The 72,089-nt window shown below is 34.8% G+C and overlaps 1 protein-coding gene across 5 annotated transcripts; it reads left to right on the plus strand.

The window, feature by feature from the left end:
- Positions 1 to 6,852: 6,852 nt before the first annotated feature.
- Positions 6,853 to 24,523, plus strand: LOC107856606 (membrane-associated progesterone-binding protein 4). Of its 5 annotated transcripts, none has more exons than XM_047393705.1 (9): positions 6,853 to 7,023; positions 7,132 to 7,340; positions 7,453 to 7,538; positions 7,643 to 7,714; positions 8,088 to 8,125; positions 19,417 to 19,460; positions 20,141 to 20,187; positions 23,274 to 23,448; positions 24,259 to 24,523. In XM_047393705.1, exons 2-9 carry the CDS (start codon positions 7,239 to 7,241, stop codon positions 24,424 to 24,426), a joined length of 732 nt encoding a protein of 243 aa, XP_047249661.1. In that variant the 5' UTR covers positions 6,853 to 7,023; positions 7,132 to 7,238; the 3' UTR covers positions 24,427 to 24,523. The 5 variants fall into 5 exon arrangements, with proteins under 5 accessions (XP_047249661.1, XP_047249664.1, XP_047249660.1 ...); XM_047393708.1 differs by having other exon boundaries at positions 7,456 to 7,538; XM_047393704.1 differs by having other exon boundaries at positions 6,857 to 7,023; positions 7,128 to 7,340.
- The last annotated feature ends 47,566 nt before the right edge of the window (positions 24,524 to 72,089 follow it).

Consider the following 72,089-nt stretch of genomic DNA (forward strand, 5'->3'; position numbering starts at 1 on the left):
ACTAACAAATACCTAAATGGGAAATGATTTATTCTATTTCACAAATTCTAACTTTTTGAGTATTATATAACTATTGCCTTTGGGGGAAAATGTAGTTCAAAATTTTCAAAAAATTAATGTATGTGAAATAATTTACACCATTTCACTGTGTCTAACTAATGAGATACTCTAACGTAAGTTGATAACTCGAAAAAAAGAATATATCATGACCTTTATATAACTTGACAAAAATAAACTCACAAGTAAAAAAGACCAAGACAAAAAAATTGATATTAAAGTCGAAAGAACAAGTAGTAAACTAATAAGAAAAATAAAACAAGAAAAAATAATGCAACAATTTACAAAAGGATAAGCAGAAATCGTGGCAAATTAGTTGAAAGTAAACACCGCCAATTACAACTTGAGTGACTATCTTTAAACGTCATAAAAAAATAAAATACAAACTTAAATCCTCTTAAGAATTTTTCACGTCTTCAGCCGTACAAAATTCTTCTTTTATAGAAATATGATCAAAAATATAGGGTGGCGTTGGACTTATTGGAGTAAAACTAGGACCATAAACTTCATCTGATACTTTGCACCGCTTTCTTTTCCTAGAAAGCAAGTCATCAGGAGGTGTTGAAAGATCAATTTCCCCATTTTGAAGCTTCACACAAATTTGGGAACAAGTTTCAAACTTGACTTCATCTTCAAGAATAGGCACATTTTGTTCCTGAATTTCATTCACCCCCTTGAAATTCGCAATGACCACTCCTCGCTTGTCACATGATTTATGTAATCCCTGAATAAGCTCCACAATAGAATCACACTTAGATTCTAAAGACTATATAAAAAAAATTAATAATGTCAACAACACAATTATTGATATAATGATGTAGTTTTTATTGAGTTAATAATCGAATGCGAAAATTATCGTAATACGGCTCATAATCCCATCTAAAGAAGTATCAAGATGAGTCTTAATAAAAGATGTCACTCTCTGCATGAAAATTGCAAAAAAAGAAAAAGAAAGATTACTAAAGTAAGTTACAAACTCAACATTAAATTATGATTTAACAGTAAAATGATAAAAATTCTCATGGTTTTGATATCTATTGAATCATCATAGATCAATTCACCAAATCTGCCTATTTTTTCATATTTAGATTTGTTACACTGTAGAAAGATTGGCACATATCTATATTCAAGAGGTGGTTCACCTCTCGAATAATGCAATGTAAGCACTCATACCATGTTACAATAATGTATGTGTATAGAAAGAATGTCCTGATTGTGCAAACAAATTTTGCACGTTATGCCTTTTTCATCTGTGAAACTAAGGCAGTAACCTGCTTGCTACAGTACATACATAAGTAAGACGACCTTATAGTATAGTTTACTGACGATATATATGATTATATTATTTCATTAATATCCAGGCATCAGAATCAAGTAACCAGGAAGAAGGGTGGGTGGTGTGCCGTGTGTTCAAGAAGATGAATTACCATAAGGCTCTTAAGAGTCCTCAGAACTCATCAGCAACACTCTCCAGAAGTACAATTATTCAGAAACCAAACAACGGGGCTGTTCTTAATCAAATACTAATGTACATGGGAAGGTCGTCATGCAAACAACCAGACTTTGAAAACAAACACAACAACAACCTCTGTTCCATAGAAAATGCACCGTTTTTTATCTTTCACATGTTGTTGCCAACATACCACAGACTAAAAATTTAAGCTTTGTAGGAGGGGGTATGTTATAGTCTATTCCCCATGCTGATGTTATTTTGCTTAAGGTACGCACAAAGGTTTTATTCTTAACATATCCTTCAAAGTTCTATTTTGCTTTATGCTAAAGGTATTCAAAATAGAAAAAGTAAACACATGAAAAAGCTAACTCGATTCAATATCTACTATATAGAAATAAAATATAATTTTGATCTTGTATATATAGTGTAATTTTCTAATTAACTCTTACAACGCTGACTATTTCTAGTTTGTATAGTAAAGGCTACAGGTCACTGATTATGACGTTTGAGAAAATATGACTTTTAGCAGCTAGTTAAGAATAATTGGAGCGATGAAGATTGTGTGAAGATACTAAAGAGATACAAAGAAGCTAACACGTATAACGATGAAAGAAGAAAAGGTGGGGGGCAGAGAACTGAGAAAAAATGGGAAAGGTTATTCCTTGAGTTTGACTTCATGAGCTACAAGATTATTCCTTTTCTTTGTCTAAGGTCCCTCATTCAAGTTTTCCCTTAAAAATTATACACTCATGGGTCGTTTAGTAGGGTGCACTAGTAATGTTGACACTATCTTTTATTGACAGTTTGATTTTTTATATTTAACAAATAGGTTGTGTTAGAATAAGAATGGTACTTAATAGGTCTTATTTGAATAAGAATAGTACTCCTGTTGTTAATGTCGTGATTTCTATGTATTAAACTAGTAGGAGTACTAAATATGTCATATAATTACATGTACTACTTATACATAGGATTAAATAAGTAGAAACGATTAAGTTTTTTCTATCAAATGATTGACGTTAATAGAAATTCATAAAGTCTTTAATTAAAAACTGAACTACCGAAAGCAACTGCGATGGGATAACAAATCAAAACAACAATCTGCATTTCAACAACAACAAAAGATCCAGCGTAATTGCACAAGTGCGAAAATCAAAACAAAAATATGCATTTCATCAAAAGTAATCGAACCATCATCTAAGAGGCAAAATAACGATATCCACATTGCAAAGGCCTATTACAAGACCTCCAACTTGACGCAATAGAAATTACATAGTACTAGTAGAAATTATCAAGGATCTCAAATCTAGTAGCACAAAACTTTTTTGGTTCAATTGGCGATAGGGTATTACAAGATGGAAAATCGAACCTTCACCAATAAGGTGAAAGTTTCACCAACCAACCAACTGAGCTGCTAGGTTTCCTACTAGCACAAAATTCAAGTAAATCAACTAAGCTACTGAGATTTCCCAATAGCACAAAGTTCAAATAATCAATCAACCGAGCTACTAAGATTTTTAGTAACATAAAACTTCTAATTTCAATCAAAATTTACTTTTTCCATGAAATCAAGAATGTGGAATTATTCAAAATTCACTTAGTAACACACAACTAACAAAATTGAAACTTCTTAACTATACAACCACCAATCTGACAAATCCCTAAACATAACTCCCAAAAATACAACAACTTTGTATTATGAGTTAAAAACTTAAACATAAACAACATAAAGAGATTTAAATACCTAATTCAAAAATAACACACCCAAAAAACGTAAAATACATGTAAATGACAAACTAAATTTAATAGCAACTTACATCAATAATAATGTCAATTAAATTTGAAGGCAAAAGTCCCGAAGAGTTGGAAGCAACATCCACTGAGAGGCGCTCTATTTCTTCATCAGAAGCAACATTTATTTTTTTGTTAATGGAGTTTGAAATTTTGAGAGAAATCGGATGAAGGGGAAAAGGAGCAAGAGAAAGGGTTTTGAGAAATGAGGAAAAAAGTTGAACGAGAAGGAATAATTGACGTCTATTCTGGGAAGAAAAAGAGAAATTTAAAATTTTTTAAATGAAGGTTAAAGATAAATAAATTTTAAAAAAAGGAAAAAAAAATGAAGAAATAGATAATGGTTGAAAAAAAAGAAAACAGAATAAAAAATAAAGGTAGAGATAAATAAATTTAAACCTGAAAAATAAAGTTAAAGGAAAAATAAAAATTGAAAATAATAAAAATCACAGTAATAAATTTAAAGGAAAAAAAGAGTGAAAAAAGTAGAATAATAAAAGTAAAGGAAAAATTAAAAAGTGAGAATAATAAAAAATAAAATTTGAGAAATAAATGAGTATGGAAAGGTTAAAAATATATTTGAGGTGTGGAGGGGCAAAATGGTACTTTTAGTATATTACAAAGTAAGGAAAACTATTCTTCAAAGACATTCTTATTTAGGGTCAAATATCTAAAGTCACCCATATTTGGGTCTATGACATGCAATTTCCTGGGAATGGGGATATTGCGACGACGGGGAAGCTTGACGCGATCAGAGGGCTCAAGCCATGTTCGCAGGGGGCGGGATGGTAGAGTTACATTATAGTGTTTCAATTTGGAAAGGAAGGAGAATGTTAAGGGTCGTTTGGTTTGAAAACAAGTTATACTGGGATTAGCTATGTTGGGAGAAGTTATAATGGATAAGTTATACTGAATTAGTTATGCTGGGATTATTTTTGATTGAGTGTTTGGTTTGTTGTATTCAAAGTAATATGCATGGTATACTTTCTATGAATAAATTGATTGATTACCAAAATATCCTCTATCTTATTCAAAGTAATATGCATGGTATATTTTACAACTATTTTGAATGGTAAACTGTTCAAAATTTATTTATTTATGAATATATTATACATTAATTAAACATAATTTATGTGTGTGTGAGAATGTATTACGTTATATATTATGTTATATACAATTAAATTATATATAATTAAACATAATATATTATAATTAAATATATTAACATAATATATATATAATTAAACATAATTACGTATATATATTCATAATATTATACGTTATATATTACGTAATTACGTTATATATTACGTAACATATTATGTTCATAATTAATGAATATATTATACATTAAATAAACATAATTTATAAATATATAATTTATATATATTTATGAATACATTATACGTTATTCATAATATATATTTATGTTCATAATATATTATACTGTTCATAATATATATTATATGTTCAAAACATAATTATTATACAGTTTACCAATTTACGTTAATTATTATTATATATATAATTTATTTATGAATATATTATACGTTAATTAAATATAATTTATTATTTATGAATATATATATAAAATATATATATGTGTGTGTGAGAGAGAGAGAAATGAAAATAATAGAGTTTGAGAGTATTTTTGTCCTTTCATTCATTTATCCCAAGGATAAATTATGATGGGATTGTTATCCCACCAATTGAGTAGATAACTTATTCCGGAACTATTTATTAATCTCGGGATAAGTTATCCCGAATATTGCCAACCAAACATGCAATTGGAAATTTTATCCCAGGATTATTATTTTATTCCAGGATTATTTGCTTCAACACCTCAAAGCAAATGACCCTTTAAGGGGTCGTTTGGTTTGAAAACAAGTTATGATGAGATTAGTTATAATGTGATAAGTTATACTGGGATTAGTTATGCTGGGATTATTTTTTATTAAGTATTTGGTTTGTTGTATTCAAAGTAATATGCATGGTATAATTTCTAAGAATAAATTAAGTGATTACAAAAATACCCTCCATCTTATTTAACTCTTTTTTATATAGTTTATTTTCAAACTTTAAATATTTATTCTTAAAAATCAAACTTTCATCTTATTTAGCTTAATCTTTTTGTGTGTGCACATTTTTATGATTATATCATATGTATTTTAAAAATAAAACTTTCATCTTATTTAACTTTAATTTTTTTGCGTGTGCCTTTCCATGATTATGCCGTATGTGTTTTAAAAAAATCTTACTACATCTTATTTAATTTGAAATAAAAACTTTCAACTTAAGTTTGTTAAAGTAAAAGTGGATATATTGTTTATTTCATTTCATTTAAACATATATCACTCATATAATATATTAAAATTCATTTTATACATACCATATCAATTTTCAAGTGATTAAGAAACTATTTAATTTAAAATATGTAATTCAACAATGGTGTTGATATTTTTATGTGAGGCGGGTCAGTGAAAGCGGATAATTGGAGATAACGATGGAATAAAAATTTTAAATTTTAGATTTAAATTTTTGATAAATTATTATATATTACTAATAAGTTTTTAATGTAAATATAAAATTTATGTCAAAATTATTAAGTATTTAACTCTTATTAATATTCATAATTAAAATACTAGTATATATAGAGAAACATGTGTGAAATGAATTCATAGGTTTTGAGGGTATTTTAGTTATTGTATAATTTTATACCAAAGAAAAATAGTCTTGGAATTGTTATCCCACCAATTGAGTAGATAACTTATCCCAAGATTAATTATTAGTCTCGAGATAAATTATCCCAAATATTTACAACAAAATGAGTGGTTCAAATTTTTATCTTGGGATTATTATTTTATCTCGAGATTATTAACTTTAGTACTGCAAATCAAACGACCCCTAAGTATTTTAATGATGGGTAAAGAGATAAGATAAAGTGAGATATTAATGAACTAATGTTATAAAACCAATAAGTATGATGTCCACTACTCTAGAAATTACACCCACTACTTATCTCCATTACTTTACTCTATGAAGACAACCTCCACCATTGATTGCCATTATTTTAGTAACCTGTTATATTCATAACTTAATCCATTATGTTAATGATTAATGTCATGTTTATAACAATTTTTTGCATGCTTTTGTATGACATTATAAATAGAGACATAAGAATTCATATTGTAGACACTTGAAAGACTTGCACATTTGATATTTGTAAGAATGAAAAACTCTAATCTTTTATCTAATGTTCTTATATATGCTTCTTTTTGACATTGCTATCGTTTGGTTGGAAAATTGTTATCACTAATATCGGAATTAGTTATTTCGAGATTACCCGAGATAACTTATCTCATCACTAATGGTGGGATAAGTTATCTTGGATTGAATTAATCCCTCCAATCAAACAAAGAATTAAGTGATCTTATATTTTATCCTAGGATAGTTTATCCTTAAATTTTTTATACCTCAAACCAAATAACTAGATTAATTTTAACAAGAAAGACCTACAATATACATATATCAATTAATAAAAACATCACACAAGTATGATATGACTGGACCTCGCCCATCATTAAAGTTTTCGGTTCTCACCTGAATTCATAAGAGAGAAAATCTATTTTACAATTATGATACTTGATTTACTATTTCGAAGTTCAACTCACACAGCTGAAGAAGTCAATTTTCAATTCTCCACAGTTAACTGAAAAGTCAAGGTATAATTTTCATTTTTTTTTTTTTGGTTAAAAGGAATGCAATTTTCAAAATATTTTTTTCCAACAATAAATTTTAGTAATTTTCAAAGACACAATTCAACCAGAAAGGCTGGTGAAGGAGCAAACAATATACAATTCTCTGTAGCGTATGCACAACCGTATTAGCCGCTACCGGTAAAGTTGAAGACTTTGGGTCCTGAGCGAAGCGTGAAAAAATGCGTTGGTCTCCGTTTTTTGGGATTCCACTTATAGTGACTTTTCTCTCCTTGCTTCTTTTCAAGATCTTCCCTCTCAAGTCACACTACTCTACTCAACAAGTGTGTCTCTTTTAACTCCATTCTTGAATATATCATTATGATTTACTGTATAATTTGTATGTTAATCTCAAAATCACTTTAATATTTTCTGTTTTTTCTTTTGGTGTGATAGAAGTCTCCAAGAATTTACACTGTTGAAGAACTTGCTCTTTACAATGGTTCTGATCTAACCTTGCCCATTTTTCTTGGTATTATTGGGTACATATTGAATCTGCTATACTATATTACTCTTGTGTCATTTCAAGATTGTATTTTTTTAACATTTCAGTGATGTTCTAGCTTTTGTTTGGTGCTATTAACAGGTCAGTATTTGATGTGAGTAAAGGGAAGAGTCACTATGGATTAGGAGGTGGCTACAACCATTTTGCCGGAAGGTCTATTGTTTTTCCATCTTTTTTTTTTTTGGTTATTTATGCTTCATAATCTGTAATCCGTAAGGCTGCGTACAATAGATCCCTGTGGTCCGGCCCTTCCCAGGACTCATGCATAGCGGGTGTTTTGGTGCACTGGACTGTCCTTTAATCTGCAATCTGTATTGAAGGTTTAACCTTTGGTTCCATCACTTTTGAATCTTAAGTGTGTTTATTGTTCTCATTTTTTTCTAATTAATGTGGGAACGTTTTAGTTTCTCATAAAGGACAGTTTGACTTTTGCTGTTCCATGTCATATAAAGCTAATCTCAATGGAGTACTTTTAGTTGCTCACTATTTTCCAACTAACTAGATTTCTACAATTTTCAAATCTCAGAGATGCATCGCGTGCATTTGTTTCAGGAAACTTTACAGGTTAGAACTTTTGTTTGTATTTCTATTTCGGGGTATGACAGATCTATATATAGTGCATTTAGATTATGATAATTGTATCTACTGTATAGCACAGTATAACTGAATGCAGTGTCAATAAGTGTTCATAGCAACAATATACCCAGTCTAATCCCACAAGTAGGGAAAGTGAATAAGAGTCCATTAGATAGGCAAAACCAACTTAATAAACCAACCTTCCTTAATAATAGATAGAAGATTTTAACAACATCAAATTAAGGGTGTGTTTGGTATGAACGAATGTTTTTCAGGAAAATAAGTGGGTTTCTTACTTATTTTCTTGTGTTCAGTACGTAAGCAAAAACAATTATCCTACAAAACATTTCTATGGGAGGTGGGGTGGGGTGGTTGGCATGGGATATCTTTTGGGCAGTAGCCAACACAGAGTTCCGCCTATCTATACGTTGCCCTTTGATAAACATTTGTAGAATCATTTCTCTAGTAATGATTGTATTTCCTCTGCTCCGTTTGCTGAAATCTTCTACCATTTTGTTCCATTGCTACCTGGTACACTGTTGCTGCAAAAGCAGTCAGTAAATTGTTGCCTCGAACACTGTGGTGTCTCACCAGGTTGTTCAACCAATGAATTTCATGTTCCCAGCTGCAAATACTGCCTATTTACCTGGGAGTCCCTATCCAACAAAGAATATGTTTACACATGAAGTTTGTGTATGGACATCCAAAGTAGAGATGTGCGTGAATCTCCACAGTTATTGTATTAAACAAAACACAATCCAATGGCACCTGTATTCCCAATCTACTCAATCTATCAACTGTGGAGAGTTGTTGGTGTAATGCCAGCCACAACAAAAACTGATGATGAGGCTGCATGCCTTCAGCCAATACAAGATTTTTTCGTTGAGCTTTCTGAAAACGTGGTAGCAGCTCCTGTTACACTTTTCTAGTGCTGAACTTGTCCATGTTTGTGTTCCCATTCAGAACAAGGTTGGGATCCAGGTTCCCATCCATCTAAGTCCTTGCATAAAACACTTCCCGAATTAACCAACTGACTTGCCTTGTTGTGTCCATTACAGACCAATCTACATTCTTTTATGTAATACCTATGGTCCCAATGCACCCATAACTTCTCCTTTTTCTTGGCTACTGCCTACAATAGCGTAAAAATTAGCAGCTTTGTTCCAAAGAAAAAAGTTCAGCACATTTAATCCTCCTGTGGACCTCGGCTGACACATTGTATCCCAACTAATAGGTGGCCTTCGATACTGCACACAAGAAATTTCGACATACAGTGGTAACCATGGTAAGAATTTGCTTAGGTAGCAAGAACACTTGTGCCCAAACGTCTGCATCTCAAACAAAACACTTTTGATTAATTGGACTTTGTCCTCCATATGTTTAAAACTTTGTACTCCAACATTTTATCTGTGCAATGATTCTATCTACAAGGGGCATAGATTGGCAAATGGTCGACTTCTTTGAAGACAGTGGTACTCCCAACTATTTAAAGGGGAGTTCTCGAAGGGAGAAGTGCGTTTCATTTAATATCTGTTCTTTAAGGTGCCTTGAGATCTTGGCTACATACAAGGAAATTTTTTGCATATTGGTCTTCAGTCATGAAACACTCGAGAAATGCTCAAATCTGTCTACTATAAGCTGGATAGACAATTTCTCAGTCCTGCAGTATAAAATGAGATCACCAGTGAAGCAAATATGTAATAGTTGCAGTTTGTCACACCTTGGGTGATGCTTAAACTCAGGGTTAAATTTAAGATGTTTGAGAGATCTATTAAGATACTCCATTGCCAAAACAAACAAATAAGGGAACATAACATCTCCTTGCCGTAGCCCCTTTTCTGCTTGGAACTTGATGTTAAACCACCATTCATCAAAATTGAGGAGCTCACAGAAGTCACACACATCATAACAAGTTCTACAAACTTCTGAGGTAGCCCAAAATCCAGTAAAATCGTCCTAAGGAATGGCCACTCAAGTGAGTCATGTGCATTCCTTGTATCAATCTTGATGAGAGACCTCGGAGACACCCCATTTTGAGAATACCCTTTAATCAATTTGTGCGCTATGATCACATTGTCCAATAGTTTCCTTCCTTCTATGAATGCTGATTGCGAAGGACCAATAAGAAAGTCCAACACTGTCTTCAACTTGGCAGTCAACAACTTTTCAATAAGCTTATAAATGGTGGAGTAACAAGTTATGGGCTGATAATCCTTAACGTATGAAGGATTTGGAACATTGGGAATCAATGTAATGGCAGTGCAGTTGACTGCCTTTAAGAGTTCCCCAGATTGGAAGAACTGCAGACAACATTTGTTACATCTGTACGTACCACATCCCAATGAGCTCGGAAAAATTCAACTGTATACCCATCTATCCTGGAGATTTATCTACGGGCATCTCTTTAAAGCTTTCAGCACATCGGCTGCAGTTACTGGCATATCTAGTAACTGTTGTTGAGATAAAGTGAGACATGGTCCACCCCTGCTAACATTCACATCCACACACGGCAGGTTGGATGCAGCTTCACCCTGTAGCTTTTGGAAGAATTGAACAAACTCTTGTTGTACTTTGGTAGGATCAGTTAATTTCGTACCCCCTTCATTCAAAATACTGGAGATCTATTCTTTGCTTGCCTTGCTTTCAGATGTGCATAAAAGAACTTAGAATTGGAGTCTTCTCTCTGCTATCCAGAATCTCATGTATATCATCCCACTTGTGTATCTGGTTTACCTATTCTTTTTCTTTATTTTTGGGGCTCTTCCCCGGACCCTGCGCATAGCGGGAGCTTTAGTGCACCGGGCTGCCCTTTTATCAGATGGTCATTGAAATAATCAATATTAAGCCCATCTTGTATTTTCTTTAGCCGACATTTCAGGCTCTCCAGCTTTTTGTCAATTGAGGAATATTCTCTACTCATTCCTTTAACTGCAACCTCCAATAGCTTGAGTTTTCTCCATACTACACACATCAGATGCCCAGGGAGGTGTTGCTTCCATACCTGGTCAACTTTCTGCTTAAATTTCTCCTGGTTGAGTAGTACATTTAGTAGCCGGAAAGGTCTAGGGACTAGGAGTTATCACTGTATTGACCTCAGTATTGCTAATAATTGGGAAGTGATCGAAGCACTCTGGATCCAAGTAAGATGTTTCAAGTTGGCCATAAGCAGTAAACTTGGTGAGGGATCCAGAGTACTGACAGCAAGTGACTAGGAGGGGCTGTCAGTACTCTGGATCCCTCACCAAGAGTACTGACAGCACCTCCTAATCACTTGCTTCACTTCAATATCATCAATGCATTGCTGGAAATCAACAACTTCATTAATGTGAACAGGTGTCCCATGAAGCCTATCATCCGTTGTCAGTATAGTATTAAGATCCCCTAACAGTAGCCAGGGTGCATTTAATTCCTTTTTCAACATCTCGTAAATTCACCCACAAGTCTTTCCTCTGTACTACGGAGTTGTAATCATGGACGAAAGAAGCCTGTCAGTTTATGCAGAGTTTCTATCCCTGATCTGACAGTGTATCATTTGGGCAGATTTTATTAACACAACTATATCAACTTCACTATGCTTTCACCCTATCCATAGTGGACCATTATTAGCAAAGGAGTAGTTATTACCGAAGCTTCAGTTTGACCAAAAGTTTCTACTGATCTTCTCAGCTTTATTCACTTCAATTCTAGTTTCTAGAATACCAATAACATCTACTTTATTCTTAAGCAAAAAGGATTTGAGTTCCTTTTGCTTAAAGGGCATATTAAACCCTCGAAAATTCCAATAGCAAATATCATGGAGGTTTGGTGATGTTAGGACCCGCTCTCTGATCAACCTTCGATGCCCCACCAGTTTCAATGATTTGGTGTGTGCCCTGATACACCTCAGAAGATTGAGCATTCAGTATCGGAAACTGGTTGCTCTCTGGTAACTCTTCCTCCTCTGGTGGCATTGTACATTTTAGTGGACCAGGCATAGAAGATGGACTTGCTTGTGAACTCTTTTCCTTGGCTTGTTCCTCCTCCTGGTAGATAACAGCAGCTTTTCCATTGTTCACTACCTGAGTTTTCACTGGTGGTATCTCTATACGGGGATCTTTTTGATGCCACTCGGGTTTAGTTCTTTGTCGTCGCTACTTGTTAGTCTTCTTGGTTGATTCCTGCTCCTTTTGATCTTTTCTACATTCACCATTGAGATGCCCAAACTGATGACAAACATGGGAGAACATTGGAGTCCATTCATAAGCAACACCTTGTTTCCATATGGTCCCATCTGGCTTCTCAATCAATTACTCATCAGTTAACGTTTGAGTGGTGTCCATCCCAATCAGCATACGAGCATAGGATACTTGTCCACCCTGTGTTGTTAGCTTATCTGTGCAAATAGGCTTACCTAGATAACTTGCAATCCGGCCCAAGTTTTCCACCGTCCAATAATGTGTAAAGTGCTCAAAGTAATATAGAAGGTTCAAATCTTAAAGGAATTTTTTTGTATGCAAGAGGAGGAAACTAGCAAGATTTTGTCACACGTCAGTTCAGTTCTCTCCCTTGGGTTATTTTTGACCATATTGAGGAGTGAGATATTAAAGTTCATTAGCCAAAGATTCTTACTCTTATAGTTTAATATTGGTGTCATCAACTTTTGAATAGGAAGAATAGGATATTGGTATTTGGTCCCATCAAATTTTAAGGACCAAGAGGTATTTTGGACATGTAATAACCAACTACATACTTAACTGGCAAAAGTTCAACTAGAAGGTGAATGCAAAATTGAAGCAGTTTGAGTAGCTTTATAACGTACCTTCTGTTGCTGATTGCCCATATATCCGTACCAAAAGAGGCTAGAAATTAGAAGTTGCGTTCTCCATCTTGGTTACAATCGAAATAATGGTTATGACAGTAATGAACTGTACTTCTCCTCTTGTATGAGGTTTTGTAGAATGGAAAGGAATACCTACTGTTGTCACGACCCAAAAGTTGAGGTCATGATGACACCTACCGTGACTCAGCCTTGTTAGGTAAGCCGACACCCTACAATAGAAAAGAAAACCGAAGAATAAAGAAACTAGATAAATACGATACTTCCAGAATGAAGTCTGGCCATAATACTCATATAACGTAATATCCAAGGAAATACAACAATTCCCAAAACATGGTGTCTGAAAGTTTAGATACTGCAAAAGTATATTTTTTATTCATAGAATTGTACAGTATTTATAAGAGAAAAGTAAGATCAGAATAAACTAATCAATCCCTGATTCTTGGTAGATTCTTGAATCAAGGGATTTCCCATAATCTATTTCCTAAAATAACAACTAATATATTTTCCTAAGATAATGCTATCCCTTATTTACAGGAGCTGATTACAGTCAAATCTGCTAGCTGATATGGAGCAGATTTGTGAAATCTGCTAGTCATTGTAGAGCAGATTCTGCGTCAGTCTGTGTCAATTTGCTAGCTCATTCGACACTCCCCCTCAAGTTGGCATGTAAATATCGAACATGCCCAACTTGCTAACAAATGATTCAGAGGTAGTTTTGAAGAGGCCTTTTGTGAAAATATCTGCTACTTGTTCAGTTTTAGAGCGAAAGGGATGCACACACTTCCATCTTCAATCTTCTCTTTAATGAAGTGTCTGTCCACTTCAACATGCTTTGTTCTATCATGTTGAACTGGATTATGAGCAATGTTTATGGCAGCTTTATTGTCATAGTATAACTTTATTGGCAAACTCATAGGTCTTCATAGTTCTTTCAAAAATCTCTTGAGCCACAACATTTCACAAATTCTATGTGCCATGGATCGATACTCAACCTCAGCACTACTTCGAGCCACCACATTTTGCTTTACTCAGCCTCAGCACTACTTCGAGCCACCACATTTTGCTTCTTACTCTTCCATGTCACTAAATTCCCCCAAACAAATGTACAATATCCGGACGTAGACCTTCTATCAATAGAAAAACCAGCCCAGTCCGCTTCTGTATAAGCTTCAACGCTTCTTTGCTCATTCTTTTTAAAGAACAACCCTTTTCCAAGAGAACTCTTTAGGTACCTTAGGATTCGATACCCAACTTCTTGGTGTTCTTCTCGTGAAGAATGCATGAACTGACTAACTAGGCTCACAGCAATATCAGGCCTAGTATGTGACAAGTAAATCATCTTCCCCACCAATCTCTAGTATCGGCCCCTATCAATTGATTTTTCATCCCTCGCAAACTTAAGATTCGGGTCAATTGGAGTTTCTGCTGGTCCAACCACTCATTCCCGTTTCTTTTAACAGATCAAGACATACTTCCTTTGTGACACTATAATTCCTTGTTTCGATCGTGCAACCTCCATGCCGAGAAAATTCTTCAGCGGCCCTAAGTCTTTTATCTCAAATTCTGAGGCAAGACGCTCCTTTAGATTTTTTATTTCAACCACATCATCTTCTGCATCTCCTGTGAGGATGATATCATCAACATACACTATAAGAACTGCTATTTTTCCTTCTAGTGAATGGCGAGTGAACATTTTGTGATCTGCTTGTCCTTGCACATATCCTTGCTTTTTCACAAATTGAGTAAACCTTTCAAACCAAGCCGTTGGAGACTTGTTTAAACCGTAAAGAAATCTTCTAAGTCTGCATAACTTTGACTTGTATTCTCTTCAAAACCTGGTGGGGGATCCATATAGACTTCTTCCTCTAGTTGTCCATTCAAGAAAACATTCTTCACATCCAACAGTTGAAGAGACCAGTCAAGGTTTACCGCGATTGTCAATAGAACTCTAATTGTGTTTAGCTTAGCTACTGGAGAAAACGTCTCAAGATAGTCAATGCCATATGTCTGCGTGAACCCCTTAGCTACTAGGCGGGCCTTATACCTCTCCAAGGATCCGTCTGACTTGAATTTGTTGGTGAACACCCATTTGCAGCCTACTGGATTCTTTCCCTCAGGCAAATCTACCAACTCCCATGTCTCATTTTTTTCAAGAGCTCGCAATTCCTCCAAAATAACCTCCTTCCACTCGGGAACTCGTAGAGCATCCTGCACATTTTTTGAGATTTCCACACTAGAAAGTTGTGAAGTAAAGGCTGAATAACTAGGAGACAACTTTTTATAGGAAACAAACATAGAAATAGGATGTTTAGAAACATTTCTAACACCTTTGTGTTTTGCAATAGGTAGGTCTAGATCTGATAAGGAATTAGAAATAGAATCAGTTGGAAGATTACCTTGAATTCCCGGAAGGTCTTGCGGAGTTGACTTTTGACAGTGTTGAGGAGCGTCAGTTTTTTTTTCTTGAGTTCAGTTCCTTCTTGAGTACCTGTATTTGTTTTGTTTGTTCTCTGTTCCCATTTTTGTTTTTGTCATTTGAAGGCTCTACTAGTTCAATATCAAAGTTTTTATCATTTAAGTCAATTAAGTCCCTATCATCTCTCGAATCACTGTCCTTTTCATCTTTTGCATCACACCTATTCATATCTTCTCCAAGATCCCTCACATCAGTAGTTGTTATAATATCTAGCCCATCATTTGTCTGATGTCTAGTTTCTTCAATATCCCAAAAAGACGAATCTTCACCTACGTGGTACTCCCCTGAAGATGAGCAGTAAAATAGAGTTGGGATTCAAAGAAAATTAGATCCATTGTGACTATTATCCTCCTCAATTGAGGATCATAACACTTATATCCCTTTTGATTTGGAGCATATCCTACAAAAACACACTTCTTAGCCCTTGGTTCAAGTTTACTGCAATTATGAACATGAACAAAGGTTGTACACCCAAAAATTTTCAAAGGCAGATTTGTAGTTAACCTAGAACTAGGAAAACTCTCTGTGAAAACGTTAAAAGGTGTTTTAAATTTGAGAGGACGAGATGACATCCTATTAATAAGATAAGTAGTAGTCAAGAGAGCCTCTTCCAAAAGGTACTGTGGAACATTAAGGCCTTAGTTACCTCTAACAGGTGTCTATTCTTTCTTTCTGCGATGCCATTTTGTTGAGGTGTATTCGGACAAGAACTTTGGTGTACTACCCCGGTTTTTCTGAAAAAACTTCCTAATTGTTTATTAAAAAATTCGCGACCATTGTCACTTCGAAAAATCTTAATTTTCTCATTAAACTGTGTTTCCACCATTACATAGAAAGTCTCGAACACATTTTTAACCTCAGATTTGTCCTTCAATAAAATACCCAACTCAGTCTAGTATGATCGTCTATGAAAGTTACAAACCACCGTTTTCCAGACATTGTTGAAATTCTAGATGGTCCTCAAACATCACTCTGAATCATCATAAAAGGTTTAGAAGCCCGATACTTTTAAGAGGGAAAAAAAGATCGGTGATGCTTAGCCAATTCACAAAATTCACGCTGGAACAAGGATGGATTTTTATTTTCAAATAACTGAGGTAACAAATGTCTTAAATAATAAAAACTTGGATGTCCAAGCTTATAGTGCCAAAGCATGACTTTATTCAAAGCAAAAGTAGAGTTCAAACAAGTAGGATTCAGTTGTAGAGAGTTGTCCCTGTTGTCAAGAAAATAAAGACCTAAATCACCATCTGACACTTGAAACATGAAATGTTGACCGAAGTCAAATTCATGGCTTTATAATCTTCTAAAAGTCTCATACTCACTCATATCGCTTTCGAGCGCATCGGGGACTGTGCCAACCAACCCCATAACTCACAAATAGCACATAGCAACTGGGGGGAGGGCAAAACGGTCAAAACACATAAAAAGGTGAAATTCACAACTATGGTTGTTATAACTGTCCCCACTAAAAATTAAGGATCACATACTTTAGGCTTAGCAGGGCAATGGTGAGATAGACGAGGATGTCACGTATCGTATTGGGGCAGGGTGGTTGAAATGGAGGCCCGCTTTGGGAGTTTTATGTGATAAGAAGGTGGCCCTGAAGCTTAAAGGGAAGTTCTACAGAGTGGCGGTCCGACCAGTTATGTTGTATGGAGAGGAGTGTTGGTTAGTTAAAAACTCTTACATCCAAAATTTGAAGGTGGCAGAGATGAGGATGTTGCGATGGATGTGTGGCCATACCAGGAAAGATAGAGTAAGGAATGAGATTATTCGGGAGAAGGTGGGAGTGGCCTCGGTGGAGGACAAGATGTGAGAAACAAGGTTACGTTGGTTCGGGCATGTGATGAGGAGGGGCTCTGATGCTCCAGTGCGGAGGTGTGAGACACTGGCTATGGATGGTTTTAAGTGGGGTAGAGGTAGGCCGAAGAAATATTGGAGGGAGGTAATTAGGCATGATATGAAGCAGTTATAGCTTAGGGAGGACATGACCCTTGATAGGAAGGGGTGGAGGATGCGGATTAGGGTAGAGGGTTAGGGGGTGAGAGTGCGTCGGTAACAATAGGGGAGCGTTCTTTTTAGTGGCTGAAGTTTCTTGATCGTGGTGTTGAGTGTTGTGTATGATTTCGGATAGATAGTTTTTTAGTGTTAGCTTGTGGATGTAGGATTATTTTATGGTTAGCGGTGTTACTTTATTTTGCAGATTGTACTAGTTTATATGCATTTATTTTGTGTTTGTTATACTGCTATCAGTCCTAAGTCGGGGGTCTATCAGAAATAACCTCTCTACTTCATATGAGGTAGTGGTATGGTCTGCATATACTCTACCCTCCCCAGACCCCACTTTGTGGAAATACACTGGGTATTTTGTTGTTGTATACTTTAGGCTTAGCCAAGTGCAACTTATCAGGAAAAAGAAAGGCTTAGTTAAAGCACAAACAATATATAATTTAGGAATGAGCTTGCGTTGATCTATTTGTAAAATTCTTTTGATTTCATATGAGAAATTCTATTACGAAAAGAATTCTATGAATTGTGTTGTTTAAAGCAGTTGAAGCAATAAATGCTGCCTTTATAAACAAGCACTGTTGTGATTGACTGAATTCCTCTCCGGACAAACAAATTTGACCACTTACAGAGGAATCCCTTTCTTGCTTCTAGATAGCTTCCAAAGTGTATGCTTCTAGATAGCATCTAAAGTATAATAAAACTGGACAATGACCATGTTGGAATTGGAGTAGGAACAAGAATAACATGTAGAATCCTAATTGGAAAAGAATTGTAACGTAGTGTCCTACTTGGAAAAGGATTGGAATGTAGTATCTATAAATAGGGTCTCAATGTAATAATGTAGGTAGAATAATTCAATAATATCCTTCTCTTATATTTCTTCACATGGTATCAGAGCCTCTACGATCTTGGTAGAGAATAAAAAAATCTTCCGCAGTTGGCGGGCGGTTATAATATCCGCCCGTTTGGCCAATGATTATGTTAGCAAAAGTTGGGTATTTGCGTAGTACCGTGCATCTTTTTGTATTACTTTTTCTTAGCCAAGTTGCATAGCACCGGGCATCTTTCTGGTGACTCCTCAGATATGATTTGCGTAGTTTCGTGTGTCTTTTCGGTGACACCTTAGACCTGATTTGCTTAGGGTCGTGCGATCGTTCCAATCCCACTGATAAAATTTATGTTTTTCAATAGGGTTGTGTCGTCATTCTGACCCTACTCATATAATTTCTCTTCTTCAATAGGGTCATGCCATCATCCGACCCTACCTATAGAATTTCTATTTTCCAGAAGGGGCGTGCCATCATTCCGACCCTACCCATATAATTTCTCTTTCTCAATAGGGTCGTGCCTTTATTCCGACCCTTCTCATCATTCGTACCATCAAATTTAATAATTCAGCGTGTGAGCATGTTCCGACCAATTTTTCTGGCGACTTTCTTGTTCAAAATCTACTCATCTCTTGATTTTGAGATGGATCATATATTTTATACCAGTTTCTGACAATTTTCAATTGACAAATCGATTTTCTGGCAACGTTTACTAGTTACTACTTTTCCCACCACTTTTTCTGATTGTTCCTTTTCAACTGAGGTCTCCCAGATGTCCAAAGCAGTCCTTACCAGTTTTCTTCAAATATCTTCGTCAAGTCCCTCACCGGCACCGACTTGAGGGGAGTATTAGAATTGGAGTAGGAACAAAATTGTAATGTAGTGTCCTACTTGGAAAAGGATTGGAATGTAGGGTCTCAATGTAATAATGTAGGTACAACAATTCAATAATATTTTTCTCTTATATTTCTCACAAACCAAATGCAGCACTTGAGGCATTTGAACTTCTTGCTTGCCTTTTTATTTCCATGGTATAAATGAAATCTGATTCTTCTGTTTTAATAGTTTTGTCTTGATGATTTGTGGCTTTTTAAAATGTAGTTGTTTCGAATAAAATTAAGTTGTTTTACTTATGTTAATACAGGAGATGGACTCACTGACTCACTGCGCGATTTATCCAGCTCCGAGGTAATATGATGTTTGTTGTCATTCAAAGGCTGCTTCTTTGTTTGAACTTCTTGGTTTGAGCATGTTATGTCCTTGGTCAGTCTCAGTCTTCCTAATATATTTGGTTCACTCTTTTTGATGACCCACACTGTTCCTAGATACTTTATGGTATATGGTTTTCGGCCTGCAATAAAGTTTATGATACTAGCACCCAAGGGCAAGCCCTGTGGTTAATGAAGTGGGTTAAGAACCATGGTCCATGAGGTCTCAGTTTCAGATCCTAGCAAAGACAGACTAGGTGATTTTTTCCCATTTGTCCTAACCTTGGTGGACAAAGTTACCTGGTACCTATTGCTGATGAGAGGTTGCACGTAACCCGTGGAATTAGTCAAGGTGCGGGAAAGCTGGCCCATAACCATGGTTATCAACAAAAAATAAAGTTTATGATACTATTAATTTAAATGCCTTATGGTATCTGCTAGGTTCTTATGCTTAGATGTTTCTCTCTTTGCTTATGTGTATCTTCTTCCATTGTTCTTTTACATCCTACCCACCATCTCTGCCCATGGAAGTACGTAGTATCCGAAAATGGAATAAAGTTGTATCCACATCTATCTACAGCAATATCTTTTACAGATGTTGTATCTATTTATTTTTTTCTTGTCAGGGAAGAACTTATTCTCTATATCTCACTTTTATAGGTTAAAAGCATTGTTGACTGGAGAGACTTCTATTTCCGAACATACACGTGAGTAATTCATCTTCTGAACTTATTAGTGTTGAATGAGTAATGTGGAATGTGAACAATGGACTTGTCTTGGGAGAATAGTTATTGGTAGTTTCTTTACTTTCTTCTTCAAAATTCAGATTTATTATTTATTTTTCCAAGATATTTCTGTAAAACGTCAGGGAGTAACTTCCTCCTAGTGGAGAATTATATCGACCTGACGATCAGGTGTTTGTATGTTTTTGCGCGTATCTCTATTGGTAAGGGGAAGAAAAGCATAGGATAGTAGAATTAGGAAGCTCCCGGGGTTTTGGTTGGTAAGGGCATATCACATATTGTGTGGGTTAGGTGCATATCACAGGTTTAAATGCTGAGCAGACAAAAGCCTAGTATTTAAGTAGAGAAGGGTAGAAGCGCAGGCCCATCATCCACCTAGTTCCGAACTGTGATCCACTGGCCCTTGGGCACTTCTTGGTTTTCAAAAAAAACAGAAAGGAGAGTGGAATTGCGAAGTCACTAGTGATGTTTCTTGGCAAAAATCTTAAATTTCATTTTGAAGAGATATCCAATTTAAGGATGTTACAAAGCTAACCAGATACCCAAAAGCTTGGAGGGCGAGAAAAAAGTTAATGCATTGCAATACAAGAATTTAGAAGTAATGCGCTGTAAAAGCTGGAAAGAAATACCACATCGACCACGAGTACCTCAAAGGAACTATTACTTTGTTGTTGCATGTCGACAGTTGTCATGCTCTTGCAATTTTTCCTAGCCACATGCTCTAGTTTGCACTGTAGCATATTAGAAAACTGATTATGGCTATCATCACTTTCTTCTTACTTTTATGAAGTATTGGAAAAGATGTCTACTGTCTTACCTGTTGGTGTAACGTGTCCTGTGATAAAGGCTCGAAGTCACCTAGTTCTCACACCCTTATTTTAGTGTTTGCAAAAAATTATAAATAGATCATGAAACAATCAACTCTCTTATCTCCTAGCCTTTTTTTTTCTTGGATTAGATCTCTCTAGTTTTATTTGTGGAAGGATCAAAATCCCATAGATTGAGAGCTCATATACGAATAACACAGGTTGCTGCATTATTATTTGAGAAGTAAACAGAAGCAGCTACATTATGAATAGTTCTTGATAAAATGCATCCATACAGTGTAAAAAATGGTTGCAGGAGATGGGTAGCATGCAATTGAAATAAACCATGCTGCTTAATACTGACTATTCATTTATTCTTCGGGAACACTACATTTTGAATGGTTAACCACCACCACCACCACCAACATACCCGGTGTATTCCCACAAGAGTGGGGTCCGGGGAGGGTAAGATGTACGTAGTCCATACCGCTACCTCCGAGGAAGTAGAGAGGTTGTTTCCGATAGATCCCGGCTCAAAGTAGAGAACAGTAAACAAAGGGATGGAAAACATAATAGAAAATCAGGAATAAGAAATAATAAAAAAGACATCAGAGAAATATGAAATACAAGACATAAGGGCGACACGGAATAAGAAAATAGATACTAAGACATAAGACCTAGTGCACCCACCTAGTAATAACCTACACTCCCATAACAAGGACCCTATGAACATGGACCTAGGCTTACTAACCCGGCTACACAAGACTCTCCAGACTGCCAGCTACAACTCACACACCCGCATTAGCCTTCTACCCTTATCCGCGACCTCCACACCTTCCTATCTAGGGTCATGTCCTTAGTCAGCTAGAGCTGCTCCATGTCATGTCTAATCACCTCCCTCCAGTATTTCTTCGGCTTACCTCTATCCCTCCTGAAGCCATTCAAAGCAAGCCTCTCACACCTCCGGACTGGGGCATCCGCACTCCTCCTCATCACATGCCCAAACCATCGCAGTCTTCCTTCCCGCAACTTGTCTTCCACTGAAGCCACTCCCACCTTCTCCCGAAGAGTCTCATATCTTACTCTATCACCTCTAGTAAGTCCACACATCCAACGTAACATTCTCATTTCCGCCACCTTCAATTTTTGAATGTGCGAGTGCTTGACTGGCCAACACTCCGCACCATACAACATGGCCGGACGGACTGCCACTCTATAGAATTTGCCTTTCACACAACACTCCCGAGGCTAGCCTCCACTTCATCCAACCTGCTCCAATACGTTTAGAGACATCCTCATCAATCTCATGAATGGTTAACCAGCATTTGCCAAAAGTTCATATGAAGAGTTCATTTTATTTTATATTGTTAATAAATAGCTTGATTAATGTACTATGCATGAAATTACATGGATCCTTATTGATATTATCTCCTGCTGTTGCCACTTATGACCTTTGCATTTGGAAGAGAATATGGGCTGGCAGCCTGCAGGCAGATTGATATTTCTTGCCACTAAAGACGTTTCATTGGCCACAAGATTGGCAAATCTTAAAGTCCCTTGCTTTTAGATTTCAACATATTCTTTAATTGATGGAGCGGTCTTTCCTTGGTCCTAAGATCCATCTCTCCATACCTGATGAAATTTCCTTTTTTTAAAAAAAAAAGATATTATGAAATTTAATGTCTCAGCTACTCCAACTAGAACTAAAAAAGAAGTTTAGTGTATGAGGCATGATTGCAAGATAACATTCATTTTCAAGGCCATCAAGTGTATAGGATTAGTTTCCAGTAAACAAACTACTAAACTCTTATCGATAGACCTGGCAACTTACGACTGTGTAAGAGATTCATGTGAGATGGGTCTGAGGAACTGTTTTCTTCAGTATATTGTGTGTGAAGCATGTCTGAAGGGTAAAGTAGCCCTAAATAAAAATCATTTTGAAGAACAAGGAAGATTAAGCTAAAGATGACCTTTACCGGGTGATGTTTTTCGTTTCTGGTGAAGCAAATAATACTTTTGTAACCATGGACTTAATATCTAGAATTCTACTGATGCATAGTTATCAACAAAATAAAATAAATAAAATCCTGACTGGTACATATTTCATTTGTTTGGCAGCCAAAAAACATAATAAAGAATTTGGTTTAAGACATCATCCCTCGGTTTGTTTCCCCTATTGTGACTAAGTAGGAAGTTTAACATTGAAGAACTGAGCGAATATCTAACTCACTTCCTTTTTGGCAGATTTGTTGGTAAGCTTGTAGGTCGATATTATGATAGTGAAGGCAATCCCACGAAGTACTTAAAAGGGGTTGAAGCAAAGGCAGCTAGAGGTGCTCAGCTGATGGAAAAACAGAAGAATGAAGAGGCTAAACTACCTAGCTGTAATTCAAGGTGGAGTCAGGTAGAAGGTTCAGAGGTACAATTCTTTCTTCAATGTCCCAAACTTCATACCACAAAGATTTCCTTTTATGAACGAGGTACCAAATGAAAATGAATTTTCATTTAGGCCCATAAAAGAATTTCTTTTTCTTTTACGGCATCTTTATTTCTTTGCTTTCTCCTCCAAAGAAAAATTTGATGTGGTAGGAGATGTTCTCATCTGCATGTCATCTTGGTTCTTCCCCTTCTTTCCTAACAAACCAAACAAGGGAAGAGAATCTGTCAACTTTCATTTTTGTTCATCTCCAATTTCCAAACAACGTTAAAAGTAATAAAAAAATTTAGAAAGAAAATGAAAGATCCGGTTATGGCTGCATGTAGAGAAAAGACTGCTAACATCAGTGTCTGATAAATGTCGGAGAAACTAAATGTAAAAAGTAACGTGGTCCATGATTTTTTTGGTACGAACTTTAAAAGTAGGAGGGACAAATAGCTTCTTGATGTGCTTCTCCAAGGAATCAGTGATTGTTGTGATGTGATCGTCATTAAACATGTTCGTTGGTCTTATTCAAAAGTTAGTTTAAACACAACAAACTGGATTTCCAACTCATTGTGTCTTTAGTAAGAAATGAAAAATTTCAAGTGGCTTTTATGTCAATCTAGATTAATGGCCACACAATTAGATTGGCTGGTTCTTATTCCTGAAGCTTATGTCGTGCATTTATGTACAAAATGCAACTTCCCTTTTAAGTTATGTTAGAATGGCAGATATTATTGCAGATAATGTCATTTTGCAACTCTACTCTCTTGATGAACTAAGTAATTTCAACTTCATTTCCTTTCTCAGGTTTGGTGTGACGATGGATATCCAAGATTAGTTCAACGACCTACAGAGATAGCATTGACAGGAAAAATGAGCAAACGTTGTGCTTGCTTTAAAGAGGAAGATCTTGGCCAGTCAGATCTGGAAGTCTATGAGGGATGTGATTATTTTGCCAAAACATGCCGGTTATAGAAACTTCATTGTGGAACTTCATAGCACAATTTTCCATGTGAATGAATTTTGTATATTTACTAATTTTGCTCGAAAGAGTTCAGATTCTTACCCAAAATTAAATTTTTTATCAAGTTAATTGTGGTTTATTGAAGTATGGATGGCGTGAAGACACAATTTACCAAACAAATATGGATGGCGTGAAGACAATTTACCAAACAAATCATGCAAGATACAGAAAATGATGAATAAGAAATAGGAAAACAAAAAGGTGAATACATGAGTTGCCCTCTAAACTTGTCCCAAAAAACATTTTCACATTGATTTGAAGAGACATAATTCATGGGGAAAGGACACATAGCACTTCGGCCGAAACTATTGACATGAAACTTGTTATTGAATTTTAATTTCATTTTCTAGTGATTTGTAGATATATATTTTATACAATAAAGATACAATATATAGATAGATAGATAGATAGATAATCACATGTGTCTCGCACATGTAATGTTTGATTATTTAAAATTAACTAATTTTGTGTAAACGTTCAAATCACTTTTTAAAAATATTTCACACTTTAATATAGTAAGGTAAACATATTTAAATCCGTTTTAAAAAGAATGACCCCTTTCCTTTTTTGACAATACTTTAATTTCAACTTTTCAAATGACATGTTTATGACCACAAGATTAAAGAGCATTTTAGTACATTTGACACTACTTTAATTTAAGACCACAAGATTCAAAAGTCTTCTTTATTTTCTTAAACTTTGTGCCAAGTAAAAGCAGGTCATTCTTTTTGAAACGGAGAAAGTATATATTTTACCACCAGAAGTAACAAGTGGTTGATGGATCATCACTTTTGCATTGGTCATATAGTACCTCTTTTCCTTGTTGTCACAAGTTAAGAGAGACGCATTAATTTAAACCATATCTGTGTTACCATTTATATATATATATATATATATATATTTAAAATCTTTTCTTATTTTTAAAGTAAAATCGTTACTAAATTATTGATTATATTTTTATTACATACTTAAAACATTAAAAAATTTGATACTTAAATTTTTTTTATTTTAACGGTTTTATACTCATTTCTAGATTTTTTAGATCTTCTTAAAATCAAATTTAGTTGATTAAGAATTCTTAAACAAATGAAAAAAGTTTAGTTGTCATTAATTTTGATGTCTTCTAATAAGGAAAGGTTTTACCATAAATCATTTAATTAATTTTCAGCTCTTAGGAAAAAATAGTGAAATTCTGATAACTTCTAATAAGGAAAGATTTTACTATAAATATATTTAATTAATTTTCAACTCTTGAATATTAGGAAAAAGTAGTGAAAAAACAATTGTCCAAAGTGAAATTTTTTAATGAAGGACAAAAAGTTTAAACAACATTTCTAAGTCGCTTCACACTTTTAATATACTAGTTTAACCGCACGTGCCTTACACGTGTGACGTTTAATTATTTAAAATTAAATAATTTTGTCTATTGTAAAGATTTTTAATGAAGTGTAAAGTTCAAATCACTTTTCAAAGTTTTTTCACACTTTAATATAATAATATAAATAAGCATGTATTTTAGTTCACACACACACACACACATATATATATATATATATTACCATCAGAAGTTTCAAGTGGTTGATGGATTTGGGTTTGCCATATAGTCCCTCTTTCCCTTGCTACCAGAGGCTATGAGAGACACATTAATTTAAGGAAAAATTACATATATACATATGCTAACTTTGCCTTATTACATTACATCTCATGTTGAAAAAGAAATTACCAAAATCTCAAATTAATTACTTAACTCCCTACCTTTTTTACTTTCTCTCTCTTCCTTCTTGTACATTCCAACCAACCATATTTTGCTCCAAATTATGCTCCATATTTTTCTCCTAAAATCTTACTACCTTTTCTCTCCATTTATTTAGTATGCTATAATTTCAATTTTACCTTCCCTTCTTCCTCACCATTTCACTTCTCCTTAACCACGGATTCCACTTTCTCTACTCGAAATCCATAAATCCAAAATTATTTTTTTTTCTTTTTCAAAAAAAAAAATCAAACCCCAATTAATCAAATAAACACTCTCAATAACAAAACAAAATCAAATTGAAAAAACCCTTTGATTATTATTTTGCGTAATTCTTTTTTTTTTTTTTAATTTGAATTTTTGTTGAAGGAATTTATTATGTATAGATCTTGAACAATAATGGCTTGGAATGTATTCAGATTTTGTACGGCCTTTAAAGGACTGGGTCAATTATGAACTTGTTGGTGTTAGACGTTGTGGGTGCTTATTACGCTGTCTTTTTTACCAACTATGAGGGACGAAACTAAAGGCCAAAGCCAAAGAAAATATTTATTGGGATTTTCCCTTTCACTTATTGAATTTCCCTTTCACGTATTTGTTAATGATTAAAACAACATATTACTAATTAATCTAACATTATTTTCTGAACACATAATATGTTTCCTGTTATTTACCTTTGCTTATAAGTGGATCTTACATTGAACTAAAGATTAATATGTTTTAAACGTATGTATTACATAACAGCATACATGTTGTAAAACGTTTATTTCTTGTAAAAAAATTACAGAAATTGTTAATATCATGCACATTTATAATGTATGATGCTATATCATACATTGATACTAATGTATGATCAAATATTATACATTCGTAAGTCTACTGGAATGTCACAATTTCACTATACATTGCTTTGAATGTATAACAACTTATTATACATTCAAACATTTACTGGAAAGACACACATTTATTATACATTGATTTGATTGATTTGACTGTATAAAAACATATTATACATTCGTAAATTTACTGGAATGATACTGTATATAATTTTTTTTTTTTAAAAAATTGAATTCAGTTAAATTTCGTTATTATATTTCTAACCTTATACATGTTAAAAACGTATAATGCTATATCATACATTTATTACACATTAACTATTAATGTACAATATTTTAATATACCGTGTGTTTCAACAATTACTTACTCCTATAGAGGGTAAGTTACATAGTTAATGCGCATTTATAATTATATTCTAACTTCGAGTTATATGGTTACGAACTATGATATAGGAAAAAAACATAAATTTTTTATACTAATATAAATCATTGATTAAAGAAATTAACATCTATAATCAATAAAAAAATATATATTACTTGCTCCAGCATTCACAAAAAAAAACTAATAAAAAATGTTTATACAACCAAAACCATTCAAAGCATCCGCACATAGAAAACCATATTATATTCTTCATGATTCCTTTGGAAAGAAATCGCAAGTCCTGCAGTTGTGATCGACTCGTCCGCATTTATCGAAATTACTATTGCGTCACTTTTGTATGACGTATCATTAATTTCTGACTCCCAAATTTCAAACGTAACAATATGGGGATATTCATACTGATTTTACTAGTATTGAGGAACGTACATAGAAGAAGATTTTAGTAGTTTTGAAGAACGGGTGTAGAAGAAAGTAATTATTTTTTGGCTTTTCAAATCGTGAATCACAGGAAAAAATAAATTATTTATAACAAAATTTTTAAAATTCAAATATCAGTTACATGTTCTATCAATAAATGACTTAACGTTGACTAATTGTTGCCTTTAATTAAGGAACTGTAAAATAATTAAAGATTTTTTACCTTAAATATAGGATTAGCTGTTACAACATACATTCGACCAATATATAATATGTGACCGAATGTATGAGTATGTTTGCAAAAAAAGGGAGAAAGAAAACAAAAAAAGAAATTTTGTGTAATTATTTTCATTCTCTAGGGGATTTATATTGTTTACACTTAATGTAAACCATATTTGTGATACAGTTATTTTTTTTTCTATATTTAAAATCTTTCCTTGTTTTTAATTCAAATCTTTACAAAATCATTGATTACATTCTTATTACATACTTAAAACTTTTAAAAATTTGATACTTCTTAAATTTTTCTTATTCTAACGTTTTTATATTTATTTTAGATTTCTCAAATCTTCTTAAAGTCAATTTAGTTGATTTAAAATTTTTAAACTAATGAAAAAAGTAATGATTGTCATTAATAGAATTCTAATAAGGAAATGTTTGAACATAAATATATTTAATTAATTTTCAACTATTAAATATTACAAAAATAGTGAAAAAATGATTTGGTCTAAAGTAAAGACTTTTAATGAAGGGCAAAAAGTCCAAATAACATTTCTAAAACCCACATGCCTCGCACATATATAAAAAGTTCGAATCACTTTTCAAAGATGTTTCACGCTTTAATATAATAATGTAATAATATGTATTTTATTATAAGCACACATACAATGTCTCTCCTTGACTGCTAGAGGCTAAGAGATACGCATCGATTTAAATCATATTTATAGTACAGTTATTTTTTACTATATTTAAAATCTTTCTTTCTTTAAAGTTAAATCATTAAAAAGTTGATTACATATTTTTTACTTACTTAAAACATTTAAAAATTTGGTACTTTTTACACTTTTTTTTATTCTAATACTTTCATATTTATTTCTAAATTTTTTCGTATCTTCTTAATATCAACTTTAATTTATTTAAATTCTTAACCTAATGGAAAAGATATTAGTTGTCATTAATTCTCATGACTTTTAATAAGGAAAGATTTTACTATAAATATTTAATTAATTTTTACCTCTTAAATATTAGAAGAATAGTAAAAAGACAATTGACTTTTAATGAAGGGCAAAAAAATCAAACAACATTTCTAAGACCCTTCACACTTTTAATATATTATTATTATTATTATTATTATTATTATTATTATTATTATTATTATTATAGATTATAGATTATAGATTATAGATTATAGATTATAGATTATAGAGTATAGAGTATAGAGTATAGAGTATAGAGTATCATCTCCCAAAATCTTACTATGATAAAAGTAATTCTTAATAGTACATCAAATATAAGTGAGCCATTAAAAATTTAAAAAGTGACCTGGGTAGACTCTTATTTTATAAGTATATGAGATTAGTTTCACTCATATTTGTAGACAAAGATTGAGATTTAATTGTGAAAAGCAATTAGTATGATCTAGAGAATTAAGCCAATAATCAATTCAATTAAATAAAAAAATTTACAATCAGAATGTTAATATTAGAAAGCTAAATTTTTATAAAAATAAAATTACAAGTTACTTCTATGCCAACACGAAAAAATGAACTTGAAATATATGAGATTAGTTTTACTTGCACTTGCTGAGAAGAGATCAAGAATTGATCATGAAGAACAATTGTTAAAATCTGAAAAATTCAACTAATAATTATTTCGACCAAACAAACAAAATTGCAATAAAAAAAATTGTTTCTCCAAATTTACTAACGGAAAAACATACTTAACTAAAATAAAGGTATGCAAATAAATTCGTTATCAAGGTAATAAGAATAAAAGTAGTATCTTACCATGAAAATAGAAAACAACAATAAAAGTAGTATCTTACCATGAAAATAGAAAACAACAATTGGACTGAGATTTGAATGTGAAGAGCAATTGTTAAAACCTGAAGAATTGAGTCACTTGATTCAATGATACAAATAAAATTGTAATAAAAAAGTTGCATATCAACTAAACATTTATTCTTAATACTTATACAATTATCAGCGACATCTATATTCACACAAAATAATGATTTTTCAAAGAAAGCCTCAAAAACAAAAGTTTAAAGAAAGCCAACTTTATACTCAAAATCTCTAACAAGCTTTTTGAAAACCTATATTTAAATACATAAACTGCATTCACATAATATATTTTTGAAAACTATAAAAATAAGAACGAAAAATATGCATAAGAACCTTTCTCCATTGCCGCAGTCTTCATCTGCAAATAAAAAAAAAACAAAAGTTTGAATTCAAGATAAAAAAGAAATAGGAAGCAATCATAACTGAAGCTGTAATACTCTAGGTTAAATAGGTTTGGTTAAAACCATTAACAATCCCAAATTAGATTTTGGGGAGCAATATAATGAAAACGTGGAAGTGAAATTGAGTTTCAACGGTTAAACCCATTAACAATCCCAAATCGGATTCTTTTCATATATTTTAAAAGGTGTTTTTGGACCAAATCGATTTTAATTGGAAAAGATTTTTTTGCTTATTAATTTTGGACCTTTACTTCCGCCTATTTTATTTGGAAAAGGGAGCTTTTACCTTTTTTTTTTTTGGACTGAGCCTAATTTAGTTGGGAAAGACTTGCTTTTTGTCATTTTTTTTTAATATTTATATCATAAATATAATAGAAAAAAAAAGGTGAAAAAACGAAAATATCTATTGTGAATTATTTTAATGTAGGGTAAAAAGTTCAAATCACTTTTATAAGGATCTTCATACTTTTAATATATTATATATATATAGATTATAGATATAAATTATATATTATATTATATATTATTTATTATACATAAGAATTGTATCAGTTTGGTATATGAGCCACTAAGACCAAAATGACTCAAATTGGGAAAAGATCATTTAGTGGAATTAAAATGACCGACCGGTCACTCTATGTCCAATGACCCAAACATGGGTCAATTATTTTGAGATGAATCAACCTCTGTCATTTTCTCTGATTCATATTATGTAGATCAGTCCATTCGAAGGTAAATGCTGTATAATTCGACGTCACTTCCGTTCTTGTGTTGGTTATATCAAAGTTATACTTCACAGTTTCTCTCTTTTGTGTGAAGGAAGATGCAATGAAGTTCTCGTAGGGCTAATTTATTTTTATTGATTTATGATGTTTGAAAAAGGATACATTTGAATTTATATTCAAGATGTGTATCAAAGTTTAAATATTTGAATATTAAATAATTAAGATTGTCTATATTTTTGACATATGAATATATAAAATTTGTCTTTATCTAAAATATTAATAGATGCTGTCCTACTTTTTTTTCTTAGTCTGTTTTTTTTTTTTTTTTTTATAGTAATTTTTTAATTTTAACTTTTCACATGACATATTTATGATTACTAGATTAAAGGTTACTAGGTATATTTGACATATCTTTAATTTAAAACTACATAATTCAATAATTTTCCTAAACTGTATTAAGTCAAAATAAGACAAATAAATTAGAAACAGAATAAGTATAAAATTTAATAAAATATAAATTTAGTCAAATACTAAATCAATAAAATATTATAAATCTATTTTATGACAGCTGATTGTGGTGTTGAGTAACGTGATGGTTGTGGGTGTGATTGAAAATGGCGTTGATGAATAATTGTATTATAGGTAGTAGCTAATAGTAGATTCACAATACAAGTTGATGATGATAGTAGGTGGTTAACAATGAACGAATGAAATTAATGAATTATCATCTTTATGGAATTCATACACATCTTAACAAATAACTCAATTATCATCAAGGAATATTGATAAATGACATTTTTATCAAGAGTAATTGACTTGCTAGTGTTAGGCTAGAGTTCAATGGATGGAATATGTATTGGAAGTATATGACATATATTTAAAGAAAACTGTTAAAAAACAAAAAATACGACAAAAATCAAACTAATGAAAATTGGCTTAACTGATTTCGTTTAATCCTAATATTTTAAAAATTGATCTAATTGATTTGACTTTTTTTAAGGAGGACATCGACTCAAATCAATCCATGAACACCTTTAATTGTGGATGCCAATTGGGAATTGTATTTGGTAATTATGGTGATTTAGGTTAGTAGCTATTTGTAATGACGATTGAGGGTAGTATCAACTATGACGTTGAGGATGGTAGTTAGTGGTACAATCTAATAGTTGTGATTGACAATAGTAATAGTTAATGATGATGACGATGAATGGTGATGGTGATTGGCGAGATGTAGTGGTCACTGAAGACAGCGGTGTAGACAAGGTATTAGCAAAGGGTGTTAAAACTTAAATAATGTAACTAAAAAAAAATCAATGAATGTGTGCAACGAATTTATGTCAAGCTACATAATATAATTAGCTAAGTCACAAAAATACTTGTTAGAGTATGATTATATTATCTAAGTCACAAAAATACTTGTTAGAGTATGAGCAATCGTAAAAATTAAAACTAGCATAAAAATTTTAAAAATATCTTCTAGTAAAAGCACAATCCAAAAATACATTCAATCCTATTCGAGGATATTCAATATTTTAAAATATTTTTATACTAAACTCATTTGAAATAGTACTGCATATCTCTCTCTCTTTTTTTTTTTTTTTTTTTTTTTTAATCAGGCACTGCGAAATCGCCTAAAAGATCGTCATTTTATTGTAGAGCATTTTAATTGTAAGAGTTAAATTTTTGGCACTGAAGAAAAATATTTCTCTCCTGAAACTTCAAATGGTGTTATAAGATATTCTAATTAGAAAAGTAATTATGAAACATAATATAATAACCCAGATAAAAAAGGCACAAAACATAGTTAAGCAACCTCGTAATTGTCACCGAAAAATTTACAAATGATGAAAAAGGAACTGTGTTTTGCGATACCGATAAATCATACTCTTCGTTTTCTAATTTACATGCAATTTTTTGTTTTCCGAGAGTTGAGTTTATTAATTTTTAAAGTAAAATTTAATTAGATCAACTCATTCTTTTAAAATTAAAATTTAAATATTTAAAAATTATATGAAAAGAACTTGCAATTGTTCTCATATCAATATGATAAAAATAACAAATGTTACACTATTGGTGAAAGTTGATATTGTTTGAATCTTAAATAACTAAAAACATCTCATAAATTGACACAGAGGAAGTAGCTTTCAATGAAAAATATTTTTTTCCATTTTTAGATAGCAATAAGATATCTCTTATTGTGTTCTCGCAATAATAGCAGAAGAAGCCAACAACAACAACAAACCCAATAATATCCCGCAATTGAAATCTGGGAGGATAATATGTATACATACCAAATTCCTGCTTTGAGTGTCACGACCTGATTTACGAGTCATAATGGCACCTACTAAATTTCTTCAGTAGGTAAACCAAAATCATAATTCAGAGCTAACACAATGAGTTAATTTGGTAGAAAATGTCCATCATAGGCGAAAATTTAAGAACACAATATAAAAATAAGTAGGGGTTCTAGATAGATGAAAGTAGTCAAATACAAGATATCAATCCCACGACCTGGTAGAGCCAGTACAAAAGCATCTAATAGTATCAATACAACTCAAAGTCTAGAATAGTCAATACATCTGTCTCGAAACAAAAGACTGAAAATAAAGATAGAGGAAAACGGTCGACTCGAACTCGCTCACTCTATCTTCGAAAATCAATCACCGCACGAACAACGATCAATGACAACAGCTAGTACTCGGACTGCACAAAAAAAGTACAGAAGTGTAGTTTGAGTACCAAAACAATGGGTGCTCAGTAGACATCATCGATCGATTGAGCTAAATCATGATACAAATATGATAAAATGCAAGATAACATAAACTAAGTCAAGGTATAAAAATGAACCTGAATCATCTCCAACATTGCTGTACATAATAAGTAATTATATCAGAATAAAAATATAACATAAGGCATCAACACATGCCAGTATCGCCGTGCAAACATACATAAGCAATTCGAAATAATAACGCATCATTAAATATTATCACAAGCAAATATAACCAAAAATACAAAATTGGCTCCCATACACAAATTGGTGCAAAAAAATAAAGAACTCGTCACAGCCTTCCATACGACTGGAGAGTACACTCAAGAGAAGAACAAAACAATCAACCCACATCATAGCTAACTTTCATCATCATTTAACCATCATTCCACAATTATCATTAATCGGTCATATACCAACACCTCATATTTCCTCATCATTAGACAATGTACTCACATTCCATAATATTATCATCATTTAATAATCTTAGCATCAATACACATTGGTCACCATTTACTAGTTAACCACCTCTTCTTAACTAATCATTTGACAACAAGTCATCATATAACCTCTAATCATCGTTCAACAACTATTTACCACATAGCCACTAATTATCATTTGTTAGATAACCATCAATTATCACTAGCATCATTGATCAACTAACATCATTTATCAGCTAACATCATTTATCAACTAACTTCATTTATCCACTAATCCTCGCTTCTCAACTAGTCATTATTAGCCCCTCCACAATATACACAACTATTTCGTCTTTAGTTCTAATCATCAACAATACCACTTTATAACCATTTAACACTTATGGGATATAACCAATATCACTAGTATCAACAGCATACCCAAGTAACATATAAGTATATATAAGCATATAATTGCCATACATAGGGCTAGCCGTACTCAAATCGGCGGATGTATACATAGGCACACCAATATAATTATCCTTCAGCCTTGTCGGATATCATCAATATCCACATAGTATCCTCCGACCTTATTGGGTATCATCATATCATCATAATATTCTTCAATTTTATTGGGTATTAATATATCATCACAATATCCTCTGACCTTGTTGGGTATCAATATCATCATAGTATCCTCCGGCCTTGTCGTATATCAATGATCATCATAATGTTCTTTGGCCTTGTCGGGTATTAATGTATCATCATAATATCCTCCAGCCTTGTCGAGCATCAATATATCACCACAATATCCTCCGACCTTATCGGGCATTAATGTATCATCATAATATCCTTTGGCCTTGTTGGGCACCAATATATTATCATAATATCAACATCATCTTTCAAAATTTAACTAAATAAATAATCAATGTCATAAGTGTCAATATAGTCAAGCATCAAGATTTCTAACATAATTCATGGCACAATATAATTAAATGAATCAAAATGGTAATATAGCACAAATAATCACATAACTGCTAACGTCATTAATAAAAATACTTTATAACATGATTACTAGCATAGTTATTTTGCATGATCATAGTCATAAGCAATATAATAAGCAATGACTCATTAATAGCATATTTAATGGCATATCATTAACATAAAAAGTAGCTTGTCATTAGCATGAGCAATAGTTAATCCAATGCATAGTCTATTGCTTATTTGCAAAGTCCATAACATAATTTATGGCTTAGAAAATATCATAGTCAAGGTCTCATTCAATAGTATATTTGGTAGCCCAATCAATAGCCACAACAATAGCATAATCAGTAGCTTGTCATAAACTTAACCATTAAATCATACATATGGCATAATCATTAGGCATTACTTCTAACGTCATTCATCATGAACAAAAGTATCAAGGTTTCTCAATATTTCCTAAAAAGGAAATTCTCTAAGCATTTAATAAATGCATAAGGGTCTCAAGATAACTATTCATCAATCTTGGCTTATGGTGGATCAAATAGCCCACTTCTAACTTTTCGAAATATATTCTAAGTCAAATTCTACCTCAAACTAGGTTAAGATATCAAAATCCTCTTTTAGATGTATAACAAATCACCATTAGTCCTAATGCAGAGATCCTTCTCAAGCACTTAAACTAATTCAATTGGAAACTAACACAACCTCCATTAATATAAGCAATTAAGGCCCATTTACCCTAAACACGAGTGTCTAAATCATTATTACCCAACTTGAGTATTCTAAGCCATTCTCATGCTAAACATGAGTAATGAAGTTCAAATCTCCTAAGGCATAAGGACCAATTGACGTATTTCAACTCTACAATTTCAATTTAGCCTAAACGATCCAACTAACTCAAGTTTTGCATTTCATCAATCCAATACCTAAAACCCATCTCAAATCCAACACAATATTATAGGAATACTATGAATTAGCTCAATCTAATAAGGAATAAACCTAGCCTACCTCGATGCTAAAGAAAGCTCAATGAACCACTAAACCTTTACTTTTTTATTTCGAGAAGCATCCTCAAGATGCCAAGATATCAAAAACACATTCTACTCATCAATACGAGAATATCGATACTCATATTGCACCATTGTGCTTTGGGTTCAAACATTACCTCAAAACCCTATTTGGGTCCCACTTGCAGAAATTACACTTTCAAAACCAACCCAACATAATATCAAGCTCAACGAATCATTACCCTCATAAATGGGTGAAAACCAAGAAAATTTTGAGATAAAATTAAGCCCTAAAGGTTTTGGGGTTTTGAAAATCAAATCAAGAAATTTCACCAAGAAAAATGTGAATTCTTACCTTAAATTGAAGAATAATCCCAAAAATAGATGTTAATCTAGATTCTAAAGCTCCCACAAGCTTCAATTTTAAGTTAACACACTATTTAGGGTTTATCTCTCAAGAGGCAAGATGAAAAATAAGCTAAAACCTTGAAACAATTTATACCCAGTCCAGGGCCTCGACAGTTACTATCGCGACCCACAGGTGTGCGATCGCGCTACCTTGGCCCTGCACACACTGATCGCGATTGCGATAGGCCTTGATGATTGCATTATCTCCTCCGCACGAGGAGTCACGATCCCGGCCCATGGCTAGCGATCATGCTGCCTTAGTTGACAATTGAAACTTGAAAGTTTTCCAAGTTTCCGTCAAGCCCTCGGGATTCATTCAGAATACGGTATATGCAAATGAAATATCTAACCGTACTAAATTCAATATTTTGGATGCTATGGTGCACTCTTATTTTTCATCCGAGGTTATTTCGATCAAATATGGGTCCCACACTCAAATTTTCAATTTCTCAACTTTTCAACTAATAGGTCGAAATGAGTTCGGGTACCTTGGGACCCGAACCAAAGGTCTACCTAGCCTAAAATCAATATTCTAGAGCTACTTGTGTAGTCAGAATTTAAATATGAGATTGTTTTACTGAAGTTTTCGTTCGATAGCCATTTGAAACCAACGACGACTTCAAAACAAGGAATTACCTCTAAAAATCAAATAAACTTCCCGATAGCCGAACTGTCTGTTCCAGAAAGTCATAAATGACTTGGGGAAGCTATGGAAAACCTCTAACAGTAAAAATTTGTAAAAATATGAAAAATAACCTGAAGGGTCATTAAATTGGGAGATAGAGAGATTATTTCTGTTAAACTATTGACTCTGCTGAAAACATAACAAAGTAGTTTGAGAATAACCTAACAAGCCATTAGCAAGAATATTTTATATGAGAGAATGTCACGATCCAAATTAGAGTGCATGATAACACCCGTCACACCTCTGGTACAGATAAGCCTATCCCAATCTAAAAAATACAATAATTAAAATGAATCAAAAGCAAAAGAAGTAAACAATCTCAAAGTATTTGAAGATAATAATAATTTCAAAGATACATCTCAGGTTTGGTTGTGACTAGTACAAGCCTCTAAATGCAGAATAATATTCATTCAACTAAAGTAACTTAATTATGACTAAAAAATAAGATAAATAAAGAGAGATCCGGTAAGCTCTGTGAAGCGTTAGCCATTACACCGATCTTTGCAATGTCAACACTGAAGAAACATGATATACGATCTATAACTCAAACCAATACCTTCATGTGGTGCAAAAAAAAAAAGAAAAAAGAAAAAGAATCAAGGGTAAGTATAAAATATGTGTACTTAGCAAGCATCATCGATAACCAATCTTAATCCAAAGTGATGGAGAGAACCACCACCCCAACTGACCAAGGATTCCCTCAATCTACCACCTATAAATATGCTATTTCATCCTAACCAGGTATCCCAACATAATAGTCATAAGATAATATCAATATACAGGGTAGACATATAAAGTGCCTCTACACTAGTTATTTATGATCAACAAGTAAAGAAAGTCATTTATAAGGGAGATTCAGTAGCACAATATATCAGACTCGGCCAGTATATTCAACTAATAATCTAGGATTTCCAATAGTGGGAGTGTATAATCATGTTTATATCATGCTACCAATAGGTGCAACTCTACGAGTCTCAATAATCAAACCATATCCATATTCTATGTCTCATAATATCTCAACTCCCAAATCAACCAAGAGGTATTATAATATGTTGTAATCTAATAATATGAATGCAAAAAATATAATATCACAAATAAGGTCCAGTTAATTCAATACAAAAGTAAATACTCAAATACAATATCAAACCTACTAAGGATATACGATGCAATGGAAGTGATGTAATACAATGTAATCATGAATATGGGATGATAATGATGATCCATCGCATGACTTTCGTATAAACCTATCAAGTCGTAACGCTTTAGTTAGAACCCATGGGGGATTCACAATTAGTATACTTTCTCACATCTTAGTCTTATATCTCAATTCACCTCTTTGTCTAATGTTCATTGACAAGGACTTTACAAAGTATCTTATTCACCTCTTTGGCTAATGTTCATAGATGAAGGATTTAATAAAGTGTCTCAATCTGATGCTACCCCCTAGTTGTAGCATGGTCCTTAAAGCCACAAGTAACTCCAAGCTAACCCATGGTATGAAATAACACTAAAAATACTGAAATGAATGATAAAAACACAATGCTAAGGCTAAACTGAATGATGAAATAATAAATAAAACCAACAACAATATCTAAGATTAAAACCACAAAGTTGAATATCTAACTGTATGTCTGAAAGCCTCTACTAAGATGAGTTGCTGGGACAAGCCCCCAGCTAACTCTAACTGTCTAAAAATAAAAATGGGCATAAAAAATACTGATAACTAGTCCTTAAATGATGAGGGCTTACCAAAATACTAACACTGATGTAGTAGGAGATTAAAATATGTGTGATCCAGAGGCTAAACGTCCGAACCTATATTATAAGATAATATAGTGCAAAAAAAAGTATGCAGACAATACTTTGACTGTACTAAGCATGAGAAATATGCACCATACTATATATGCTAAAAATAAGAAATAAACTAAAAATGGAGTGACGAACGCAAGTGATGCAATGACCAACTAAAGTAAACATGTAACATAATAATAATAAAATGCTGAGTAAACTAAATACAAGTATATTCTGAAGCCCTAAAGGGATACACAAAATGATGTGCTAATGATGGCAGATTTAAATCATAAGTCATAATAGGGTGCCCTAGAATGTATGGATCCATCTGGATAATTATAAATACTGAGTAAGTTAATATTTTGATAAAATTGAGATACTATAAACTAGATTGAGCTAAGGGTCACACAAAAGCCAAAATCTGACTGTGGAAGATACTATTAATCGATATATAACCATGTGATCTATACATAGAGTTTGATATATAATTCCTATCAAAGAGGGCCCAATATACCTTGCCAGGGTATAAAGGCTGAGCTAATATAATGCGGTATAAATAAATTTATGGTGATATATAGTTTAATGACTTAGGGACTACTACTAAAGTTCTCAACTTAGCAGGTGGGTGAGCCTTCATCTCCTTATCCTATTGTGTTAAGTACTACTCCCAACTGAATGTAATTAATAACTTGAAAAGATGACATATTTGGATGTTAACTTGAAATGACATATATGGATGTCAACTAGTCCATAATCATGGATTCCATACCTGAATTCCATACTACTAGTGAACTTTGATTTATAAGAAAACTGATCTACGATCATTGATGGCATTCTAGATACCATACTAATTGGGAACTTACTTTTAGAAAAGAGTGTCCAAGAGCATTGATGGCATATCTGGATGTCATGTAATGTATCTTATTGTTATAAGCTGAAGGTCCTAATCATGATATGAGAATGTATATACGTATATATATGTATGCGTCATGTATTTCTAAATACTGTAATTTGTAAGTTTATAAGGGATTTGATATATGGGTGGAGTAAATGCATAAAAAGAAACATGTAAGTACTAAGATTATCAAGAAATCTATAGGTTAGACTTGAACCCTGAATCCTTACTCATGAAGCTAATAATAGTCTAATAGGGTGAATTTATCTAAAAACACCATTTAGAATATACTTTATCTGAAAACACTCTGCAGGTCAGTAACACTGCAAGTATGGATAAAATGAGACTAGTAATAGACCCTCAATCTAAAAGTATCCAAAAATATGAAAAATTGAAGGAACAAGTATTTATTTGATAATGTATGGGATCCTAGGTCATCGGGTGTTCATAACCTGCCATCTTTGAGGAATTTAACTATTCATGACAACTTCTATGATATGAATGGAATATAAAATTACATAATACAAACCAAAAATAATGGAATATCATTATACCTAGGGTTAATAGACATGGTACTATTAACGTATTAAATTTCATGGGGAAACACATATTTATAGTTTACTAGTTATGAGGAACTAAAGTACAAGAAAAATCATGACTGTAATGAAAATTTTAATTTAGAGTCATGAATTAACTGAAGAGCTGAATGTATTTAGAGACTCAATGGATGAAATGAAATCCACTGATGGAATCCCATATACCTGGAGATGGAAATATTGGTGAATTCTTTGAATTCATGGAGAAGAAAATCATCTCTTCTTCTCAGTTAATACTAAGTGTCGATTGATTTCTGAGTAGGAGGGACTTAGGATAATTTTAGACTTAATAAACAACATTGAGTTAGATAAAAAATAGTGGAAAAATATTAGAGTGCTCCTTATAAAAAGTAACTAAAAAAGCCGTAGAAAGTGATGTACGAACCATCCCACGATTATGGGACCCATGTATAACCATGGGTGGGAGACTGAATTAAGTCTCCCTAGACTCCATTAGATGGGAATTGGTGCAATAGTGGGACCCATCCATGATTGTGTCTTGGTAAGTATGTTGGATGTTCAAGATGGATTAACTTTAGGAGCTAAGATTGTGCCCAAGATCATCTTTTCTAATTAAGATCATGGTATTCTTTCGTGGTTGGGAGGATATTTGTCAACCCACAGGTTTTTGGGGCTGTTACATACAGACAAGACCATTTTATAGTCGTGGTTTCTAACCATGATTGTGGTTTTTGATCATACTATCTCACTATTTGACAATGCTTCACTAAAATTGCTATAACTCTTAGCCCCAGAATTGGATTAAGGCAAAACTGGATTCATTGGAAAGAAGACTCAAAGAGATTTCATTTTGTGGGTCTTGAGATTAGAAATAATTCAAAATTTAGAATTTATACTCATTTGAAGTTGACTATAGAAAGATTCTTTACAAGAAATCGATCGATAAGAGAGGTTTTAACTTGGTTATGAGCCAGTAGTTACTTGTGGCCTAAATACATATATAACTCACTTCCCATACAACCAAAACATAAAGTTTGGTTCTAAAACTACTAGAAGCATGGTTTTAATCTTATCTTGGATTTTTAGGGTGCTACAATCTCATTCACCTCTTCGGCTAATGTTCACGGATCAAGGGTTTTATAAAGTGTCTCATTCACATTTCCAAATAATATTTATGGATCGAGAATTTTATAAAGTGTTTCTTAGTGCTACCAATTTCCATGAATATAAATGAATAAGATAAGAATGCTTACTCATAGCCAAGTTAGTGTGAAGATAATAAGTCAATTCCAATATGGTATAAATGATCTCAAATCTCCTTAATTTGATAATAGTCAATATAAAGGCTATTACAAAGTACCACTGGAGTAGAAGTCATGTAAGACATCAATAATATCCATTCAAACACCTTTCTTAGGCATTTAAATAATGATAACGACAATAAATGCTTCAAATATGGCCTATAATGTCAACTCAAGCCCCCCACGGGCATCACCATAATAATAATCTCTCATGTCAGTTATAATATTCACATAAGCCCCCACTTGGGCAACACAAAGATAATAAACAATAAACACAATATTATATATTGAAACTTACCCAAACCTAGCTTATTCCATACAATGTGTCTCATCTTTTATAAATATGGAATCGTTAGTTAAAATAACTAAAAGCAGTACTACATTAGTTAACATATGCTATAATGAGAGATATTAAACCCCGATAATCACCTCAACTATTATAAGTCTATTTATACTTTAATTATTTTCTAAAACCCAAGAATTCCATCAAAATAATAATGACATAATTATGATCTAAAAGGTCACTAAGCCCTGATTATCACAATAAAATTGACTAAACATGATTTAAGCTTTTAAACAAATATCCACTATCAATATTCAAGGTCAATAAGACAAATACCTACAACCTATTCTAAGAATAATCACAAATAGAAAGACCAACTAAGATAATTAATTATATAAGTATAATCCAGCAAAAGACTCTGGATCCCCAGAGATACTTGCCATTTCACCTAAGTAGAACCCCTAAAACCTAAGCAATTCACAATACACAAGCAAATAAGCATACAACACATAAACACTTTAGAAAAGTCAAGATTTATCTCAACTTACATTAAAAAAGATCCACAAGCCCAAAACACAGTCCAAAGCATCAACCAAAAGCTCTACTTTCTTGAATTATCTTCAAACATGATCAATCTAATTGATATCTACAAGTCAAAAGGAGTCCATCAACACCCATATCGATATATTTAGTTTCGGGTCAAAAATCACTTGAAAATTAGTTCTAAAAATATAAGGGTAAAATTGAAATTTTATTTAAGAAACATGTTCCCCATATCAAAATAAGTCTAACTCTGAAAACCCTAGAAAAAATGAGTTGAAATCGAGCTTTAAATCAAAGAGAAACTCATTGCAATAACCCTCTGGTCATTTTCTTAATTTACATGCAATTCAAATATTTTAAGCCTTTCCATCGTGGCTACAGGTTATTTGTGACTTGTCGGAACTATCGGTCTGGTTATTGAATATTAGGTTTTGGTTTTAGGCTCATTTTCTTTTTTTGGAGCTTTGACTGTTAAGGAATTAGTCTTGGACCAAAACTCCTAGTAGATGACATCAGATGAGAATTTGATAGTGCCATCTGGTCTAAAACATTTATTTTAGGCTAGGGGAACCCTTGATTCAGGTATCGGGGCATCCGAACTCATTTTGGGCTATTGAACAAATTATTTGAAAAATAAAAATATAGGTATGAGCCTTAAATTTAGTCAAAACAATCTCAAATGGAAGTTTTGATGGTTTTATTGAGTCCGAAACATCAAATTTGGTATGGTAGCATAGTTTGTTTACGCGTATGGGGTTCCAAACAATACCAAGTACCCAGTTAGATTCCATTTTTGGACTTAAGCAAAATTTAATATCTGGTATCTGATATGATTGCTTTAGCGGTCATAGAGCTGCTTTAGCAGCAAGCACTTTAATGCCTATGAGCCACTTAACCGACATTGGCCATTGAACAGGGGTCCTCTTTAGATCCAAGGTAACCGCTTTAGCGGTACTTTCCTTTCATGACAGACTACTTTGGTGGTTCAATAGCCACTTTAGCGTTTGGGCAACTTCTTTAGCGACACCTGGTTGGATAAATCCCTATTCTTTACCCAATTTCCCATCATTACCTTCATCATTTTTGCATTATTTTGAGAGCTTTAAGAGAGGAAAAAAGTGGAAAACCATCCATTGAAGCTAAGTTAATCTAGCCTAACACCCCTTGGTCATTTCCATTAGTTTCCCATCAACTCCATCCTATTTCATGTTAAATTCTTAGAAATAAGGTCTTAAAATAGCTTAGACATTAGGGGATGATTGGGCCCCAATTCATGCACCATTTGAGCTCAAATTTTTAGCAAACATTACTTGTCCTTCATGGGACCACGTGATAAATTTAATTTTGGATTTCATTTGCATGCCTCGTGGGCTTATTCTTGATTAAAATTCTGACCCATCATTTTATATAACAATATGGGTATCATTTTACTCCTAATGATGTGTATATTATTATTTTTATAGTGTCATAATATTTTAATATTTTAGATTAAGGCAGATCATATATGGGTGAATCAAGGACTTGTAGTTTGGCATCGAGGTAGGTTCTGTCTACTCTTCTTCACAAAATAATGTATTATATATATTGCATGTCAAATAAGAATGTTAGGATGTTATTATGGGTATAACACCATGATTTAGCCTAAATTTTGAGTTTGGAGAATAGAAGGGTGAATCAACCCTTAAGATGAAATACTTGTTATACTTATAAAATCCTATTACCTAGGTTCCAAGCATGTTAGACATAGTTGATTCTAATTAGCTGTTAATATAAGGTTTACTACTTGACTTGGTGTATTATTATGGTTTCATGGATTATAGTATTATGGGTATATATTATTGGGCCTAGGACTGTGATATGATATTAGTTGGACTCAGTGTGAGTGGTCTATCCTTTTAAAGGATGTATCCATAGTATATGGATGTTTACATGCTCATAACTATATTTTTTAAACACTAGTGATGACATGCATAGATTTGGTGTATTCATGCTCATTTATTGCTATAATTCAAACTAAAAATATGGTTTTACTACCGTTTCATAAAAAAGGATTCATTCCCACTTTCACGTTTAAAATGGATTCTTCATAATGGGAATCATACATCCTTAATGGATGATTTATGTGATCTTGAGACAAAAATGATATTGTAGAGATTTGACCAAGATAGATTGTAATACTCGTGCTTTTTCTTAGCTTGAAAATCATCTGAAGAATGTTAGAACTTACTTTGAAATAAGAATTCATTCTTATACATATTCTAATTCCATAATTTTCACTTCCTATCATGTGGGAAATTAAATAAGATTTCCATTAATATATTATTTGTCCAAATTCGACACCCGGGCAAAGAGTTAGGTCCTTTTTAGTGAGACAGTGTTTGACCTGAGCCTTCAGCGCATCGCGGAGATAGCTCAAATGACAATTGTCAAATTCCAGTATTGCTCCACGATACTGGCACATTGCGCCAAACTTCCAAGTCGTAGACAAAGTGGAAACATGATAGCTCCATATCGCGCCACCCTACAGTTTCCCAATTGATAATTTCTAGTGACACGATGCGATAACGCCATGTCACGTTAAGGGCCCAATTCGGGAATTTTTTTGAAAATTAGATTACATGTCCAGGGTTAAAAGGGTCAATTCCTCCCCCTATATAAGCTTCCAAACACGGAATTTAGCCCTTATTCATCCAAAATATGGATGTTTTTCTCAAATACTCTTAAGAACTCAAGCTAGGGTTTTCATAAAAGGTCTAATTTCAAGAAGGTCTCACCATCAATCTTCATGAAATCACAATATAAGGTATGGATAGTGTTCATTCATGGACTCCTTTTGTTCATGAAGTCCAAGAATCCTTTTAACTACAAGTTATAGATTTTCTTCATGTTTTCATGCTTTGTATGTTCTCTTTCATGTTGATAAATGAGGAATTGATTTCTATTCCATGGTTTGATGATAAATTCCATGTGGGTTGATTAGTATGGATAAAGATTTATGAAATCTCATGACTAAAACCTTGTATGATGGAATTGGAATTGAAGCATGATGTTTAATTGTTGTATAATGTGCTTTACATGTAGTATGCCTACAAAATGTTTGATTAAATGCCTAGATGAAGGAAAATTGTCTAACTAGCATGATATCATAAAATCCCCATGTATGTACAAGTTTATGCCTGTTACATGTTTGATGAAAGGCTCCTATGAATGTAGTATGTATTATGATGTTAGTCAAGTCTTTAAGTAAATCATGCTATGTCAGTTTCCTTCTATCGAGTCCTAGGGGTACTTATACCCAAAATATTAGCTGTGTGCCTAGAGACATGTCATGTTTTTCATGATACTCTCAGTCAAGCTATGAACTCTTAGACTTTAGATAGTTTTATGACTCAGGAAAAATCTCCATGATCTCATGACTCAGTCAGTTGTCAGATTCAGTAGTATTCCGTCAGCCACGGAAATTCAGTAACTCAGTACATGCTCAGTTCAGTTTAGTAAATCATGTTTAGTATCTATTCAGATAGGAGTTGGAATAAGTACCGAGTGAACCTGAGGATGTGGAATCTCCTATTATATGAGGGTGTGCTTCCTAGATGCCATCCTTGCGTTCCAGAACTATATAGCCAACATAGGTTGAGATATCATAGCCTGCTATATGAGGGTAGATGAGGTGGCTTAACCTGTTATGTGAGGGTTCCCTCCGTTCTCACTAGAGTTATAATTATATAAGGGTTACTCACATGTTGTCCTTACCAGTGGTGCGGTATTGACACCTTTCCAATCAGGGCATAGATTGGATCCCAGCTCAGCTATTATAGCACTTTTGGGGCATATCGGTTGATACTAATTCCCTCAGTTTCATGTTATAGAATTAGGAATATCAGCTACTGTCAATGAGTTTCAATAATAGAACGCAGATAGTTCTTCATATTTCAAGACTGTCAGATACAGTCAACTCAGATACAGTGTAGAACTCAGATTGTTCCATCAGATTCAGGACTGTCAGATATAGTCAAATATGTTATCAGCATTATTCAGATATAACCCTTCATGTTATTAGTCATATCAATTACTAGCATGTTATGTTATCTATATACAAACTCAGAAATCATGAAATCATGTTGTTAGTTACAGTTACGTATTTATGCATATATTCTCATGTTCATGTAAAACAGTCAGTTAGCATTATTCATGCATGTGAAACATTGTATATAGCCTACCTCATATGTATACTCGGTACATATGTACTGAAGTATTCGCGCTATGGTGCTTTCTTTTTATGTTACACCTTAGGTTCAGAGACACGAGTTCCAGATCAGCAGTAGATTCCAAATTCAGTAATCAGAGTAGAAGTGAGACCTTATCATTCAAGGACATAATGATTTTTAGTAGCTCATTAACTAGCTTATTAGTTGGAGTTAGTTGGGGACATGTCCCGTCAACTCCTTATTCTGATTCTTCAAACAATAGAGGCTTTTAGACTAAATGTAGACTAGATACAGACTATCATGTTCAGACTTCAGTATTTTTAGTTTTGTTTAGGTATTCTATTACCCCACACAGATGTTATATCATTCAGTTATGTTCAGTATTGAACCTTATGGCCTTTCAGTGTATGTTTCTGCATTATTAAGTTATCTTATGCAGTATACAGGTATAGATATAAGTCATGGGTTAGCTTGTGGTCCCTCGGGGTTATGAGCCCCATGTAGCATTCTGGTTTAGAAAATTATGTCATTACATAGATTTTGGCTCGTGATTTTACTACTATTATTACTTCGTCTAAGAGAGATTTCAACCCTTTATGCTTTTTGATACTAATTTAGTCTTGGAGTTGATCTTGATGATAGATTTATAGATTTACACTTTTGTAGACATGATTTGAGTTCGTGTATATATATATATATATATATATCTATTTGGTACTAGATGGATTGATTGACGATGATTATTATTGAAAATCCTGGATTGGGATAAGGTTGGTGTATACAGGTACTCCCGATTCCCCTAGGGGCCCCTTCATCTCTGATCCATCATGCTAGAGAAGAGAGGTCATCATAGGTCCTACCTTTGTATATGTCGAGCTGGAAGAGATGTATACATTGGGTTAAATTATGATACTTGGATCGACTATGATATTATATATTTACTTGCATTTATTCATGCATGCATATTGCATATCACCAGTATGTTGTTTGGATCCTATATCTATCATCCTTATGGGGGTTGCATTGGTATTGGTTATGAGTGCTGCTTGCTGTGTGCTGATTGAGTCATTCAGGTTATAGGGCCTAGTTTAGGTATTATTTGTTTGGATGAGTCAATTTCTATATTGTTGTTATTCTGGTTTATAATTGATGTTGGTCAAGCTATAACTCCAAAGAAATATAATATGGTCGACGTTAAATATAGTAACCCAAAAGAGGTTGGGGTTGAACCCATGAGAAATAGGCTGAATATCTTTCATGAATCTATTGAAGTAACCTGAAAAATGCAGGAAATTAAATGGATGGTTTTGCTGTGAAAATAATAAAGTAGAAACAAGTCTTGATCGCTTTAGTTAAAATCAATCTGAGATTAAATCTAGTACTGTGTTCCCCCTAGCTTCCTAACTCTATAGACTTATCGTTCTTAATCCAAAAATCTCAGTGCTCTGCATGTAGAATTCGAAAAGCTATGTATCACCAACTGTCTATTAAACGCCTTTGGTAAATTTCACTCTTCACCTTGTGTGTCTTAGAGTGTCGCCTTACTAACCTTTGTCTTTGATCACAGTTCAAATATCTCCTTTTGGATGTCAAATTGATTAGATGAGGGTTAGTAGCTTTGAATCATTGTCTTAACTTTTTTTTTTTCTAATCTCAACCTCACTTGTGAAAATGATCTTGAATACAGAAAAATTCTTATCTTTTGCAGTATTTAAGGAAGCATACAAATCAAAGAAGATCACAATACATGCATAAACATTGATTTAAAAAAATCTCACACTTCCTCTACTTTGTTATATCTGCCAGGGTTACCATAACCCTATTTAGGTGGTTAGCCTCTCATGTTTGCAAGAATATCCATGGAATTCATAAAAAAAGCATAATATTAATCTCAAAACAACTTAAGAAGAAAACCCAAAGTCTCAAATTAATAATCAACCAAATAATCAAGAACAAAGGATTTCATGATCAAAAGTCAAATCTTTGAATCAATACATGTTTGTGAATGTAAAGAGTGCGTAGACTATCACATAAATATCCAAGGAGTGTTTATCGTTTCTCAAAATAACACAGAAAACATAACCAAAACAAAATAGGATAGTAAAGTCGGCAGCGGGTACGCCTCAGGCAACGAGTCATTTGGATTGACGATGACTCATTGTCAGATTCATTGTCTTCCTTTTGCACTTAGTAATGATGAATTGTCATGAGACCCTATAAGTCATTGGATGGACTCGTTATCTCTAGTGGATTTTTAACTTTTAGAACTTTTCTCTCATCTTGCTCTGAACGATTTCTCCCTACTAGTTGTGGCCTATCGTTATGTCTCGTAGTCACTCTCATTTTAGTTAGGGATCAAACTTGTATACCTTCAGAACTTTGGAAGATTTTGCTTAGAAAAACTTCTCCCTATGACTCTTAGTCAATCCCTACGAGTCGTAGTTAGCTTCACTTTGTTCCTCTTCTTAGTAATTCTCACTGTTCTCCTATCGACATGGGCTACGAGTTGTATAGTCACCCAACGACTTGTATTCCGTGAAGTAACTTCAATTTTTAGAGATTTTTCTTCTTATTTTGATCCACTTCACTTCCAACCTTATTTTCCTGCAACATACATAAAAACACACATCATATCTAAAAAATGGCTTAACTGTTTGCATATTTTCATAGTTTTTAAGCATTAAGAGTCCATGAAACCATGGAACATCAACTCCCTCAACTTAAAATGTTTGCATATCCTTAGGAAACAAGCACATAACATAAACACAACACAAACATGATGCTTAACCTAGAGAAATCTAAGGTACCTACCGTCAATTCAATTTCATCTCAAAAACATCACCCCCTCCTATTTTTAACTCTTCAAAACCAATTGTGTGGATCTATGTAGCACAATAATGTAATAAAAATGATTAAAGCTATGGAATTACATTAGCAACATACAACTAAGTGAATATGCAAGTTACACTACCAAAATAGATAAGCAGCTAGCAACACAATCCATGTAACCTCACAATAAAGAAGTCCCACACTCACATTATAATCATGAATGTTAATTTAGGGACAATAACAAAACACACAATCACAAAAGAATTTCTAATCAATGTGCATAGAATTCCATAGGCTTCCCCTTACTCTCTTTACCTTAGTTTTTCAGAAAGTTGGACTAGGATCACTATAGGACTTTATTCGATTTGTAACATAGGCTGAGGGGCTGGTATGGTACATTTGGAAGTTAGTGACTAACCCTCCTTGACACTACAATTATGTTTTGGGGTCCACTTCTCAACTATACCTTTTCTTTTATTTCTCCCTTATTCTCATTTATTACTTATTCAGACTAGGTGCGGTTTCTTTTGTTCTTTCTTTTTCTTTTTGTTTTTTTTTGTTTCTTTTTTTTTTTTCATTTTTTCCTTTTTTTTATTCTTATCACACCCAATCCTACTTTATTTTTCTCCTTTTCAAACCCTTCTTTATGTCCAAATTTTAACTACACACCCTTATGATAACTATCCTTGATGCTCCATGAGTTCATAGTACTTTCAATGCTTAAAAACAAGAAATATTCAAGTACGTAGGTGTGTTTTGTTGGATATGATGTGTTTTTGAGTTGATTTTGTAGGAATTGAGATTCTGGGAGCTAACCAAAAGAAAAAGTTTAAAGTTGAAATTTTCTTCTACTTACTTTGGCACCTACTAGCCTTAGGTACCACCTACTAGCCATATGTGATAGACCATAGGTGCCAGAAGCTAATGTTTTAGAGAGTTTGAAGTTGTAAAAGATGTCTGCTACATACATGGGGCAAGTTCTGGATTAAACACAGCAAAGGGATCTAGGTAAGCATCTCTCTCACACACATGGTAAAGGGTTATATTACCAACTACTACCTTTACAATTCATGCAAAAGATAGCTATGATTATTTTGTCCCTAAGTCCTAATGCGATAAAAGGATTCACAGTGATCACACATATAAATATATCACACAGGTCAAAATAAACTTTATAGAGGGGTATCATTTTTCTCAAAACACTTGAAGACAAACAAAATATATCAACTGCCCTTAGGTCACTTAATTTTTCCTAGTTAAACATAAACAAAACATAACACATATACATTATAAAACACAAATAACCTAAACATGCCAGTTTTACTATGATAGCATAACCGCCTGGAAAAGAAACATGGCAAGAAAAATAGTAGGCTATGGTACACCCCCACCCCTAACTTAAAGGTTATGCATTCTACCCAGTGCATTTATATAAAGTAAAAAATAGGGAATGAAGATATACCTGGTCATGATTTAGTTGGTGGGACCCCAAATAATCCCTGCTCTCATTAATCATGGTCCCAATAGTAGATGTTACACTCACATCAGCAGTGGAACCAACTATGATCGGTGAGCTCAAAGTGGTATAGATCTCGGGAGGTGGAATGGTTTCCCCACTCAACTCTACTGTAGCTACAACTGTCGTTTCAACTACTAGAGTTCTACCAGATCCCACCCCCATCTCATGGACCCTAGTCTGATGGTCTTGTGCCATCTGTAGGCTATCTACCTTCACCACCTAGAAATAATTCTTCTTCTTTCTTCTCTTCTTTGCTCTCACCACCTTCTTTTTCAGCAGTCTTTTCTTTACCTTTTGTGCCCTAACTATCTGGAACGTCCTCAATAAGTACTTTTTTAATGATCGAGAATAATCTAGGATGTATATCCTCAATAACATCTCAAGCATGGCTAATTTTGCATGCATACTCGCCAGATATGGGGCCTGAACACCTGGCAAATTTTGGATGATCCACTGCATAAACCCATTAAACCAGGTATACATACCCCAAATCTCACTCTAGATCTCTTTCTTTACCCAAGGTTTCACCCCCTACTGAATGATCGTCCTTGTCTCTCAAGGGTGCTCAACCTCTTTAACACATTAGTCATGAACTCCTGTGAGACTAGGATGTAGCCACTTAGAGTTAGTCTCAATGTAGATGGTCTCATTGTAGGTGGTGTATTTAGGGCCTGTAAAGAACAAACAACATTCATAGAGTAATGAGTCCCAAAGAGGCCAGTTTCTATGGGGGCGTCACCAAAATTGGTGAATATCGAAGTTTCAATATCCATCTCCTAGCCTAAAAATCTACTTGAAGTAGTGTAGTTCCCTCCTTATACTTTTAGATTGCATTTTCAAAATCCCTAATCAACATCAATTTGTGATCCTCTGGACAATAAAAAACTGATCTAAAATACCTTGGGTTTTTGCCCTTGGAAATTTCCTAAGCTCTGAGCTCACTATCCTAGTAAAGACTCACTATTTGAGTCATATGGTATGGGTACATGTCAGGTGACCCTAGTCCTGAGGTATCTAGTGGGTGGTGGTTGGAATTCTATTGTGGTAACCACTTGGTGTTATGAGTTATTGGTGTTGCTGATGGGTTGCTAGGATGGTCCTTTAATCAAATTAATAACTTAGTGACTTAACCTGTCTATGAGTACGAGTGGCTTACTAAGAGCTGTGAGGATAGGTTATGGATGGTAAGATTGAGTTATATGTTGTCCAGTGTCCAATCCCTTTGGGTTTTGTCTAGGATACAACTAGACCATATGAGTCATATGGTCTAGTAAAGATTTGGGCCATAGGGTCATATGGGGGAAAGTGTATGGGTGTCCAACTCACTTTCTTGGTGATGACTTGGGGGTATGAGTCACGGGGGTCTACTCGTAACCACCTATGCTATTTTTAAGTTTTAAGTTGGGGGCATTTTTGACATTTCCCCTTTTAAATCCCTTTGATGCCATGAGTTAAAATAACTTTTGGGAATTTATTAACTTATTATTCCTAATAAAGCACTCTTAAAATCTCTCTCAAACTCTCTTTTAAGAAAAAGGTTAGGGTTTCATTAAGATATTTATTTAAGGCTTTTAAAGGTGGTTTCTCTCCGTACTTCTTGGTGTCTAAGAAATGTGACTCTTCCCTCATTGTTATTTTACTAAAGGCATATGTTTTATTGTATGATTTTCATGGTGTTGTTATGGTTTTGAAATAAAGGTTGCGGGCTTTGTTTTTTCATGGATCAATACGTTTCTCATGGATTAATTGTGGTTTTCCTTATTTTAATTATGTTTTTGCACATGTGGGTGCATGGGGATGGTGATTTAATTAAGGGGTCATGGTTGAGCCCCAAATTGGGTGATTTTGGTTTTGATAATGGCATGCCCTCAACCTGTTTGTGAAATTGTCAATGAGAATGATTTTGTCACATACTTTAACTATTTTTGGAACTCTTACATTGCATGAATGGTAAATGGAACATGAATTGGTTTTGGTTGGTTTTATATGGTTTTGTAAAGACTTTGTTGTCCATGGTTTGATTATTCATGGTTTTGGATCTATTGAAAATGGTGGAGTCTAATTTGGTTTAATGGTTTATATGGCATAAGGTAATAGACTTGCAAGCTCTAATTTTGGTATGACGATACCAATGGTTAATGCCTAATTAAAAGACTCCTTGGTAAATGATTGGGAATGTTTAAATGGTTTTATTATGGGCTTAAAGGGGGTTGAGTAGCAAATCCATGAAAAGTGGGGGTTTCGGGGGGACCAACATTGGAAACTCATGTTTACCGATTGAGGAGTGGTCTTGGTGACCGTGTGTATGATGTCACATTTACATATTGGGGAATGTTCTAGTCATCCCATATTTTTTTCCTAGTTGTGTGGCTAACATGTACTGGGGCCCTTTTAGTAGGGGAAGCTAAACCCATATATCCTGTGGGTGGTTTTAGGATGACAAAGTTACATAACACAGGTTAAGGATTTAAATGCATGCTAAGCCTTGTTCCTTATCATGGCATGATATATATATATGTGTATTTTGTATGATTACATATGTTTAATTGATTTGGTTTTGAATGTATTATTTTACCTTATTCCTGAGTTACATGCTAGTGTTTACCCTGCTAACCATCTTCAGGCACTATTCCTCACATGATGTAGGAACCGACCATACTACCATTTTTCCTACTCAGTGATTTGGATTCGGGGACAGCTTTGGGCCAGATTGAAGTGGTGAGCTTCCATACTCTAAAAGAATCCATTTCATGCTATGGATGTCTTTTTATTTTTGTTATTTCATCAAATTTGGTTTTGGCTATCGGGGGCATATACTGATCAAGTATTTCTTGATTCTGGTTAGAGGCTTTGTTGAACTACTATGGGCATGGGCGGTGTCGGTATTAGTGTTAGCATTGGTATTGGTATTGACATTGGTATTAGTATTAGTTGGATATTTGGTTGTGGTTGTTTGGTTCTGATTATAGACTTGACTTATTGTCTTTAAATTATTATTGCTTTATCTTATGATATGCTCGAAATTCTTCTGGCAAAGAGAGTAGGAGAATTATGGTTGGGTATTAGGGGTGGTCTCTAATCCTAGTTAGACTTAAGATACTCGACATAACTAGGCCCTGGTTTGGGTCATGTCAGATTGGTATCAAAGGCCTAGGTTCATGGTCAATTGGGTGTCCAACAAAGTAGTATCAAGTAGAGTCTCTTTTAAGGGTACGTAGCATGCCACGCTCATAAGGGAGATGCTATGAGACATTTAGGAATGTTTCTCTTTCTTGTGTTCTATTTTAGAGCTGCAAATTCTAAATTCCAAAATTTTCCTCTAATTCCCATTTGTTTGTTTTTCAGATCATGCCTCACCGATGATCTGAAACTCATAGAAACTCTTCTATTCCACTTGGGGACAACACATATAGGACACACTTTGATTATAGAGTCCATACTTTTTCCAAGGGTCCATTTCCTGATTGTCCTCCTGGAGTTCCACCGGTCCTTTCCATCCCTTCCTGAGCTTCTCAGGCAGATATAACAAATGCTGAGTTTTGTCTATCTATACATATGTTGGCACAGTTGGTAGCTTCTTAGGTCAAGCATGGTGGTTCTGTTACTCTATCTTCTGATGCCACAAGGATTGGCCAATTTATGAGATTGAGCTCTTCTGTGTTCACTGTTGTTAAGGTTAAGAAGGATCCTCAGGGTTTTATGAATAAGATGGAAAAGATCTTTTGCATTATGCATGCTACTAATGTGGAGGGAATGGAAATTATGCCTACAAACTAAAAGATATATCATACCAATGGTATGAGAAATAAGAATAGTCTAAGAGTGATGATGCTAAGTCATCCTTGTGGGATAATTTCTCTAGTGCTTTTTTGGACCGCTTCTTTCCTTAGGAGTTGAGGGAGGTAAAGGCGTAGGTGAAGGTGAAAGAGTTTGTTAATCTGAATCAAGGTAATATGTTTATCAAAAAGTATGCCTTGAAGTTTTACCAGTTATCGCGGTATGATTTGAAGTTGGTTTCTATCATGAGTTTTAAAATAAGGAAGTTTACTTTAGAGTTATCCCAAGACTTTATTTTAGAGAGTATGTTTGCCTTATTAAACAAGGATATGGACATCTCTAGACTAGTTGTGTATATGTAGGTGGGGAAAAGGTGATGGCCTTTGAGATTAGTGGTGATGGTACCTTGCGGTACCATAGGAGGTTATGTGTTCCTAACATAGATGGATTACTAGAAAAGATCTTAGATGAGGAGCATGAGTCGCACAATGCTATTCATCCTGTTTTGAAAAAAATATATCATAACATTAAAGAAATGTATAGGTGGAACAATATGAAGTGGGATGTGGCTAGTTTTCTAGCTAAGTACATGGTGTGCCAACAATTGAAAGTTGTGCACATGAGGCCCAGAGGATTGTATCAAGAAATTGAGTTGCCTATTTTGAAATAGGAGATGATCAATATAGATTTTGTTATCATTGTTCCTCATTCTAAAAATTAGTTTGATTCTGTTTGGGTTATCGTGGATAGGATGACAAAGTCTTCTTACTTCTTGCCAGTCTGAACAAATTTTTCAGCTGAGGATTATGCAAAGTTATACGTCCATGATCATGGTACGCAGTTTTTATCTTACTCTTGGTGGTCGTTCCAGAAAAGTTTGGAGACCATAGAGAGTCTTAGTACAACTTTACACTCACAGCCGGATGGGCAAGCAAAAAAAACTATTCAATAATTGGAAGATATGCTTCAATCTTGTATGATTGACTATGGTGGTAGTTAGGTTGAGTATTTTCCTCTTATAGAGTTTGTGTATAATAATAGCTACCACTCTAGCATTGGGATGGCTTCGTTTGAGGCTTTGTATAGTAGGAGGTATATGTCTTCTGTTGGGTGGTTTGAGGTTGGTGAAGCAGAGATGTTTGGTATAAATTTGGTTCCCCACACCATGGAGAAGGTGAAGCTAATTTTGGATAGGCTTAAAGCCTCTCAAATTTGCCAAAAGTCCGATGTAGATGTGAGGCGTAGAAAGTTAGAGTTTGAGGTTAGGGATATGGTATTCTTGAAGGTGTCTCCCATGAAGGAAGTGATGCGATTTGGGAAGAAGGGGAAGCTTAGTCCCCGGTATATTAGTCTGTACTTAGTATTGAGAAGGGTTGACAACATTGTGTATGAGTTGGAGTTGCCCTCTTATTTGAGCTTCATTCACCCGGTGTTACATGTTTTTATGTTGAGGAAGTGTATTGATGATTTATCGCAAATTGTGCGTATCAAGGATATTGGTATTCCGTATTCCCTGTCTTATAAAGAAGTCCCTGTGGAGATTTTGGATCAACAGGTTCGTCGATTGTAGACCAAGGACGTAGCTTTGGTAAAGGTTCTATGGAGGAAACACAAGGTAGTAAAGGCTACTTGGGAAGATTAAGAGGACATGAAGTCCAAATATCCATTCCTATTTCCCATCTCGAAAAATCATGCTTAAGGTATGTGTTGATCTTAACATCTTTGCTTTCTGTCTTAAAGGTAAGAGTAGATTGTGAATTTCTTGGTACTCTATTTTCTGTCTTAAGGGCAAGCATAGAGATATTTGGTGGTTTAATCATGCTAGTCAATGACTTATTCTGTCATTCGAGTATGAATGATCCAGGTAGGGGAGAATTGAAATACCGTGGGTTTTGGCACTTGGAGATGTCCTAAGCTTTGAGCTCATTGTCCTAGTAATGACTCACCATACTTGTCATTTGGTATGGGTACGGGTCAGGTGATCCTAGTCATGAGGTGTCCAGTGGGTGGTGGTTGGGATTCTGCTATGGTAACCACTTGGTGGTATGAGTCATTGGTAGTAGTGACGGGTCGTTAGGACAGTTCTTTATTCAAATCAATAACTTAGGTACTTGACTTATCTATACTTAGAGCCGTGAGGATAGGTTATGATTGGTATGGTTGAGTCGTATGTTGTCCAGTGTCCAATCACTCTGGGTTTTATTTAGGATAAGACTTGACCATATGAGTCGTATTGCTTGGTAATGAGTAGGGCCATGGGTTCCTATGGTGGATAGTGTATGGGTGTCCAACTCACTATCTTGGTAATAACTCGAGGGTACAAGTCATATGTTGTGGTCATGTGTCACGGGAGTCGACTCGTAACTACCAACGATATTTTTAAAGTTTTAAGTTGGGGGAATTTTGGACATTTCCCCTTTTAACTCCCTTTGAGGGCACAACTTAAAACACCCTTTGAGACTTCATTAACCTATCATTCCCAATCAAGCACTCTTAAAATCTCTCTCAAACTCTCTTTCAAGCAAAAGGCTAGGGTTTTATCAAGATAATCAATTAAGATTTTCAAGGGTGGTTTCTCTCCGTACTTCTCGGTGTCTAAGACATGTGACTCTTCACTCATTGTTATTTTACTAAAGTCATATGTTTTAATGTATGATTTTCATGGTATTGTTATGGTTTTGAAATAAATGTTTGGGGTTTTGGATGTTCATGGATGAATATTTTTTCTCATGGTTTAATTATGCTTTTCCTTGATTTTAATTATTGTTTTGCACATGTGGGTGCAAGGGATGATGATTTAATTAAGGGTCATGGTTGAGCCCCAAATGGGACGATTTTGGTTTTGATAATAGCATGCCCTCAACCTATTTGTGAAATTGTCAATGAGAATAATTTTGTCACATACTTTAACTGTTCTTGGAACTCTTGCATTGCATGAATGTTAAATGGAACATAAATTGGTTTTGGTTTCATATGGTTTTGGAAAGGCTTTAGTAACCATGGTTTGATTATACATGGTTTTGGATCAATTGAAAATGGTGGAGTCTAATTTGGTTTAATGGTTTATATGGCATACGGTAATATACTAGTAAGCTCTAATTTTGGTATGACAATACCAATGGTTAATGCTTGATTAAAATAATCCTTGTAAATGATTTGGAATACGTAAACGATTTAATATGGGCTTAAAGGGGATTGAGTAGCAAAGGCATGGAAGGTGGGGGTCTCGGGGGGACCGACACTGGAAACTCACATTTGTCGATGTAAGTATGGTCTTGGTTACTGTGTGCATGATGTCACACTTATATTTTGGGGGATGTGCTAGTCTTCCCAGGTTTCTTTTCTCTAGTCATGTGGCTAACACGAGCTGGGGCCCTTTCAGCAGGGGGAGCTGAACCCATATAGCTCTGGGTGGTTTTAGGACGGCAAAGCTACATAACCCAAGTTAAGGATTTAAATGTATGCTAAACCTTGTTCCCTATCTCGACACGATATCTATATGTATTACATGTGATTGTATATGGTTATTGATTTGGTTTTGAATGATGTCATTATCTTACCTTATCCCTGAGTTACATGCTAGTGTTTATCCCACTAACTGTCTTTGGCCGCTGTATCCCTATACGATGCTGGAACCGACCATACTACCATTCCTCTTGCTCAGTGATTTGGATTTAGGGACTGCTTTGGATCAAATTGAAGTGGTGATCTTTTATTCTCCAGAAGACTGGATTCCATACTATGGACTTCTTTCATTTTTGTTATTTCAATGGATTTGGTTTTGGCTATGATCAGGGGCATGTCCCTACCGGATGTTTGTTTATTCTAGCCAGAGGCTTTGTCTAACTACTATGGGCATGGGTGGTGTCGGTATTAGTGTTAGCATTTGTATTGGTATTGACAATGGGATTGGTATTGGTTGGATATTCGGTTGTGGTTATTTGGTGATGATTATAGACTTGCCTTATTGTCTTTAGATTATTATTACTTTATTTTGTGATATGCTCGAAATTCTTCCGACAGATGGAGTAGGGTAGTTACAGTTGGGTATTGGGGGAGGTCTCCGATCCTGGTCGGACTTGAGATACCCGACATGACTAGGCCCTAGTTTGGGCCGTGTCATGATGTTCACCTAGAATCTTTGGTACACCCCCTTCAAGACAAATCTGTGTCAATAAGCATAGGAAGGATAGGGTGGTTTATGTACTTACCATCCGATCGCAAATCTCTCTAGCTATGATCTTAGCTGCATCTATCTCATAGCCCCCATGATACCCGTGACCAGGGAAGCTCTGTCGAGAATCATCACATTATCCCTCTTTTAAGGACTCAATTGATGTTGGACCAGTGTCTACCATGCCTTTGCAGCAAAACTTAATTTGCCCTTCGCGATCTAAGTCGAAGCGCCCACAACCCAAGGTGCCTCCTCCTGTGCCAAAGCAATAATACCAACTATCAATATAAAATGATTGAATTTGTCCTCCAACCCAATCTATTTAGTCTCCACTTTTAGTATTTCCTTCGTGCGGTGATCAATCTCTGTTGTGTTAGTAGTAAGTTGAAAACTTGGTCGATAAAGAAATTTGGATATCATCTGGGTTGAGATGTTCACATAAACACCTCTGATCAATACTGAGAATAAAGAGTCACTAACATTCCACAACATCCCCTATGGATAGAACTACTTTAGCTTTATCTTGTAGGTTGCATAAAATTCCCGAACTAATGTCGGGCTGTATCGACCTGGAGTCCTCGTCATCCACTTGAAATGGTATTGTTTGAATTAGGACTTAAACTCCGACATATGATACATTCCTACAGTACTCACAACTTCTTTAACACATTAGCCATGAACTCCTGTGGGTCTAGGATATAGCCACTTAGAAGTGGTCTTGATGCAGATGGTCTCACAAAAGGTGGAAGAGTTGGGGCCTGTAAAGAATTGACAGCATTCATGGAGGCCCGAGTCTCAGAGTCACCAAGATCGATGAATCCTGGAGTGTTAACGTTTATCCCTCCAGACTGAAAAGCTGCCTGAAGTAGTGTAGTGGCCACCTTGGCCTTTGAGATAGGGTTTGCAAAATCCCTAATCAACCCCTAATTTGTGGTCCTCTGGACCATCAATAACTGATCTTTACTAGAATCTTTGGTACACCCCCCTCTTGAAAAATCTGTGTTAATAAGCTCGAGAAGGTTAGGGTAGTATCTGTATTCACCACCCAGTCGCGGATCTCTCTATCCATGATCTTAGATACATCTATATCGTAGCCCACCATGATACCCACGACCACGGAAGCTCTATCAGGACTCAACACATTGTCCCCCATTGTAAGACTCAATCGATGATGGACCAGTGTCTACCATGCCTTTACAACAAAACTCACATGCCCATAAACTGAGGTGCCTCCTCCTGTGCCGAAGTAGTAATACTATCTATCCATCTAAAATGTATGAAGTGGACCTCTGGACCAATCTATTTAGTCTTCACTTTTCTTATTTCCTCCATACGGTGATCAATCTCTACTGTGTTAGCAGGCAGTTGGAAATCTGGTCCGTGAAGAAATCTGGATATCATCTGGGTTGAGATGTTCACATGAACACCTTTGATCAATATTGAGAACAAAGGGTCACTACCCTTCCACAACATCCCCTATAGATGGAACCACATTAGCTCCATCTAGTAGGCTGCATAAAATTCTCAAACTAATGCCGGGCTGTATTGACCTGAAGCCCTCGTCAACTACACAAAATAGTGTTATTTGAATCGGGCCTTAAACTCCGACATCTCAGGCATGCCCATAGTACCCACTTTGGGCTCTAGGTAGAACCCTATCTTCGGCCTCTAGGTAGAAGGGATGATAGTATTATCTTAGTTATATATTTCCTACATCTTGGGATACCCTCATTAGTTAATAATTGGCACTGGGGTAGGTACAATCTGTAGAGGCTCAGTTGGTGGGGGAGGAGGTATCTCAACTGGACTATCACTGGACTCTACTTCTTTGTCCTCCTCTAAATTCTAGTTATTATCTTTTTACCCCTCATTTTCTTTGTCACTTTTAGACCATTTATTTTTATACCCACTGTCTAATGCATCTTAGCCTTATCATTCTTACCCTCGGGGTTTGACCCTGACTTTCCTTCCTCTTCAAACTGTGATTGAATATGGTTCTTCATCTGGGGCCTAGTAGGTGGCAGTGATTGGACCAAATAAGTAGCTTTAGTATCCCAAGGTAAGCTAGGGCTCGGTTCTATTGCTTCCCCTCTTAGGTACTCTTCCACGGAGCCACTCGACTCATCATCTGTGGCCTCTTCTTTAGATGTCGAGAGTAGGTACGGGCTTGCTTCTTGGGTGTTTTCTTGGTGGAGTTTGTTTTTGGTGCTATTGGTACCTATTGAAGCATACACATATTAGTTACTCCTAATAACAGGCAAGAAAAACAATTATGAAAATGGCTGGGCACCTACGAGTCAGGCTACGACTCGTAGGGTGAATGGACCTAATGAAGCTTCATTCCCATTACCCTACAAGTCTACCTAATGAGTAATTGGATCCCCCGATGACTCATTAAGAGACTCGTAGTCAGACCAGAATATTTTGCCTCAGTTATTTCCCTTGCCCAGTCATTACGAGTCGTATAATGAGATAACGAATCTTAGTGTGTCGTAGTGTTACCAGGGAACAATGACTCTTATCCATCCATGCTACAAGTGGCTATGAGTCACGTAATGAATTGTTAGGTGATCCTACAAATCGTTATGAGTCCCATGACGACAGTAACATGGGTGCTCAAGGTGTTTGATTTTTTATTTCAAGTTCCCAAGGGGTACTCAAACTTCTCCATAAATTTAAAATCTAATTACAATTTTACTTCATTCTCACATCAATATTCAATAACCAATTAGGTATATTCTCTTTTATTCAATATTCTCAAATTTTCTCAAGAATCATTTGATAGGTTTTTACCCTAGGCACAAAATCAAACATGGAATCCAAGCATTTACATCATGAATATGCATGAACTTCTCATATATAACATTAAAGTAAAATACTTACTTGACAATGGAGAATTAGTTGCTTGGATTCCCTAGAATGACGTTGACTTATTTCTTGAGAAGAAAAGCTTTTAGAGAGATTTAATTTTGAATTTGATGCTAGGTGATGATTTACGGATGAATTATAGGTGCTTTAGAGCAGTTATGGGAATCAAGGGAGTCACATATGTTTTAAAATAGAAAGTCGATCAATTATGGGGCTTAAATTATTTTTATTCCGTACGAATCGGGTCTGGTTAACTCGTTGGTTGCGATGTCATTCCTGATAATGATCGGTGGTTACGACTCATAACCATTGGCTACGAGTTGTAGACTCCCATTGTTAAGAGCTGGAACCTTACTTGGGTCTCCAGTCATGATGACTCAAGGGTACGAGTTCTTGTCACTAACAACGACTCATTCTGAGAGTCATCATGACTCTATATAACATTTACCTGGGATGTGTCAGAGCTCTGACTCTATACGGCTTTAGTGACGAGTCCCTCTAGGGACCTGGGCAACAGAAAATTTTTTGATCTTATTTGTAATTTCCATCCCTGCACACTGAAAACAAAAGTTACCCTATATTATGATAAATACAAAACATGGGTTGCCTCCCACTTAATGCTTAATTTATCATCACCGCATGACGTGGCTATGTTGTATACTCAAACTTCAACAACTAGCCCATGGTTTTCCTCCTATGTAATGCCTAATTTAACATCACATCACGATGTAGTTGCCTTGGTTACCTAGACTTTACCAATTCTCATATTGATGCAAACTTTCACCTCATCAGTGTTTCCCATCTAATGCTTGACACACTGCCCATTCACCTTGAATGGGGATTCACCATCACATTTCATCTCAATGGCACCATGTAGGAACACCCTTGCCATGGTGAATGGTCCATTCCTCCTAAACTTCAACTTGCTAAGAAACAAGCAAAGTCTCAAATTATACAACAGGACCATGTCACAAGGATCGAACACCCTTTTCTCAATCTTTTTGTCATGATACAACTTCATCTTCTACTTGTGCAAAGCTGAAATTTCATAAGCTTGAAGCCAAAATTCATCAAACTCATTTGATAATGCCCATGCTATACCTTCACTTTGAAGGTTATGCAGTCATTTCCAAATATAGTAACCCAACAAAGGTTGGGGTCAATTCCTAAAGGATACGTGGAATTGTAGCTCTCAACTGTTGAAATCAACAGGCAAAACTGGAAAAGTAACGGGGGGTTTTAAGTAGAAATATCAAAAAAGTGGCAAATATCAACTTCAAATGAAACTAGTCATAGGTGAATACTAGGATTATGTTCCCCTGGCTTCTCAACTCCGCAGACTTATCATGCTTTGTTGGACCAACCCGATACCTTGAATACAAAATTTGATAAGTTATGGACTATTTATAGTCTTTTGGATGAGTAGATGAATTTTACCCTTTACCTTTTGAGTCTTAGAATGTCGCTCAAATAACTCTTTTAATAGTCTTGGTTAACTATTACCTTTTAAGTTTCTAGTTAATTGATAAAAGCTAACCATCTTACTTAGATAGTACCTAGTAGCATGGATCTACAACTAAACTTCAAATTACTGTTGTCATTATCTTTTCCTAGTCACTCTTCTCTTTTGGAGTAAGTAGCAATAATCCAGTCGGGATCTTAACATTTGCAATTGCTAAGATAACAATGAAAGTGAAGATAATACAATGTATGCATAAGTATCGGTTTAGAACAACAATAGCACTCCCCCTACTTTGTTAATCCTCCAGGGTTTCCACAACCCTAGCTAAGGGGTTTTAGCCGCTCATTCTTGTGAAGTAATCAACAACATTCATAATTGAATGCATGAGATAAAATCAAAATAATCATAAGTAAAACCCAAAATTATAACTGAATTAATCAATCGAAATCAATAAAAGATAATTCCAAGACCAAAATCGAATCTCAAAATCAAAATATGTTTGTAAGTATTAAGAGTACATAACTTCTACTAAAAAACACATAAAGTGTATTTATAGTACATGAGGAAATCCTAAAATCAAATCCCGAATAAAAAAAGGACAAAAAGGGTCGGTGACCATATGTGGTGTCCACAGGCTGCCTGGCCTTAGGCGCATGTGGCATATGCGGCTTGAGGCTGGGCACATGTGGCCACAACATGTGCTTAGAAAAAAATCCTCCAGCTCTGCTCTCGGGATTTTGGACTTCTACTACATGCTTTGCCCATGTGGTCCAGATGTGCTACATGCGGTCCGCACATTGACATAGGAGTTGCCGGAAGTTCTTTTTCGGCTCTTCACTTTATGGATTCTATGGATCTTTAATTACAACACTTATCTTAGTCTCATACAGACCACATGTGCTATATGTGGTCCACATGTAGACATAGGTAAGTTCCAGGCCTTCCAACACTTGCATCCAAGCTTCAAATCCTCTACCTTCATCACATGCTTTGGTCATGTACAATCCAAAAAGTGTCACAAATACCCAAAATTGATCAAATAAGTATCCAAACACACTATATTTCATCTCTTCACATACTTAGCATCCAAAACCTAGTTTCCTATAAAACAAACCCAAAATGTATCTTATCTAGAAAAACAACCAAAGAAACTTGCATATTTTCATAGTTTTAAACAACCAACTAGCATCATATCACACATCAACACCCTCAACTTAAAATGTTTGCATGTCCTCAGGCAATAAAACAAAATAAAATAAAATAGAACAAAAAATGATGCTTAATTAGGAAAATCTAAGCTATTCAAGGCAGTCAATCAATACTTTAAGCTAAAATCACAACACCGCCCTCCTATCTCAACCTTTCAAAACCAACTGTGTATAAACATGTAACACAACAATGTGGCACAATAAGATCAAAGTATGGCATTACCTTAGCAACAGACGACTATGCATATGTACAAGTTACACTACCTAAATATGTGAACAACTAGCAATATGACTCATGTGACCTCAAAAAAAAGATGTCCCACTCCCCTATATAAAATAATGCATGTAAATACAGGGACAGTCAAGAGACACTCATACATAAAAGAGAAATTCCAATCAATTTTCATCAAATACCATAAGCTTGCCCTTATTTTCTTTACCTTAAAATTCAGACAATCAAGTTAGGATCACTATAGGACTTTTCTTGACTTGCAATGTAGGCTTGGGGGCTGGTATGGTACATATGGACATATCAAGTGACTAAGCCTCCTTGGCACTACACTAACCTTACGGTCTCACATATTTGACAACTTTCTTCTTATTTCATCCTTATTTCTCCCTTTTTATTCTTTATTGCACATTCAGGTTTGGTGTGGTCTTTTATTCTTTCTTTTTTACTTTTTCACAATTTTTCTTTTCTTTCTTCTTATTTTTCTTTTTCTTTTCTTTTGCTACCACACCCAGCCCTACTAATTTTTTCTCTTATTTTACTCTTTACATACCCACTTTATATCACATACCCCTATGATAACCACCCTCAACTTAGGAAATTTGCATGAGTTGAGGTGACTAATGTCCAAAGGACCTAAGCTAAAATAGATTTTTGCAACACAAATGGGAAGGTTAATGGTGAATTAAGAAAAATAATCTATAAGACTCAAAATAGAGATCAAGGGATATTATTTCATATAGTGAAGGTCATTTAGGCTAAAAGTGGACTAAAATAAAAAACGGCCTATCATCCTTTCCTAACTAACTATCTTTCAACCTAGTAAAGACTAATCGGGCAAGTTTTGAGTTCAACACACAAAGGGAACTAAGTAGTATCTCACACACACATGACACAGAGTCAATTTTATAAACTACTACTTATCCGATTCATGTAATTCTTAGCAAGTGATTATCATGTCCCTAATCCTAATGCCATAACAAGATCCATAATGTTCACACATATATATATTCACATAGTTCTAAAACACAATTTTTGAGGGGTATCATTTTTCTCAAAAAATCAATCAAAATCTGACTAATGCCTTAACTACTTAAAAATCTCCTAATTACACAAAAACACTGCACAATATGAAACAAAACATAATACGACACAAATTTTAATCTAGACATGCTGGTTCTAAACCATACTGAAGCCATAGGAAAAGAAGCACGGGACAAAAACCCATGGAAGCTATGGTACACCCCACCACTAGCTAAAAACTATGCATTATCCCCAATGCGCTAAAATAATAAAAAATAAAGGGAATAAAGACATACTTGGGATGCATTAAGTGTCCGTGTCATGAGCATCCCCAATAGGGGCATATCAAATGGTGTAGGCGGTGGTGGTGGCGACGCACTACTAGAAGATATACCCGATGTATGCCTCTTCCTCTCAACAACTGTAGAATACATCAAATCATATCTGTACCTTTTAAGGTCCTGGTCATATATCATACCTAGATCCTGCAAGTTTTCTATGTGACCTCTTTTGGCTCCAACTACCTGGCCTCCTCCCCATCCTTTACGAAGAAATCAAAATATCTTGGTGCACATGAAGGTATTATCTGGACGACTAGGGGTATGACTAAAGTAGTGGCTGCTACATGGCTCTCTGTGTGAGAGCACATACTTTCTCTCACAATATATCCATCTCCTCCCTTATCTGGGCTAGATTTAGTATCACTGTCTCTGTAAATTAGGCTGTAATCCATCTCTCAAACTCATCAAGATATGGATGTAAATCAGTACGTAGCTCAGATAGGAAAGCTCTTTGTGTGACCTCCCATCTAGCCTCTGCCATCTCTAATATAGTTCGACCTCCTAAATATATCTGCTCGTATAGAGTAGTCATCTTGATCTCAACAACCCTCAACTGAGCATCGGTGGCCCTCTTACAGTCTATTAAGCTCTGTAAGAACTCTTGAGATATCATAATCCTACCTGTAGTAGGAGATGTAGTGGATGGGCGAGTAGGCTTCAAAAATATGCCAATCGGCTCTGATGAAGAAGTTGCTGGTGTCCCCTCACCTTGAGTACTCAAATATGAGGCCTAGATCAACACTAAGTCCCACTTTACCTCCATGTACATCACCATGCTTTATGGAAACTGTTGGACCCTCAGTTTAACTTGAGGTACTATAGCAGGGTCATTAGATCTCCTAGAAAGGTCTGGATGTGCTATATCTTTTATACTCTTTATTAGTGTAGTAGATTTCACAGTACTCTCTCATCTACTCCTGATATCTCAAGTATATCGGCCTTGCCACATAATCTCTAAATCAGGCAGGGGAATGGAAAATTCATTGTCTCACCAAATTCTCTATTATGGATCTTATGCCGGAGGATAGCTACAAAATCAATAGCGTAACTGGCCATCATACTAGCAACTAGGGATGCTTTCTCCTAAGTCAACACATTATCTAAAGAAGTAGGGAATAGTCGATATCAAATAAGAAACCATCAAAACTTGGCATCAAAATTCAACGAACCCTTCTTTATCACACCATAACCCTCGATCATGGGGTCTCTCTACCCATAGGTGAAATATAGCTGGCTATCCACCTAGCCATCCAGCCTTCCACATAATATGTCTATCACGTGCGACTCTCAGTCTTTAGTCACACTCTAATGTGGATACATGAGTGATATAGTCTGGACTAAAAATGACCAATGGATAGTCTCTACTGAAAGATCAACCCTGACCTCTCTCACAAGGGTGTGATCAAGCCGTGGCTGCTCTATGTGTCTCATTAGGCGTGGGGATCTGCACATTAAAAAAACTATTGTTCATGGTATGATGCATAAAAACCACATACCATAGTCGGGTTGTAAGAACCAAGTGGTTTAGTCATCCACTCTTACAGGTAATAATTAAAAAAATCTCACAACTATAGTACTCAACTCAGCCTAGATAATCAATACTGCATGCCTCATAAATAAGATTTTTGGGCCTCTCGGCCTCTAAAATGCGACTGTCTATATCACATATCATCTGTATCCCCTCTATGCACCACCTCAGATTTTTCTCTTCAAGTGGTGCCTTTGAGGTATACGTGGGTGCAGGACTCTGCCTCTACTGTACTAATATGCCCTCATATATAATGGGCATATCATGGGAAGCCTACTCTGTACCCTTCTCAATTGGGGTACATCTGACTACTATACATGAATGGTAGTACTCTTATCAGACTGGGGTACTGCTGATGACTCCTCCTGCTCTGCAGCCTTGGATGAATCGTGGGACCCCTCGTCAGACTGGGGGTCCTGAGATACTCTTTGTGGATTTAGCTCAGAATCTAACTCATCCTTGTCATCATCTGTTGGAGGATAATATGGAGGTGAGATCCGTGTTGACTTCATTCTCGGTCAGACTACAGTGCCTGTACAACTTGGAGAATTTGAACAACCTCATTTCTAAACCTTGACTGCATAAAAACTAGCCGTCTACCCCATTGTGACTGCTCGAGTAGGTCTATCTCGTTACTCCCAATATAATAGTCTCGTCTTCCTGGCACACCTGTCATTTAGTAACTCTACATGTCACCCTCTTTGTAGCATTTCTAAGTCATACAATTGGGTACTCTTTCACCAAACCACTAGGCTTGGGGGACTCATCCCATTTCCTTTATGTCTTTGCCTTCTTCTTCTTAGCAGATTTTGGTGCCATGTGTACTTGAAAAATAAGTTGTTTGTTCCCAACAAAAATGAGGGATTGCAAAAGTTGAAGAAAAACTCAAAATTCAAAAAGTTCAAATTTTTCCCTAATTTTCACACCCCTATAACTTATTTGTAGTCCCAACAAGTCCAATGTGCCCACATATATCAAGAATCATGATTTTCAATACAAACTACATGTCCAAACTTTTGGATTTCTCTACTTGTTCAAGTTCAATTTTCATTTAGGGCCTACCTTTAGAATTAAATTCAAAACAAGAACCCACACTAAAATTTAAGGCTACTTCAAGGCTCCTATATACAATCATGATAGATTCTATATATGTTGCATAGGAATACACATATCAACTTGTTTATTAGATAAATAAATCAATACATAACCAGCAGGAGCCGAGAGAGTTACTTCTTTTATGATAATCCGAAAGTGAACAATGAAGAAATCAAGCAAAAACCAAGTTGGAACTTGCTTTTCATGTGTTGGGACAAGTTGGTACCTCAAAAAATTTTTAATGTAAGTGCTGTATAAGTTTTTGAGTTAAGAGGGAAGTTTGAATTTAAAGAGAAAAGTGAAGTTTTGAGGATTTGAATGAGTTAGATTGAGGCTTGAGGTGTTTAAATATGGGTGGGGGGGATTTAGGTCTTAATTATGCATTGGTGGCCCCCAAATTTTAATTAAAATTTGGGTACACAGTTAATCTACCCACGACACCCATATGCACCTGCCACATGTGGTCAACCATGGGCCGTATGTGCTATATGTGGCCCGCATGTGCAGGGTGCATGTGGGCCAAAATTTTTAGCCCGCTTTCCTGTATTTTGGACTTGGTGTTTTAATGTGTTCCTAGCTACTTATGGTCCCATAACTTGAGTTTATAGTCCAAAAAGTATGATTATGTACCAAAGTCAACTACTTTCCATTCTCATCCTCAAAAATTCATATTTTCAATTATTGTTTAACTTACCTGGCCCGTGTGGGACTTCTGACCCTGATGGGTTGGTCACATGATCCCCTTACCAGGAAATTTATAAATGTTGCAATTTTACCATATTCTGGGTAAATTCATGAGCTAAAAACCTACAAAATAAAAACAACAAAAAGTGAACACTAAAATAGTGGGTTGCCTCCCACCCAGTGCTTGATTTAACGTCGCGGCATGACGTGGCTTTATTGGTTACTCAGAATTCACCAATAAGACCATAGGTTACCTCCAATACAACGATTGATTTAATATTGCGACATGAAGTGGGTACCTTAATTACTCAGAATTCATCAAGATACCCGTAAGATTACCCTTTAGGGTCATCAATACAATCTATCACCGACACCACCCTTATGTTGGTTGTTTGCTTTATTGATTTTTAAATGTTGAATATATTCTCCTCACTATTGACTCTAAACTTCAGCTCTCCCTTTTCATGTCAACCATCACTCTACCAGTGTCCATAAATGGTCTCCCTAATATGATGGGCATCTCGATGTCAACCTTGCAGTATCGAATGACCAAGTTAGTTGGAAAGATAAAGTTATCAACTCTAATAATCATATTAAATGAAATGCCCACAGATTTCTTCATCATGCGATCAACCATCAGTAGTCGCAATGCAGTTGGTTCAGGAGGGTTCAAGCACTACTACTTGAACACGACTAGCGGCATCAAATTTTTGTTGGCTCCTAAGTCACATAAGGCTCTAGCAAATCTAGATGACCAAATAGTGCATAGTATGGTGAATGCTCCAGGATCACCCATTTTCCGGGCCAAAGACCTAGTAGTGACTTCCCTATGGTGATGCAAACCATCAACATCCTCAATTGTATCTCTTTTCTTATTTGTGACAATTTCTTCATAAACCTGGCATATCCAAGCATATGCTCCAATTCCTCAAGAAGAGGAATGTTCAAGCTCAAATCTTTCAAGATCTTAATGAATTGCTTGAATTTTCCTTCCTCTCATTTTTGCTTTAGTCGTTGAGGAAAAGGTGGGGGTGGTCTTGGGATTTGTTTTATTTCATGCTCAACAACTGAACCCTTACCTCTTTTCTTAGCAACGTCTTATCACCATATATTGCTTTTTCTGTCACCACAACAAGTGTCTCATCAATAGCAGCCTCATTATGCCTTAGCGCTTCCGCAACAGGTAATAAGGGATCCATAATAGTCATACCACTCCTTGTAATAATTTCATGAATATGAACATTATTTTTTAGATTTTGCATAGTATTGCTTAGAAGGGTACCTGGCTGCCTCTGATTTAGTATTGTGGATATCTACTCGAATTGCTGCTCCAACTACTTGATGGCAGTGGAATGTGATTCAACCTTCTAGGTCAACCAAAAATGTCAGCCTTAATCTCTTTATGGCTGATCCCTTGATTTTCTTGACCCTTTACTAGCTTAGTCAATATCTCTTTCATTCTTGATTCTGTTTCTTTTCTTCCAGGTGGAATGCACCGATCTTCCTTCTTTTTGTGGTCATCTTTGTTCCCACGATCACCATCTCACTCCCTATTATGGTATCTGTATATGTTATAGTAGTTCTAAACTTGGTTCCCTTGCCCTTGGGCTAAAAAACCTGCTAACTGACGATCTAGATAGTTTGCTTTCTCATCTAATTCTAACTCGTAAGCTTTGGAAGCTGAACCCTGTGATCTTATTGTATTTACTTTCTTAGAACTTTCTACCACAAATTTCTTTTCAAGTAACCCTAGATTAGTTCTTAGCAGCGCAATCTCTTGTGCTACTGAATCATCAATGACTTTTTGGTTACAAGAGACACCAATAGAATATGTTCCAGATCCCCTCTTAGCCTTCCGAGTTTGACACCCACAGTTAGTGAGAGAGATTTAATCTAGTATATCTGAAGCTGCCTCTAAACTTAGTCTCATAAAAGCTCCTCCAGAGATAGTGTCTGCCATGGCTCTGGAACTAATAGTCAGGGCTCAATAGAATATCTCTAATAAGCTCGTCCCTAACATCCTATGTTTGGGCACCATGGTAAGCTTCTTCTTAAACCTAAACCATGACTCACACATAGATTCTGCCTGTAGCTTCTTGAAACTATAGATCTCAGCCTTAAGCTGCATCATCCTGGATAGAGGAAAGAACTAGTTTAAGAAATGCCTGCACAACTTATTCCATGTAGTGATAGAAGCTCTTAGAAGTTCCCCTAGCCATAAAGATGCTTCTCCTATAAGTGAGAAGGTGAACAACTTCATTCTAAGAACTTCCTGATTTACCCATGGAATGGTATGTGAACTACAAATCCTGATGAAATTTATAAGGTATGTGTTTGCATCATCTGTTGGTAAACCCATAAATAAACTTTTCAGGTTTAGGAGCTAGATCAATGCACTCGTTATGTCAAACTTAATGCTTAGGGGTAAAATAGGAGGGATAATGGCCCCACTATC

The sequence above is a fragment of the Capsicum annuum genome, chromosome 7 (genome assembly GCF_002878395.1).
Source record: "Capsicum annuum cultivar UCD-10X-F1 chromosome 7, UCD10Xv1.1, whole genome shotgun sequence".
NCBI classification, from domain to species: domain Eukaryota; kingdom Viridiplantae; phylum Streptophyta; class Magnoliopsida; order Solanales; family Solanaceae; genus Capsicum; species Capsicum annuum.

Coding starts and splice junctions, on each gene's coding strand:
- LOC107856606 (XM_047393705.1), top strand. CDS start 7,239: ATGCGTTGGTCTCCGTTTTTTGGGATTCCACTTATAGTGACTTTTCTC. Junction 20,188..23,273: donor TTCTATTTCCGAACATACAC/GTGAGTAATTCA, acceptor CCTTTTTGGCAG/ATTTGTTGGTAAGCTTGTAG. Junction 23,449..24,258: donor GTCAGGTAGAAGGTTCAGAG/GTACAATTCTTT, acceptor TTCCTTTCTCAG/GTTTGGTGTGACGATGGATA.